This window comes from Balaenoptera ricei, chromosome 1 (assembly GCF_028023285.1).
Source record: "Balaenoptera ricei isolate mBalRic1 chromosome 1, mBalRic1.hap2, whole genome shotgun sequence".
Taxonomy (NCBI): domain Eukaryota; kingdom Metazoa; phylum Chordata; class Mammalia; order Artiodactyla; family Balaenopteridae; genus Balaenoptera; species Balaenoptera ricei.
In genome coordinates this window covers 117530237-117602325 of record NC_082639.1, presented here as the reverse complement: position 1 = coordinate 117602325, position 72089 = coordinate 117530237, and the positions used below count along the sequence as shown (strand labels likewise).

At 41.0% G+C, this 72089-nt stretch overlaps 1 protein-coding gene across 1 annotated transcript; it reads left to right on the top strand.

The window, feature by feature from the left end:
* Positions 1 to 26570: 26570 nt before the first annotated feature.
* On the top strand, positions 26571 to 59664 carry SLAMF1 (signaling lymphocytic activation molecule family member 1). Its single transcript, XM_059902782.1, has 7 exons — positions 26571 to 26646; positions 34598 to 34939; positions 36898 to 37182; positions 47961 to 48059; positions 53451 to 53524; positions 58093 to 58185; positions 59614 to 59664. Exons 1-7 carry the CDS (start codon positions 26571 to 26573, stop codon positions 59662 to 59664), a joined length of 1020 nt encoding a protein of 339 aa, XP_059758765.1.
* The last annotated feature ends 12425 nt before the right edge of the window (positions 59665 to 72089 follow it).

Below are 72089 nucleotides of genomic sequence, written 5' to 3'. Positions count from 1 at the left end.
CCCAAATTGTGGACGGGTTCCCCAACCCAGAAGTTCTTGGAACACCTTTATTTAGGGTTTTTATGGAGCTTCCATTAGGCACTACTGATTAAATCCTTGTCCATCTGTAGCAGCTCAGTCCCCTGCCCCTCTGCCCTCTGTGGAGGCTGGCTCAACAGATATTTGTAATGGAGTTCCTGGCAGGACTTTTCCAAATGCCTCTCATTTAGAGCTAGAAGAAAGAGACCTCACATTCTAAATAGAGCTGCAAATAAATCAGGGATAGCACTATGTCTAGGTTTAGTCAGGGGTGACTGAACTGACTTTGCTACCCCAGCAATCACCCCAGCACTCTTCATCCCCCTTCTATATAAGCAGAAGACTAGGGAGAGAGGAGAAAATCATCAGGATCAAGACTGTTGGAGTTTGGAGAGACCTGTGACTTTCTCCTCCCCTCCTCAGGAGTGTGGTCCCTTTCCCGCAATGCCAGATGAAGGGGGCCCTGAAAGTATTACATGAGAGATTTAAGATGCGCAAAGGAAGTGTAGAGTAACATCTTACTCTCTAGTTGGGCAGTAGGTCCATTGATCTTCCCTGAGGTAGAAACACGACATTGGAGCTAGATGAAGAAGCAGCCTATACACTCACTGCTTGACATGTAGGAGTTTCCACAGTGGACTCTGCAGACAGTACCAGGTTTCAGTTGTCTTGCCACCTTGGCCACCAGGAAGGCAGGTCTCAGAAGCAGGAGGTTCTATGGTACATCATCAGTGGGAGTTGAGTCGAGGGAGGGCAGGAAGAGGGAAAGCCAGAGAACATCTCCCACAACAGCACTCTTCAGTGGAGAACTCCTCACCCCCACCACCGCCAAGACACTCAAACCCATGCTCCACCAAAGAGCCAATATTCAGATATCTGTCAGAGAAGGCATCTACAGTGGATTAGTATTATTCAGAGAAACAGAGATAACCAACAGAAGCCAAGTAACTAAGAAAGAGTTTGGCCCTTTACTCCCTGACCTAAAACCACTTGAGAAGCTGGAAATGGGCGAGGTAAAATAGGAGGGGTGCGGGAGAGTTTAAACCATACCCCCCTCCCTATTATAGACTTTTTTGGACCATGAGGCAAGCCTGAGCTGGAGTGACAGGAAGAGGTTAAAGGGGAGTTTTACATTGAACTGTACTGTTAAGTTACTAGAAGTGATAAAAATGAAACTGAGGGATTTTCCCAAAACATCCTTAAGTGACAGAAGGCAGTTTGACATAGTCCTGATGTAAATGGGGGGAAAAGCGCATTCTTTGATGTTAGTGTCCAAACAACCAAGTTCAGACTATTTTATTTTTATTATTATTATTATTTTTTAATTTAATTAATTAATTTATTTATGGCTGTGTTTGGGTCTTCGTTTCTGTGCAAGGGCTTTCTCTAGTTGCGACAAGCGGTGGCCACTCTTCATCGTGGTACGCGGGCCTCTCACTATCGCGGCCTCTCTTGTTGCGGAGCACAGGCTCCAGACATGCAGGCTCAGTAGTTGTGGCTCACAGGCCCAGTTGCTCCGCGGCATGTGGGGTCTTCCCAGACCAGGGCTCGGACCCGTGTCCCCTGCATTGGCAGGCAGATTCTCAACCACTGCACCACCAGGGAAGCCCCAGACTATTTTTAAAAGTGGTTATATGTATTTATTGAGCAACTGCTATGATTCAAACACCATTCTAGATATAGCATGTAGAAAGACAGACACAGTTCTTGCCTTCATGCAGATTACATTCTACTCTGGAAGACAGCACAAAGGAAAATTGGTAATTTAATTTCAATTGTAACAATGCAACAGGTGTCAGATATGACAACTGCTAGACAGATGAGCTTGTGAGAGCTGAGCATATGCAAACCAGGAAGACTGGATCTGGTTTTGAGGGTCAGAGAGAACTTCCCCTTGGAATCAGAGGCTGAAAAATGAGCAGACATTAGATAGGTCAGGGACGGGTGTGTGGAGGAGCCTTTAAGGAAGAGGAAAGGAGCATGAAGCAGGGATGCTCTGGAAGAAAAAAACAACCTGGTTGCTGGAGAGGTCTGAATTAAAAAGTATCTAAAATAAGCTATTGCCACATTTCTAGGTGGAAAATAGAGAGCCATCTTGGGTAGTGGCTCTTGAGAAATAAACCAGTTCTCAAAGAATCAAATGTTCCTTAGCACAATAATTCTGGGACTTTAATTTCATAAAAGTCAGGGTCAGATCAATAAGAAAAGTCTTATTTTCCTGGGACTTCCCTGGCAATCCAGAGGTTGGGACTCCACACTTCCAGTGCAGGGGGCGCAGGTACAATCCCTGGTGGGGACTAAGATCCCATATGCCACACAGCCCCCCAAAAAAAAAAAAAAAAAAAAAATCCCATTTTCCTAATGTGACTGATGTCTGCTTATTTCTTGGGAATACTAGTGAGAAAATCAGCTGCAAAATTTCACTGACAAGGCGACTCAATCAGAATGGAGTGGACCCATTTTCTCCTTCACCCTTTAGACTAGAATTTACCTTTCTCCACTTCAAAATCAACTTTGATTGAGCAAAGGAGAATTTCAAGCAATGTCAGGGCAAAGCCAGGGCATTTGTATTTGCAAAAGATGAGAAAGGATTGAAAGGGCAGAAACTGTGCCTCATGTATCAGCTAGTTGTACGCAAGATACCCAAACAAAAAAGGTGGGAGAGAATCTCACTGAAGGGTTTTGGAGTAAATTGAAGAATCAAAAGAAAAGCTAAACACTGACATCTAGGTGGCAAGATTTAATGGGCAAATTTTTAGGGTTCCCCACAAAGGTGAATCAGCTTTGCTTGCAGACTTGTGACATTCTGCTTTATATGTAAATTCCTATGACCTGTTTTTGCTAAAGTTCCCTGGGCTTTTGAGATCCCGTGGACAATTCAGTAAAGAAATTTATATACATCCATAGTAGGCTGGGGTGTTCTTTTTACGAGAAAAACTGGAAAGGCAGGAGGTACTCTGAAAAGAGCCAGTGATTCCTCTCCAATCTCTTGCGAGGGCTCTGGAGAGGTGAGGCTGGAGGAGAATCAGCCCCATCCTCTTATGAATTTCCAAGTAGAGTCGGAGATAGTTATTCGTACCATCGGACAGATCCATAGACCAGTACCTATAGAGACACTGCCCTAATTCCCACCTCCTCCTGCCTTGCATCAGCACCAAAGATACAAAACTGAATTCAGGAAACCATAATTCAGGAGAAGCTTGCCACTCCTGAGATTCAGATTGAGAGAAGACCAGTGTGTCTGGGAAAGCTAGAGAAAGCATAGCAGGAGACAAGACTGATGGGGTAACAGGGACCATATCATGCAGGGTCTTGGGAATTTTATCCTAAAAACATTGACAAGCCATTGCTTGGCTTTGAGCAGGAAAGTTGCACAGCCAGATTTGTGCTTTGATAGGTTGCTCTCGCTGATGTATGGGAAATTTCAAGGATGTCACAGGTATTGATAGAAGTGTTTCTGTATGAACTTTCTACAGGGTGAGTTGGCAAGTTAGAAAATTGTGAAATTTGAAATATTTCATTGAAAAATTCTGAATATTAATTTGGTTTTATTTTATAAATTTTTTTCTAGATATGGGATAATTAATGTAATGCAATACCAAGGTTCTATAGGTAGACCTGTGGGCCTCAGAAATGATCCTGATAAATATATATACTTATATAAATTTTATTATGTATTTATATAATGATAATAAAATAATAAAATATATTTATATGTTACATAATAGTATATTTCTATATAAAGGGGAGAGAAAATAGGTTCAAAGTGTTGTGGCTCAAATGGATAAAATTAGGGAAGGATCTGAAACAAAACTTTATAAGTCAGTATTTTCTCCCAGTCACTATTTCTCATTATCTTTCTTTATTGGAATATTACATATGTTCTGAAAAGTGCTTGGTAAATTTCTACAAAATAAACATACCTGTAAAATTAGCACCCAGACCAAAAACTTGCATTTAACTTTTAATAAATGTGAGGGATAAATTCTATTGTGACACTGTTCTCAGAGAAAATAAGATGAGCACATAATGTTGGCAGATGTCCTCCCCATTCTCCTTGACTGCCAAGCAAATGTTCACGCAAGCACATACACCTTCACCTTCTTCCCATACATCCAATTACAAATATGTCCTCTCTTCCATGATCAAACCATTCTCTGGGTGGCAGAGACTCCTAATTGCTTATTAAATAAATATTTATCTTCCTTTTTTTCTCAAACTAACAAACCCTGATGTTTAGTTGGATGTGTTCCATTCATCTAAAGGGTGCATTTCCCAACTCCTTTACACATAGCTAAGTTTTAGCCCTTGCTATATAAGCAGAAATTGTGTGGGATTTCTGAGAATGAATGGGAAGGTATTTTTCATTTCTTCCTTCATCCTGCTGCCTGGGACAAAAATGGATGGATGGAGCTTCAATAGCCATTTTGGACCATGAGAACAAGGGTTACAACATAAGGATAGTAGAACCACCATATCCTAGAGCTATCCCAGATATTCTAGAGATATCCAAAGAATCACCATACTAAAATAAACTGCCTACCTCTTGTCTTCTTTTAGTTTAGTTGAGGGAATAATAAACATGTATCTTGCTTAAGGCACTCTTTTTCAGCCTTCTTCAACTCATCTAATCCTAACCCTAACTGATTCGCCATGTGTAGCCTCAAATGGATTTACCTCCTTCCCAAGAGGAACCAACTAAAAGTTACAGCCAACTCTTGTACACAGAAGTCACGTCATTGTTACTGACTTTTCTGAGTTCAGTTGTCCAAATGATGGTTATTCTTCTTTTAGTTCTCTGTATTATAGGCCGATCTCACTTGTGGATAGAAATTCTAAATAAAATATTAACAAATGGAATTCCTTAACCCAATAAGATATACCATAGGTTTATCCCAGGAATGCAAAGATGGTTTCACTTGGAACAATCTATTTATGCAGTTAATCACAATGGCTCATTAAAGGGGAAAAAGCATACAATCACTTCAATAAACAAAGAAAAGATGTAAAAATTTTATGACAATTAAAAAAATCAACCTAGTAGATGAGAATCCCCTTAATAGAAAGAGAATTTCACACACCCCCCCCCCCCAAATAGTAGGTGTTAGCAAAAATGGCAGAGTATGGACCTCCGAAAACTCTCTTATCTGTAAAAGCAATGAGAAAACTGGGTGGGAGGGGTGTGGTGATGATCAGAATCAACTTTTTCAGAATTCTAGAAATTAACCAAGGGCTTACAACAATTCAAGGAATGTTTATTCAAGAAAAATGGCTGAATCCCAGTAAGAACAGTGAGCTTTGTGGCATTTTAACCTGCCCTGTTCCCACTCCACTCTCTCTAGCCTGTCTCTTGCCTTTAAAACCAAAATCCCACAATAATGGTGAAAACTAACAGCCTGGAAGCCACTGGAGGGGTAGAAAGGAATTGGAACTCTTTCAAAACCTCATTCCCAGAGAACTGTCATTATTTGATCTGTCTGGCGGTTCCTTGAAAGACCCCACCTGCAAGGCTGTCTTTATTAAACCTGGCTGGAAAATCACACAGTGTGAAAGTCTTTCCCCTGAGGGTTTTTGTCAAAAACAATAGAGGTAATTAATTAATTCTGCAGCTCTATGAGGTGTGGATAACAGTGTTCTTCTTACCATTTTTCTGTCCAATCAATCAAGAAGAGAAGAGGGTTGTCATGAATAACAGATAAGTAGGGGCTACAGGTTGGCTGTGGCTCTGGATGGTCTGTCCCACAAATGTCTTTCCATTCCAGTTCCCAGGCAATAGGAGCACCTCCTTTCTTTGTTGTGCTATTCTCTGTTAGAGGGCAGAAATCAGAGCAGAAGGGTCTTTTTAAAACACAAGTTTTACTGTGATATCTCCATGCTTACAGTCTTCAAGGATAAACTGTTTAGAGGGCCTCAAGGTTACTAATTAATGTCTACATGACTTGGCTTCTGTGGATGTCTCTTGTCTAATTTCTAACCTGGCTCCTCCCTTGCAGCAAGTGCTGTAACTTTCCTGAACTACTTGCAGTTCCCCAAACTCACTCAGCACCTTTGCTCAATCTTTTGTACTTCCTGGAATCTCCCCTCCCCCTCCTTGTTTGCCTAACAAACTCCTACTCATTTGTTAAGATTCAAACTAATTGTTGCTTCTCCAAAGCCCCCAAACCACTTCTTAGGGATGAGTTTCTCTCTTTCCCCATACATGACCTCTTTCCATACCCTGTGTGATGGAGATGATTATTACAGAGAAGACTTGGAAATCATCAGCTGGGAAGCCCAGAAAATTTGCATTTCCCCATATTTTCTTCAATCTTAGAAGACCAAGAGAGGGAAGTGATATGCCCAAGGCCACGTAACAAATTACGAGCAGAGTTGAGGCTAGAAGTCAAAAATGTTTTCTCCTTCCTTTAGGATTTGCTGATGCCCACTAGGCACTCCCTTGGGCTTGACCCATTACCTATTTTATGTTCATAAGGGTCTCCTGGACTCTCCCAGATCCCAGAGCACTGAATTCTGCAGGGTCTGCTAAGATGGCAAAATTGAAGGGCCTATTGGCACCTAGAGAAAGCACTGGAATGGACATGTTTGGTATCCATGCTTATACTTAAGACCTGGAACCACACACGAGCCTCTGGAAGGTTGCATGGTATAAGGGAAAGAGTATAACCTTTGGAGCCAGACAGTCTTGGGTTTGAGTTCCAAATCCACCAGTTTTAGAACTTCAGGAAAACTAAACTTTCTAGTCTCAGTTTCCTTACGTAAAAAAAGTGGATAATCTTTTCACCAGGATTAAATAAAATAACTTCAATAAATCATCCAGAACAAGGTCTTAGCCTAAGTTTTTCCAAATGTAGAATAAAAAGGAATTGATTACATGATCTCTGTGCCCCCAAATAATACCTTCTTTCTATTCTTCTTGCTTTTATCAATTTTCCCATTCAGGTCTGTGGACTCCACAGAAAGCCTGCCCATGGGTGTGACCTGCACAACAGAGATTTGGCTCTCAGAGGAAGTGAAGATGGTTCAGGAGGTACCTGGGGAAATGCAAATTTGGTGGCTAAATAGGACTTCTCTGGGTCTGATGATTTCCAAGATGCCACTGAGGTATAATTTCAGTGATGATGTGGAGAGGAGAGAGGCCAGTCCTACCTCAAAGAATGGTTGCAATTAGCATGTTCATTCCACAAACACTTTTAACACCTACTGTATAGTAGGCATTGTTAGATCGGGGAAACATAAATACAAATAGAGTGAAATGAAACTCAGTTAGGGAATAGGTACACTGACCCAAGAGACCTGATTTCTGGCCATGGCTTTACAAAAACTGGCCACGTGGCTTCTGGCAAATTCCTCAGAAGTGGTAACCTCTAAACCTCAGCTTTCTGAGGGTGAGATGAGGAAGTTTGAAAGGTGGCTTCTAAGGTTTTTTTGGTTTTGTTGTTGCTGTTTTTCTGCAGATTATATCTCTCCTCTGAAATTCAGCTCTATATGTTCAAGTACTCCCTGGAAATCTCCATCTGGATGAACCAAAACCACTTCAACTCTACATATCCCAAGCCAACAAAGTAATCTTATGCCCTTGCTCCCAATTTTGATCCAAAGTTCTCTCCATCTCCTATACTTCCTATCTCAGAGAATGACATTGCTATATGCCTGGAAACTACACCATAAGTCTAAACGTCACTTTAGAGGTCCTTCTCCTTTAGACCCCATATCCTAACAGTCACCAAATGCTACCAAACCCAACTATAAAGTGTCTCCAACGGACCTCCTTCTCTCCCACCCCATTGCCACTTATTAGTGGAGACCATTGTTTCTGCTAATCATTTCCCAGCCTCTAGTTTTACCTAAATTTCTCCCACACTATGGCCAAAGTAAGCTTTCTAAACAGAAATATGACCTGGTCACTCACCAACGGAAAACTTTTCATGGTTCCCATCAGGAGGATGAAAGACTTTCCAAGAATGTTTTTAACTATTTGTATGTGAAAAGGAGTTTTGATCAGGTGGGAGGAGGGACATTGCCTCCTGTTAGAAGGCCTAGGTTCACTAGGTCAAGTATCATTAGGAATCAGTGAGAGAAAAGAACAATAGGAAGGGGAGGGAAGTAGCAAATATTGAGTGCCCATGCTATATCAAATACTGTACTTTATATACCCTATGTTGTTTTAACATTCAAAAAATATATGCTATATCTTAGGTCAGTTCTTCCCAACATAGACTGAGATGGAGATGTGTGTGCAGGAAGTTTATTGGGGAGTACTTGTGGAATCAACGCCTGTGGGAAGCAAAGGATGTAGGACTGAGCAGACAGAGGAGTCGAACTCTGAATGCAGTTACAGCAAAAACCTCAGCTGGCTCCATGAGGAACTCTTGACCTGGGATGCTCCTGAAGGGCTGCTCTAAACTGAGACAGAGGGACTGGACTTCTATATCCTTTCATTGACCAACTGACCAGTTGTTAGAGGTGGGTGGCCCTCAGGGAAGGGACTGGCTGAGGCCAGCTCCAGAAGTGGGACTCAGCTGAGAGCTGTCAGTCATCAATGTTTCCAGCAACTGGGGAATGATTGCTTTTGTTCTGAGGAGGTCTGAGCAGCACATCACAGTATATACTAGGTAACTTGTAGTGCACTCACTATTTTATAGGTAGAAAAGCTGCGTTCCACCAACAAGGTGACTTATCCTAGAGGTTATACAAGTAGTGAGTGAAAACTCTGTGGTTCAAATTCATATTTTTCTGATTCCATCCTCCTTTGACTACAGACACCTTTGCAATTTGGAAAAAAAATTCCACTAGCGTAAAGTCAAATTCGAACCCTCAGGTACTTGGGTGGCAGTATAAGCTGTCACACACATTAATCCTTTGAGGAAGAATTTGAGCAAAAGTGAGGTCAAGTATTGAACGTCCTAGATACAAATATCATATGATATCACTTACATGTGGAATCTAAAAAAATGATACAAATGAACTTATTTACAAAACAGAAACAGACTCACAGACTTCGAAAACAAATGTATGTTTACCAAAGGGGAAACTTGGGGTGGAGGGATAAATTAGGAGATTGGGATTAACATATATACACTACTATATATAAAATAATCAACAGGGACATACTGCATAGCACAGGGAACTCTACTCAATATTCTGTAAAAACCTACATGGGAAAAGAATCTGAAAAAGAATGGATATATGTATATGTATAATTGAATCACTTAGCTGTGTACCTGAAACTAACACAACATTGTAAATCAACTATACCCCAATATAAAATAAAAATTCAATTGAAAAAAAAAGAAAGCCCTAGATAGAGATTTCTGAGAAAAGACAGAGTAAGAATCAGGACCTGTGGAGACTCGATGTGAAACTGAGAACAAGGAAAGCAGAACCATGCTTATGGCATGCCCAGAATGAGTCTTTGTAGAAAACTGGCAGCTGAAAATGCTAGTAAGGCAGCAATCACAGACCTGGACCAGTGGCCAGAAATGTCCTGGGAGCTAGAGAGCTCAAAGGGCTAATGGGAGTGGGACAGAGGGAGGGGGAGAAAGAGGGAGCCTAAGGTCAAAATGGAGGCAGTTCTTTTTTTTTTTTTTTTTTTAAAGGGAAAGAGAGAATGCAAAGTCAAGGTGTTGGGCCTGGCAGAGCTCAGGGCTGCCTTCGGTTTTCTTTTTTTTTTAATTAATTAATTAATTTATTTATTTTTGGCTGTGTTGGGTCTTCGTTTCTGTGCGAGGGCTTTCTCCAGTTGTGGCAAGCGGGGGCCACTCTTCATCGCGGTGCGCGGGCCTCTCACTATCGCGGCCTCTCTTGTTGCGGACCACAGGCTCCAGACGCGCAGGCTCAGTAGTTGTGGCTCACGGGCTTAGTTGTTCCACGGCATGCGGGATCCTCCCAGACCAGGGCTCGAACCCGTGTCCCCTGCATTGGCAGGCAGATTCTCCACCACTGCGCCGCCAGGGAAGCCCCGAGGCAGTTCTTAAGAAGAGGACAGAAAGTACTAAAGAAGTCAAGAGTCATAGATACTTATGGATAAATATATAGAATACAGGGTACAGAGCCCAGAAAGAATGTGATAGAATGAGGGCATACGGTCATAGCCGTTCTCTTCCTCTGATGTCTCCTTATGTGGCCTTCTTGTCCCTAGACATTAAGGGCTTTGATAATGGCTTTGCTAGGAAGCGTGTATTCCAAGCCAGTGTGGCAGGAGGTGGTAGAACTTATATTCAAGTGCTGTACTTGCTACTTATTTACTGTGTGACCTCAAGCAAGTTATTTAACTCTCTAAGCTTCAATTTCCTCATCTGTCAATTGGGGATAATAATTGTAATGTCTAGGCCTGGTGCAGAGCTCATGGGAGAAATAAGCTGTTTCTATTTTAGAATTCTCATATTCTTCCACGCCCATGACCTAACACACCTGTGTGGACAAACCAAATTTAGAACCCAGGCTCTTAAAGTAGATTCTTGTATTTTAAAGAGTTCAGTAAACAACACAGGAAGCAATATGATTGCCTGTCTTTCTCCCAGCCCTCTGTCCCAGTGTGGGAGTCTCCCCAAGGGGGAAGAGTGGACACTTTGGGATTCAGGGGGGAACATCTGCAGAAGTTCCTGCTGTCAGCTCTAGCTGGTGGGAAATTTGAGAAGGACAGCTGGAGCTCAGGTTGCCATCTGAGCAAGTAGGACTTAATATCTCAGCCGCTTAAGGCCCAATGAGACCAAGATTCAGCATTTAAATGTCTGTTTTCCTGCTCTGTCATCAGAACTGGGAGCTATGAGCCATCCTTCTTAAAGATAAGACAACATAAATAGAGACCTCCTCTTTTTTTTTTTTTAGAGGCCTCCTCTTAATTGACTTATTCATGCCCAGAAAAATATCATAGGATGGGAACTGCTTCTTACTGTTTTAACTCTGTTATCTTGCTTAACAGCACAACGTTTAGAAACAGCAAAGCTAAGAAGACAACCTCTGTCTTGGGGTACAGTCTGTACTTCTTTTATCTCATAGAATGCCTCCTAAAGCCTAACAATTTAAACAATCCTTTGCTCTTCCTTTGCTCTCTTTTCAAGGCAAGATAATTAACATGAAATTCTTTAAGAAGTCTCTGTTCATAAACTAAGCAACACATATAACAATACATTTTATGTATAATGTTAAATTAAAAAAACACAAAACTGTTTGCACACCAGTCGTTTTAGTTACATATGTGCTTATAGAATAAGTAGTCCACTGAGGCAAGAAAGTACTTAACTGAAGACACTGCACAGTAAGGAGTATTGTTCCCACTGTCTCCACCCTGTCTTGATTGTAATTATTTGGAAGTAGCCCAACTATCAGACGTTTACTTATGATGATACCCAAAGGCATTTTTGACTTGAAATTTCTTAATACAGCAAAAGAATAAATTGAGGTGACCAAACCACACTACAATGAGAACCCTATAGGTATTTGATACAGTTACAGTTAAAATAAAAAATAAATGCCATTATTATACTGTGTGATTTTGATATTGACTTCAAATCCTCCCACACATGAATTTTGCAAAATTGAATCAGGTGTGGCTAAGGGTTCAGTTCATATTTTCATTCTGTTTTACATTTTCAGCTCTGATTCATATTTTATTTTATTGTTCTTATTCTGTTTTATACACTGATATTTTTCTTTATCAAATGTGATGGTCTGTGCTGAGAATTTTCAATTGTTTTATAACAGGGCTTTTAAATACGGATTGCAGAAGATCTACCTTTCTGTCTTCAATTGCTAAAGGTTCTTAATGGTTCATGATGTGCTTTGTCTCTAATTTATGCTGCAGATTTACCATTGGTCTTATGAAGAAAACCAGGAATGACATCCCTTTCTGGGGTGCCTGAGGCATTCTGTTCCAGGTGTCTGAGTATTGCCCCTGATTTTGACCAGAGGTAGTACTTCCTGTGCATCAGCTGCTGCAGCTACATGAGGTTTGTCATTTAATCACTTATGCCTACTTACCAGAAATAATGAAAATGACAGATGCCAAATGCAGTATGGCCACCATACTCCAGACACTGCGCTGAACACCTTACTTGCATTAATGTCATTTAGTTCTCCCAACAACCCCATGAGATGGTTCATCTTAACTCTGTTACTGCTGAAGAAAGAAAGGCTTAGAGAGATTAAGTAACTTGCCAAGGTCACATGATCTATAAATAACAGACGGGGGACTTAACCCCAGGTCTCCCTGACCACAGAGCCAGAGTTCTGAACCAGTCACTCTAGTACCTTATAAACAAAGATTTACATGAGATTTGCAAACTTGAAAACAGTTGTGACAAGATTAGAAAACTATGGAAGATTTTCTTTTCTTTCTTTTAAAATTTTCTTCACTGCTGTATTACATTTGCAATTTTTAAAAGAGGAGACAGAACCCTAATATTTAAAAATCCCATATCCTAAATGTCCTGCTCTTAACTAGAAATGATATCTGATAAAGTAATTCGAGTGGTGGATAATTAAATGTGTTAGTCCTTGTATGATTACATCATTAAAGGATGTTTGGAGTCATTATGTTTTAAGCCAATGGAATGGTTCTCTCAGGGTAGTGTTGGGGCAGGCAAGTGGATGGAGAAAAGGAAGCTACTGGACTTCCTCTACCATGCTTCATCTGGGGCTGTCCCCACAATTCATTGCACTCTCCAGTGATCCCAGCTAGTGTTCGTCACTGAAGCTTATTAGTCTATAGCTTGTTGTTTTGGTTTTGTTTGTTTTTTTGTTCTGTTTTGTGTTTTGTTTTTTTTTTTTTTTTTTTGCCTTTAAGAGCCCTTCTTTTATTGGGAAATAAATACAGAGTCAAATAGGTGGGCCAGCCAACATCTGTATTTCTGGGGGCTAAGAGGAAGGAGTCTGACTTTCTCAGAACTCAGTATCCTAGCTTCTCCCTCTTCCCTGGACTCACTTCAAGTCAGCCCACTTCTTTGTCATGACAGCACAGGAATCCCTGTTCTGGGCTGCATACATGACCCATGAGCATCTCAGAGGATCATGGAATGACTTCGTGGAGCATGCAGCCCTCATTCCCCGGCTGTCTCTGTCTCCCAGGGAAGCTTTGGTTGGTTGGGGACTGGAACTATTCAGAGACAAAGGAGAATCCAGCTCTGTGCCAGCCTCTGCAGGAAGAGTGCTCAGTGGATGTACCAAAGAGTCTTCTAGAACGGCCAAAGATGCGGCCTTGGTTTGAGCTTTGTACAGAGGGAAGAACAAAGCTGAATGTGTTTAGTCAGGGTTTCTAGGGTACTGCGCAAATTATTGTCATATTTACCACTCTTGTCTAAGAAGGTAGATCAGAGTTATGGGAGGCAGTTTTTGGTGCACAGAAAAGGTTTGAGGTTGGTGACTCAACAGTCACAGTTACTGGTCCCTAAACCCTGTTCCTTCCTAGAAGGTGTGGAATGGTAAGGACATTTCCCTCTCTCAAGTGGCTTATGGCAGCAGAAAGCAAGCTAGCAAACTACGTGGCTTGCCATGTAGGGTAATTTGAGGGACATTAAAAAGTACCCCCAACCCTACCAAGAATACTTCTCAAAGAGCTGTGGAGACTGCGGGGACATGAGAAGTTCAGGGTCAAGTCCCAGGAAGGCCCCAGAAGGGGAGAGATTCCACATATTGGCTCTGGGGTCTGGAAGGATGGCAGGAGCATCAGGAAAGTGACAAGGGTTCGGGGAGAAAATCCTCAGATTACAGATGCTCATGAATCTCTCTCCTCAACCTCCAGACTCCAGTGCTCTGAACCAGGTCTGAACCCTGGAGGAGGCACTGATGTGGAAAACCTGGTAAAAGCCTTGGAGTGGGCTGTCTGAGTAGCACAGATTGGGTAAGGTCCAGAAGGCACTGCCAGTGGGCGTCATCACAGACCATACTGGGCTATGTCCCCAGCTCCCTTCCTTATGCCTGGGCACATCTATCTTCTCAGGAAGGTGACTTCCTGAATTCTCAGGGGAAAGATGCTGGATAAAACCTGGGCCTAGATCTGAGAGAGAGCCACCTCATAGTCTCATTTTCACCCCCATCTCTGCTCAACCTTACAACCCCAGCCCACGGCAGGGCTGTTTGGTACACTGGTCTGCTCAGCCTCCATATCAGACACCTGTCCCCATGGGCTTCCTCATCTCACCCAGCATGGCTGACCCCAGGGTATTTTTCCCAGTGCTTTCCCCAGGCCAGTTTTAGACTCTGCAATCAGATCTCCTAGGAGATGTTTCAGAGTTTGGGGGAATTTTATACTTTCATTTTGTTTTTGTGGGGGTTTTGTTTTTTGATTTTCTTTTACTTATCCAGATAAATGTACTCATCATGGGCTCCAAGTGGCCAGGTGGTCTGGACTGCTTCTCAGTGACCCTTCACTGTGGGGCTGGCTTATATTATAGAGACCTCTGGTCAGAGACCGTGATGAGAACCATCACTGGCTGGGAAGATGGGATGCTCAGGGGCAGCCCAGACCCAGGCACCTTCAGGCAGGTCACTTTGCCATCCTAGGCCTTAAAGTGTCAGAAGGGAGAGCAGCAAGTCTCAGGGGGATATTTAGACTCTCTTGTTTAAGAACAGGAGATGACCTCATTGTGCAGCCCACCTGAGATTGTTTAGGGAGGGGTTTTTCCCACAGACACATGATCCTCTTTGCTTTCAGGGAGGGACTCCACATAGCCAAAGGGAAGGAAGTGGTGCTTTGTCACAAGTGATGAAGGTGTGGGGCAGGAAATGGTGCTCACCCGGGATGCTCTTGTTGCCTATAGTTTCTCTGTGCCAGATGGAATGTTCCACGGATAATGGGCTATTGACCAACACAAGCTTGAAGATTGGTTAAGGTTCTTGCCAGTGTAATAAGTGGTATGGTGCGTGGATAGAGCACAAACTCTGGAGTCAAATTAGGATTGAATCCAATCCTCCCATTTTTTTGGCTATGAGCCATTAGACAAGTTATTTAGAAGCTCTGTTCCTCAATCTGTAAAATAGTGATAAATATGCCTGCTTTTTACTATCATAAAGATTAATGGAATAATGTATGTGGAGGCCCTGGACATTTAGGGAGTTGAGTTAGCAGAATTTTCCTCTTCCTACCCTCTTGAATATTCATGGGGAAAATGAGTACACTCCAGGGGAAGAGAAAGAGGTCTTGACCCAGGGTCAGGATCCCCAAGTTTGGTTCAGACCCTGCCTTACACCACCACCAGCACTGCCTCCTTCATAGGGCTGTTGTAAAGATCAAATAAGGCAATGAATGTGAAGGCCTTTGAAAACGGCTTTGTAAATACAAGGCATTGTCACCTGTGTATCTTTTGTTCTTGGTCTGCCAAAGTCTGTTCTTTATAGCTGATGAAGCAGCTTGGTGTACCAAGCATAATAACTGCAAACCTCAGGTTAGTCACCTTGCCTCTCAGGTCCTGTAACTGTTCCCTGCGGCTGCTATAACAAAGTACCACACATTTGATGGCCTAACTGTAGGATTTTGTGGATATTCTTTATCAAATTGAGAAGTTCCCCACTATTTCTAGCTGGTCAAGAGTTTTTATCATGAAAAACTGTTCAGTTGGTAAATGATCTACCTGGGTTCTCTGGAACTTTAATCTTCTGTGATCTCTAAGAGTAAAGGAGAAAAAAGAGCTTTTAGATTTGTGCAGGAGGACCTTCAAGAAGGCAGAGGAGTAAGACGAGGAGATCACCTTCTTCCCCACAAATACATCAAAATTACATCTACATGTGGAACAACTCCTACAGAACACCTACTGAATGCTGGCAGAAGACCTCAGATTTCCCAAAAGGCAAGAAACGGCCCACGTACCTGGCCATGTGGCTGACAGGGTCTTGGTGCACCAGCCGGGTGTGAGGTCTGAGCCTCAGAGGTGGGAGAGCCGAGTTAAAGACATTGGTTCACCAGAGACTTCCCGGACCCATGTAATATCAATCAGTGAGAGGTCTCCCAGAGATCTCCATCTCAATGCTAAGACCCAACTCCACTCAATGACCAGCAAGCTACAGTGCTGGACACCCCATGCCAAACAACTAGCAAGACAGGAACACAACCCCACACATTAGCACAGAGGCTGCCTAAAATCATAACAAGGTCACAGGCACCCCAAAACACACCACCGGATGCAGTTTAGCCCACCAGAAAGACAAGATCCAGCCTCATCCACCAGAACACAAGCACCAGGCTCCTCCACCAGGAAGCATATACAATCCACTGAACCAACCTTAGCCACTGGGGGCAGACACAAAAAACAACAGGAACTATGAACCTGCAGCCTGTGAAAAGGAGACCCCAAACACAGTAAGTTAAGCAAAATGAGAAGACACAGAAAAACACAACAGGTGAAGGAGCAAAGTAAAATCCCACCAGACCAAACAAATGAAGAGGAAGTAGGAAGTCTACCTGAAAAAGAATTCAGAGTAATGATAGTAAAGATGATCCAAAATCTTGGAAATAAAATGGAGAAAATACAAGAAACGTTTAACAAGGGCCTGGAAGAACTAAAGAGCAAACAAACAATGATGAACAACACAGTAAATGGAATTAAAAATTCTCTAGAAGGAATAAATAACAGAAAAACTGAGGCAGAAGAATGGAGAAGTGACCTGGAAGATAAAACAGTGGAAATAACTACCACAGAGCAGAAAAAAGAATGAAGAGAATTGAGAACAGTCTCAGAGACTTCTGGGACAACATTAAATGCACCAACATACGAATTATAGGGGTCCCAGAAGAAGAAGAGAAAAAGAAAGGGATTGAGAAAATAATTGAAGAGATTATAGTTGAAAACTTCCCAATTATGGGAAAGGAAATAGTCAATCAAGTTCAGGAAGCACAGAGAGTCCCATACAGGATAAATCCAAGGAGAAACATGCCAAGACACATATTAATCAAACTATCAAAAATTAAATACAAAGAAAAAATATTAAAAGCAGCAAGGGAAAAGCAACAAATAACATACAAGGGAATCTCCATAAGGTTAACAGCTGATCTTTCAGCAGAAACTCTGCAAGCCAGAAGGGAGTGGCAGGACATATTTAAACTGATGAAAGGGAAAAACCTACAACCAAGATTTCTCTACCCAGCAAGGATCTCACTCAGATTTGACAGATATATTAAAATCTTTACAGAGAAGCAAAAGCTAAGAGAATTCAGCACCACCAAACCAGCTTTACAACAAATGCTAAAGGAACTTCTCTAGGCAGGAAACACAAGAGAAGGAAAAGATCTACAATAACAAACCCAAAACAAGGAATTGATAATAGGAACATACATATCAATAATTACCTTAAATGTAAATGAGTTAAATGCTCCAACCAAAAGACATAGAATGGCTGAATGGTACAAAAAGAAGACCCATATATATGCTGTCTACAAGAGACCCACTTCAGACCTAGGGACACATACAGACTGAAAGTGAGGGGATGGAAAAAGATATTCCATGCAAATGGAAATCAAAAGAAAGCTGGAGTTGGAGAGGGTGTGGAAAAAAGGGAACCCTCTTGCACTGTTGGTGGGAATGTAAGTTGATACAGCCACTATGGAGAACAATATGGAGGTTCCTTAAAAAACTACAAATAGAATTACCATATGACCCAGCAATCCCACTACTGGGCATATACCCAGAGAAAACCATAATTCAAAAAGACACATGCACCCGAATGTTCATTGCAGCACTATTTACAATAGCCAGGTCATGGAAGCAACCTAAATGCCCATCAACAGACGAATGGATAAAGAAGATGTGGTACATATATACAATGGAATATTACTCAGCCATAAAAGGGAACGAAATTGAGTCATTTGTTGAGACGTGGATGGATCTAGAGGCTGTCATACAGAGTGAAGTAAGTCAGAAAGAGAAAAACAAATATCGTATATTAATGCATGTATGTGGAACCTAGAAAAATGGTACAGATGAGCCGGTTTGCAGGGCAGAAGTTGAGACACAGATGTAGAGAATGGACATATGGACACCAAGGGGGGAAAGCTGCGGTGGGGTGGGGATGGTGGTGTGCTGAATTGGGCGATTGGGATTGACATGTATACACTGATGTGTATAAAATTGATGCCTAATAAGAACCTGCAGTATAAACAAACAAACAAACAAAACAACTAATACTAAACTTTCATTGGGTTATTTGTATGGAAATATGTTAATATAAATGTTTCAGACATTACATGAAATTTCTAAAAATCTTATATTTGCATTTGTATGGAAATATGTTAATATAAATGTTTCAGACACATGAAATTTCTAAAAATCTTATATGTTCTGGTATAATGTTATAAGTAATAATCCTAGTTATTACTTTAAAATGTACATCTCAGAAATAACTAATTTTCTTGTCAACTGCATTATTATGAACTTTCATCAAATCTTTAACTGTGGTCACTTTTAAGTCTTTTGTCATTTAAAGACAGTTCTGGGTGTACTCTGATGCTTTTGCAAATATGTTCCTATAAAAGGGTTTCATCTTCAAGAAATTCATGGAAAAGACTCTGACAAGTACAGGTTTCTGGTAGCTGACTGTACTGCTGAACTGAATGAATAAGCATTTTCAGAACTCTAATGTAAAACTGATGAACTCAAAAAAGTGCTAACAAAAGATCAAGATGAAAAAAAAATTTAATTACATGGGACTGAGTGAACTGATGAGGATGAATATAATTTTTGTGACTTTCTGTCTGAATTAAAAAAAAAAAATCCCACAAGGACTCAGAGGCAAAGAATATACAAATCAATTTTCACTGCAAAGTAAAGGAGCTGTTACAGTGGAGGATTACTGGAGTGAATGTCAATATTATGACATAGTATGAGTGTGTTTCAGGTTTGGTAATTGCAATCATTGTTGCTTTTGTTGTGGTCATCCATGTACAATGCTTGGTGTCAGTCTATTTATCTCTTGTAAAAATAAAATACAGTGTGTGTGTGTGAAAAAAAATAGTTCTATACATTACAATTCTTGGCTTCATGTCCTTCACCATGTTGTAAGAGAAATTATTTAAAAAATACTATTTTAGTCATAAAATTAAAGTTTGCGGGCTTCCCTGGTGGCGCAGTGGTTGAGAATCTGCCTGCCAATGCAGGGGACACGGGTTCGAGGCCTGGTCCAGGAAGATCCCACATGCTGTGGAGCAGCTAGGCCCGTGAGCCACAACTACTGAGCCTGCGCGTTTGGAGCCTGTGCTCCGCAACAAGAGAGGCCACGGCAGTGAGAGGCCCGCGCACCGCAATGAAGAGTGGCCCCCGCTTGCCACAACTAGAGAAAGCCCTCGCACAGAAACAAAGACCCAACATAGCTAAAAATAAATAAATAAATTTATAAAAAAAAAAATTAAAAAAAAAAATTTAAGTTTGCATTGCTATCAGTAAAAAAAAAAAAAAAAAGAAAGCTGGAGTAGCAATTCTCATATCAGACAAAATAGACTTTAAAATAAAGACTATTACAAGAGACAAAGAAGGACTACATAATGATCAAGGGATCAATCCAAGAAGAAGATATAACAATTGTAAATTTTTATGCACCCAACATAGGGGCACCTCAATACATAAGGCAACTGCTAACAGCCATAAGAGCGGAAATTGACAGTAACACAATCATAGTAGGGGACTTTAACATCCCACTTTCACCAATGGACAGATCATCCAAAATGAAAATAAATAAGGAAACACAAGCTTTAAGTGACACATTAAACAAGATGGACTTCATTGATATTTATAGGACATGCCATCCAAAAACAACAGAATACACTTTCTTCTCAAGTGCTCATGGAACATTCTCCAGGATAGATCACATCTTGGGTCACAAATCAAGCCTTGGTAAATTTAAGAAAATTGAAAGTATATCAAGTATCTTTTCTGACCACAATGCTATGAGACTAGGTATCAATTACAGGAAAAGAAAACTGTAAAAAGTACAAACACATGGAGGCTAAACAATAACTAATAAATAACCAAGACATCACTGAAGAAATCAAAGAGGAAATCAAAGAACACCTAGAAACAAATGACAATGAAAACACGATGGCCCAAAACCTATGGGATGCAGCAAAAGCAGTTCTAAGAGGGAAGTTTATAGCTATAAAAGCCTGCCTCAAGAAACAAGAAAAATCTCAAATAAACAATCTAACCTTATACCTAAAGGAACTAGAGAAAGAAGAACAAACAAAACCCAAAGTTAGCAGAAGGAAAGAAACCATAAAGATCAGATCAGAAATAAATGAAAAGAAATGAAGGAAACAGTAGCAAAGATCAATAAAACTAAAAGCTGGTTCTTTGAAAAATAAACAATATTGATAAACCATTAGCCAGACTCATCAGGAAAAAAAGGGAGAAGACTCAAATCAACAGAATTAGAAATGAAAAAGAAGTAACAACTGACACTGTAGAAATACAAAGGATCATGAGAGATTACTACAAGAAACTATATGCCAATAATATGGACAACCTCGTAGAAATGGACAAATTCTTAGAAAAGCACAACCTTCAGACACTGAACCAGGAAGAAATAGAAAATATAAACAGACCAATCACAATCACTGAAATTGAAACTGTGATTAAAAATCTTCTAACAAACAAACGCCCAGGACCAGATGGCTTCACAGGTGAATTCTATCAAACATTTAGAGAAGAGGTAACACCTATCTTCTCAAACTCTTCCAAAATATAGCAGAGGGAGGAACACTCCCAAACTCATCCTACGAGTCCATCATCACCCTGATACCAAAACCAGACAAAGATGTCTCAAAGAAAGAAAACTACAGGCCAATATCACTGATGTACATAGATGAAAAAATCCTCAACAAAATACTAGCAAACAGAATCCAACAGCTCATTAAAAGGATCATACACCATGATCAAGTGGGGTTTATCCCAGCAAAGCAAGGATTCCTCAGTATATGCAAATCAGTCAATGTGATACACCATATTAAAAAGTTGAATGATAAATACCATATGATAATCTCAATAGATGCAGAAAAAGCTTTTGACAAAATTCAACACCCATTTATGATAAAAACTCTCCAGAAAGTAAGCATAGAGGGAACTTACCTCAACATAATAAAGGCCACATATGACAAACCCACAGCCAACATCATTTTCAATGGTAAAAAACTGAAATCATTTCCACTAAGATCAGGAACAAGACAAGGTTGCCCACTCTCACCACTATTATTCAACATAGTTTTGGAAGTTTTAGCCACAGCAATCAGAGATAAAAAAGAAATAAAAGGAGTCCAAATCAGAAAAGAAGAAGTAAAGCTGTCACTGTTTGCAGATGACATGATACTATACATAGAGAATCCTAAAGATGCTACCAGAAAACTACTAGAGCTAATCTATGAATTTGGTAAAGTAGCAGGATGCAAAATTAATGCCCAGAAATCTCTTGCATTCCTATACACTAATGATGAAAAATCCGAAAGAGAAATTAAGGAAACACTCCCATTTACCATTGCAATGCAAAGAATACCTAGGCATAAACCTACCTAAGGAGACAAAAGACCTGTATGCAGAAAATTATGAGACACTGATGAAAGAAATTAAAGATGATACAAACAGATGGAGAGATATACCATGTTCTTGGATTGGAAGAATCAACATTGTGAAAATGACTCTACTACCCAAAGCAAACTACAGATTCAATGCAATCCCTATCAAACTACCAATGGCATTTTTCACAGACCTAGAACAAAAAATTTCACAATTTATACGGCAACACAAAAGACCCCAAATAGCCAAAGCAATCTTGAGAAAAGAAAAATGGAGCTAGAATCAGGCTCCCTGATTCAGATGATACTACAAAGCCACAGTAATCAAGACAGTGTGGTACTGGCACAAAAACAGAAATATAGATCAATGGAACAGGATAGAAAGCCCAGAGACAAATCCACACACATATGGTCACCTTATCTTTGATAAAGGAGGCAAGAATATAGAATGGAGCAAAGACAGGCTCTTCAATAAGTGATGCTGGGAAAACTGGACAGCTACATGTAAAATAATGAAATTAGAACACTTCTTAACACCATACACAAAAATAAACTCAAAATGGATTAAAGACCTAAATGTAAGGCCAGACACTATCAAACTCTTAGGGGAAAACATAGGCAGAACACTCCATGACATAAATCACAGCAAGATCCTTTTTGACCCACCTCCTAGAGAAATGGAAATAAAAACAAAAATAGACAAATGGGACCTAATGTAACTTAAAAGCTTTTGCTCTGCAAAGGAAACCATAAACAAGATGAAAAGACAACCCTCAGAATGGGAGAAAATATTTGCAAATGAAGCAACTGACAAAGGATTAATCTCCAAAATATACAAGCAGCTCATGCAGCTCAATATCAAAAAAACCAAACAACACAATCCAAAAATGGCCAGAAGACTTAAATAGATATTTCTCCAAAGAAGATATACAGATTGCCAACAAATACATGAAAGGATGCTCAACATCACTAATCATTAGAGAAATGCAAATCAAATCTACAATGAGGTATCACCTCACAGCGGTCAGAATGGCCATCATCAAAAATTACAAACAATAAATGCTGGAGAGGGTGTGGAGAAAAGGGAACCCTCTTGCACGGTTGGCGGGAATGTAAATTGATACAGCCACTATGGAGAACAGTATGGAGGTTCCTTAAAAAAGTAAAGTTAGAACTCCCATATGACCCAGCAATCCCACTACTGGGCATATACCCTGAGAAAACCATAATTCTAAAAGAGTCATGTACCACAATGTTCATTGCAGCACTATTTACAATAGCCAGGACATGGAAGCAACCTAAGTATCCATCGACAGATGAACGGATAAAGAAGATGTGGCACATATATACAATGGAATATTACTCAGCCATAGAAAGAAATGAAATTGAGTTATTTGTAGTGAGGTGGATGGACCTAGAGACTGTCATACAGGGTGAAGTAAGTCAGAAAGAGAAAAGCAAATACTGTATGCTAACACATATATATGGAATTAAAAAAAATGGTTCTGAGGAACCTAGGGGCAGGACAGGAATAAAGACACAAACGTAGAGAACAGACTTGAGGACACTGGGTGGGGGAAGGGTATGCTGGGATGAAGTGAGAGAATGGAATAGACATATATACACTACCAAATATAAAATGGCTAGTGGGAAGCAGCTGCATAGCACAGGGAGATCAGCTCCGTGCTTTGTGTCCACCTAGAGAGGTGGGATAGGGAGAGTGGGAGGGAGACGGAAGATAGAGAGGATATGGGGATATATGTATTCATATAGTTGATTCACTTTGTTATACCACAGAAACTAACACAACAATGTAAAGCAATTATACTCCAATAAAGATGTTTACAAAAAAATAAAAGATTTGTGCAGAGGGAAGAAAAAAACTGTTCAGTTTTGTCAAATTATTTTTCTGTGTCTATTAATGTGATCATGTGATTCTTCTTCTTTAGCCTGTTGGTATGATGGATTAATTGTTTTTCAAATGTTAAACCAGTCTTGCATACCTGGGATAAATCCCACTTTGTTGCAGTATATAATTCTTTTTGTACATTGTTGGATTGGAGTTGCTAATATTTTGTTGAGGATTTTTCTGCCTATGCACATGAGAGTTATTCGTCCGTGGGGTTTCTTTCCTTGTATAGTCTTTGTCTGGTTTTGTTATTAGAGTGAGTTAGAGTATGGAAAATAATGAGTTCAAAAGAATTCCCTTTACTTCTATCTTCTGAAAGAGATTCTAGAGAACTGGTATGACTTCTTCCATTAAATGTTTGGTAGAATTCACCAGTAAGCCCATCTGGAACTGATGCTTTCTGCTTTGGAAGGTAATTAATTATTGATTCAATTTATTTAATAGATGTAGGCCTATTCAGATTGTCTATTTCATCCTGTGTGAGTTTTGGCAGGTTGTGTCTTTCAAGGAGTTAGTCCATTTCATTTAGATTTTCAAATTTGTGGGCATAGAGATGTTCATAGCATTTCTTTATTATCCTTTTAATGTTTATGAGGTTGGTAGTGATGTTCCCTGTTTCATTTCTAATATTAGTAATTTGCATCCTCTTTTTTACCTTATTTAGCCTGGCTACAGGTTTATCGATTTTGCTGACCTTTTCAGAGAACCACATTTTGGTTTCATTGATTTTCTCTATTGATTTCCTGTTTTCAACTTCATTTCTTACTGTTCTAATTTTATTATTTCTTTTCTTCTGCTAACTTTGGATATAATATGCTCTTCTTTTTCTAGTTTGATGAAGTGGAAGCTTCAATTACTGATTTTAGTCCTTTATTCTTTTCTAATACATGCATTCAATGCTATAAATTTCTTTCTAAGCACTACTATTGCTATATCCCACACATTTTCATTAGTAGTGTTTTCATTTTCATTTTGTTAAAAATATTCAAAAATTTCTCTTGAGATTTCTTCTTTAACCTATCTTATTTAGAAGTGTGTTGTCTAATCTCCACATATATTGAAGTTTTCCATTTTTTCTGTTGATTTCCAGTTTTATTCCATTGTGGTCTAAGAGCAGACATTGTATGACTTGTATTCTTTTAAATTTGTTAAGGTGTGTTTTATGGCCCAAAAGGTGGTCTATGTTGGTGAATGTTCCATGTGAGCTTGAGAAGAATGTGTGTTCTGCTGTTGTTGGATGAAGTAGTCTATAGATGTACATTTATACAGTTGATTGGTGGTGGAATTGAGTTCAATGATGTCCTTACTGATTTTCTGCCTGTTGGATTTGTCTGTTTCTGATAGAGGGATGTTGAAGTCTCCAATTATGACAGAGGATTTATTTCTTCCTCCTTGTAGTTCAAACAGTTTTGCCGCACATGTTTGAAGCTCTGTTGTTAGGCACATACATGTTAAGGGTTGTTATGTCTTCTTGCAGAATTGACCCCTTTGTCATTATGTAACATCCTTCTTTATCCTGATAACTTTCATTGCTTTGATGTCAGTATATCCGAGTTTCTGGCCTTTATTATTTTCCTTCTCTATAAAGAACTTCTTTTAACATTTCTTACAAGTCAGAACTACTGGCAACAAATTCCCTCCATTTTTGTTTGTCTGAAAAAGTCCTTATGTCTCCTTCACTTTTGAAGGGTAATTTCAACAGGGTACAGAAAATTATAGGTTGGTGGTTTTTTCCTCAACACTTTAAATATTTTACTCCACTCTCAATTCTTGCTTGCAGTTCATTTTTTTAAGTTAAATAAATGTGGAGACATTTTGAAGACATATATTGTGACCTCACTTGCTCTTCAGCGACACTACTGACTTTATGCTGAATAAGATGATAGTTTTTAAGTACTAGAAAATATTTCCTCAATTTTTTATGTATTTCACAGTGATCTGATATTTTATCTCCACAACAGAGATACAATAGATGTAAATGTTCTCAAGAGCATAGAGAATAGTAAAATGTAAAATAATTAAGAAGTAATGAGTTTTTATTCCCTTAGTTTTTGATATAATTTATTTAATTGTAAGTTTATATAATTCAATTTTTAATAATGTAATGTTTATCAATAACCAGCTCACAAGATTTCTGAAAATTTAACAATTGGCTCTCATGAGTTGGTATGTGCTGGCCCCAGCACACCACTGGGTAGTGTTGTGGGGAGGATAGTTGGGTGTCAGGTGTTTGTGTGTGTGGGGGGGTGATGAGAATAAAGAGCACTTTCACATATATCAGCAGTTCTTATTACCCTTGTCCTCTTAGGGAGGCCCATTGGAAAGTGCCTTTGACCTGTTAAAATGGACTTTCAGTTTCCTTGTGAGCCAATAATAGCATCTTTCCCATGTTTCATATTTATAGCTTAACTTACGGAAAAGCACAAGATCTTTCTTCTGTCAACTCTAGTCCCTTCTCCTCAACAAAAAATTAGTTACAAATTCTAAAATAAGGTGGCCCCTCCAAACACAGCACAGGGCTCACTAAATTCTACCACAGTGTACCCAGCAGGGAAATTGGGTTTCTGCCAGCTGACCCACCTTTGCCCACCCCCATCTCTCTGTGACTTTGGCACCAGGACCTGACTGCATGGAGAGGTGTTCTCTGAAATTATGAAACAAATCAGAAGTAAAAGGTCCATCAGCTCATTAAAGGTCAGTCATCCAAGTTCAACTTTGAACTAACACATCCAAATTTGGGGTGGCCTGACATGACTACATCTCTTTCTTTATATAATAAGAGTTACCAGGCAGAACCGCCCAGAGAGTCTTGACATCCCTTTCTGGAAGACAGCTAAGAAAGGGAGGGGGGAGCACATTTCTGCCCAAGGCTGGGGTTTGACCGAGGTGACTACACAGCTCCCTTCTCGGCTCTTGCAGTCTAAGCACCTGACTTTGACTTCTTGGGAACAGCAGAGTGACTTAAAGCCTGAAAGGAGATGAGCAATCCTCGAGGCACAGGCAGAAAAAGTCCCAGTGAGACAGGAAGCCTGCTGGTTCCTGATGCATAAACTAGACAGTAGAGGCAGCACTTGCCTGACAAAGAGCTCACTCTGCCGTGGCGTCTGCGAGCAGCTGCCGGGTTCCTCACCAGGCTCCCTTCCCTCTCCTCACTGGCTGATGGATCCCAAGGGGCTCCTCTCCTTGAACGTCCTGCTGTTTTTCTCCCTAGTTTTTGAGCTGAGCTGCAGAACAGGTGAGTGCTCATCTGTCTGAGGGCTTGGGTCTCATGATTACCTGCCAGGAATCAGCTGTAGCCCATGGATGGAGAGAAGATGCAGGGGTGACGGGTTGTTTTTCGGCTGCCTCTTCCTCAGAGACTGACTCTGAGTTCTTCCTGCCGCTTTTAAAGAGGAAGGAACATTGTAAGTTACTGGGCTCCTGGCTTCTGAGGCTAAGCCCCACCAGTCCAAGGAAACCAGGAGCTCTAAGCCAAAGGCACTGGTCACATTCTAGACCAGCCTCTCTGTGTGAGAGGCTCCAGTCAAAGTCCTGGCTGAGTGGTTGGTTTTGCATGAGTATCCTTCTGGCAAAGACCCAGGCTAAGGGAATGAGCTGTAGGGATGGAGCTCTGGGAGAATATTACTCCTACAACCCTGTCCTGGATGGGGATCATCACACACACAAGCAGACAAATGAACAGCATGGTCCACCTACATGAAAGGGTTGTAGTGGGAAGAGAGGGTAGAAGTGAAAACCCCAGGCACTGGCTGAGAACAGATAGTGGCCACAGTGTGGTCATACTGGTGGCTACTTTCCTGGAAGAGAAGGCTCCAAGGCAGCAAGAGGGGGAGAGGCCAGGATTTTTGGAGCCCAGGGCTGGTTACAGTAAGTGAGAAATGCAAATTGGAAATGCTCAGGGTCAGGGCAGCTCCAGTGTAGGGCCGGACACAAGACAAAGTGTTTGGAGCTGGGCTCTGCTCCTGTCTTTCTGGTTTGCTGGTATTCTCTGTTTAGTAATAGCTGAGCTATGAGAAAATGTGCTTGAGAAAGAAAAAGCCAAACAATGGGCAGACTTTGGGCTCACTATGGAGTGGGTGAGAATCTCCTTTCTGCTTAAATGCCTTGGGACTGTGGGAAGCAGTCTGGAGTGGAAGCAGCATTAAGGGAGGGGAGACGTCCTGAGGCTCCGGATGTTCTGTTTTTGGGGTTTTCAAGCCCACAAATCCATTATGGACTTTTCCAGGAGAAGCCCAGAGATATGCTAGGATTGTCAGAGGGGCTGCACTTGGGATCTCTCTTTTGCCAGATTCCCAGATGAATAGGCCTTCCTTGGCCCCACTTTTCCTCAGAATCAGGCAGACCCATGGCTCTTGCTACCCAAGGTCTCAGAGAGCAATAATTGAACTGAGGGCTCAGAAAGCCAAACGGAACCACTTTAAGCCATCACAGGGAGAGTCAAACTTTACTGGGTGCACCCCATTTGTGACTCCACCATTTTTGGAATTCTTCTTAGTGACTATCAGGCGTGATGGGTTTGAACAGTAAGCTGGACTTTTCTATCTCTGTGCTGGCTTGCCTCCTGGCCAGTCTGGCCCTGGCATTTCAGGTTCTGCTGACAGCTGCTGCACGGAAAGCTTTGGAGGTCACTGGTCAGTGAGAAACAGCCCAGACCCATAGGCATGTCTACCCAATCGGTAGTGTCTCCCTTCCTTGCCTTTGTCTTCTCTGAAATATGTACAAAAATTTTAGTGTTTTTATTTTAAAATATGCACCCTTTTGTGAAACCCCAATAAAACCCAGATGGAAATGCTTTGCAAATGGGACAGGTCATTCATGACAGATTCACCCAACCAAGAAACCCCATTCTTGTAAAATCAGTACCCACTCCCTTTCCCATCTCTACTCAGCTTGACTTCCAATTCCCAGTCAAAACTGTAAAAGTCAAAAAGTCCACATGTCCCTCCCCCCAATAAAGTGAATTTTCCATTTCCACCAATGATATATTTTTTAATAGACTTCATTTTTTTTAGAGCTGTTTTGGGTTCACAGCAAAACTGAGCAAAAGATACAGAGATTTCCAACTACCTCCACACAGGCACAGCCTCCCTCATTATCAACGTCCCCACCAGAGTGGTGCATCTCTTACAACTGATGGATCTACCCCAGTGAGATTTTTTATTCCTTCATTCAGGTCCTCCTCACCTCCTTCACACACATGAGGGGAGAGGTGAGGGACAAGTGGGGGCATCCTAGACTTGGCCCAACCTTGTTGTTCACTGGCCCATTGTACCCCAAGATGCAGATCTAGGCACTTTCATCTCTCAAAAGCTTTAATACTGTGATATAATGCCACTACCTTCACTGTCTCCAGTGTTGGACTGGAAATCAGAACCTCAAGGCTATTTGGTTTTATCCATAGATTGCCTTTGAACAATCCCATTCAGCAATGGTCTACTAAGGACACACGATGTGGCTAGCACTATGTGAGGTGTGAGGTGTGGGGGAAGTAAAATGAACAACCACAGCCTCTGCCTAGTACTTGACACAGTATCTGGTACATGAGAGCCCTTCCATGAATGTTTGTTGAATGAATAATAATAGCATGTACAGCATCCTGGCTGTATACCAAACACTGTTGTAAGTGCTTTATGTGTATTATTCATTTAATGATCATACCAACCCTATGAGATATGTGTAGTTATTGTTACATTATGATTTTATAAAAGAGGAAAAAGAGGCACAGAGTAGTTAGCAATTTCTCTTTAATCACCCAGCCTGACTCCAGAGGCCTGAATGAATGAAACTCGATAAGCTTATGTTTAGGGAGGAGGAGAATCCTAAAATTTGTATCCAGGTCCCATGGTAAAAATTAGAATATGCTATCTATAATTGAAGCATTTGAGTTGATTTTAATTGAATTGAAATGAAATATAGGAATTTTCAAAAGGTGAGAGAAGTTGACAAAATCAAAGAAGGAAGTACAAGGCGTATGGAAGTATTTGATCTGGAATTTGAAAAGTGAATAGAAACATCTTTCATCATGTAGCTTTCATTTAATTTTTTGTTAACGAGTTTGTTTATTGGAAGAGTATCACATGTATGTCTATAAAACTTCAACAGTATAAAAGGGTACAGAATGGAGACAAATCTCCCTTCTATACCCCTCCCTACTGTTACCAGTTTCTTGCATGTCCTTTTAAATATATACATCAGGTAGGTTGGATTTTTATATAACTTGAAAAGAGTACTCTAGATGAAGGCACAGATGCAGAGGTAAAGTGCTGTGAGTTTTCACGGGGAACTGTAAGTGGCCTGTTGCACCTGAAACAGAGGTTTCATAGCTTAGGCACTTCTAGCTCCTCACCTGGCAAATAGGGATAAGGGTCCCCTTCACCTCCCTATATAAACAACTCTTATGGATGTTATAAAGATAAAGGAGAGTACATTCAGATTTTGGAGAGAGAGAAATTAGACTCTGTTTTGTCATTTGTTCATTCATTCATTCGTCTCATTCAGTTTTTTCATTCTCTCGGGCAAAAAGGATTTATTGAGTTCCTACCATGTCCCAGGTGGGTATTAAGATTACAGCAGTGAACAAAACAGACACAGTCCCTACTCTTGGAAACTTATAACTGAGTAAGGATGACAAGCATTGAACCAGAGTTAAAAGTGTATTGAGTGATATGAAAGGAGAGATGCAAAGTGAACTGGAAGCACATGGCAGAGAAACCGAATCTAAGCCAAGGGTCAAAGGCAGAGGCCTGAAGGACAGAAGGAGTTAACCCGGCAAATAAAGCGCAGTAACAGGCTTTCAGGCTGGGGAATGGTGAGTGCAAATATTCTAAGATAGAAATACCCAGCAGCGTCAAGGAATGGGACTAGGAGGACAGCTGGTAGGACTTCAGTTTAAAAAGGAGACTTATTAAAGACACATTATCTTTTCTTTGTAAGCCTAGATTTCCCATAAGAACTGTGAGGGCTCTGAGTCCTACCTGAAAGACATGCTGTAGCAAGATGCCCAGTATCAGGGCTGGGCAAAAAAAAAGTTATCATTAGGTAGAATCCCATTCTGTGAAAGGTTTGGCTAAATGCTACTGATTTCAGGAAAATATCCACGGGCCCAGGTGAATCACTCTACTTTCTAAGTAGAATTGCCCTGGAAGGAAAGTGAGTTGGTGTTAACAGCTACAAATGTTTCCTCCAGACTCTCTTAGTAACCAGGGGCTGACTGAATCACAGACCCGCTGGAAAACACTCATCAGGCAGTAGGATGTTTCAGGAGCTGGGACTCTACTTGAAGGGTTTTATGAACCACTTTAAAGTCCCCACTTATTTTTCCACTCTTGCTTAGGTGGCAATGAGTTCACGTACCCCCTGCAGACCTGGCCACTCACACACTCAGTTGTTACATCATCATTCTTTATGTGGGTTGTAGCATGTGAGGGTCTCTTCCTGATGAAGTTTTGATTCCACTCCCCATGACTGAGTCTGCCTAAACCACTCAGCCTTTTCTTCTCATCTGCCCTCTCTTTCTTTCCCTCTTTACCCTCTTCTTTTCTTTTTTCAAAAATTTTTTTCTTTTCTTTTTTCTTTTTTTTGGCTACTCCCTGCCCCATCCTCTATTTCCTTTTCCCCCCTGACTCCCTTCCAATTCCAAGTTCTGAAAACAACCATGGCGTAAAGAGTCTGTTGGGTTACATGGGCGGAAGGGGCACACGGGAGACACAGCAGGGTGGAGACTTATGGTCTATGAATGGGTATAATTTCCATTTCTTTTTTCTCCATATTAAAATTGATCCAAAATAATCAACAGTATGATGGCAATTCTCAACCTTGATTTGAAGCCCAGACTCCTTTGAGAGATGACATTAATGGCTATGCTCCCAGAAAAATGTACATATGCTTATTTATACCACTTTTGTACGCAATTTCAGGGGGCCCATGTACCACATGACATTTCTCCTTGCATGGATGGTTCTAGTTTTCTGTCATCGCTTTATTGGTAGAAGTTTAAGTTCAGGATTCAAGAGGTTACTCTCTTGGGTACTGTACCTACCACATTATCTGAACAGTCAGGCATCCATAAGTGTGGCTGGAAGGAATTCCAACATGCCCTCCAGTTTATCTTTATAAAAACAGCAACACCAGCACCATGAACAGCAGTCCTTATTGAATCAATTAAGCAACAAGGGAGAGCATTCTGTTTCAAGAGTTGATGTATTAGCAATATGTAAAAGAGCAAATGCCTAATTGTCTTTCTCACTATTCCTTAATAATGATAAGTGTCAGGAATTCCCTGGCAGTCCAGTGGTTAGAACTCGGGGCTTCCATTACCGGGGCCCAGGGTTCAATCCCTGGTTGGGGAACTAAGATCCTGCAAGCCATGTGGCATGGCAAAAGAAAAAAAAATACTATGTGTCAACCACTCAAATCCTGATTTTTCTTTTTTCCCAACCTCTGAATCTCTAGTCTGATATCAGCTGGGCCCTTTACAGGATCTCAGAGCATGTTGGTGTCAAGAACATCTGAATCAGTTTGCCCAAAGTTCCAACATCCATCTTAACCACGAGTTATTGTGTCTTTTCTAAGTGGCTGCATTACTTAGGCAGACAGTTTTATTGTACTCTTCTGACTTTCTTATCAACTAGAACAATTTGTGCTCTCTCTGACTCATGGGCTCCTTCTTTTATGAACATTAGCTTATGGTTAAGTTCAATTATTAAGTTCAGTCACATACTGGGCAGAGCTAAATAAGAGAGGTTTTAGTCAGGTAACATGGCTTTCAGCATTCATAAATTGAACAGATATTTATTTAAAGCCTACTATGTGCCAACCACAGTTGTGAGTCCTAGGGACAAAGCTTTGAACAAAATCAAATTCTTCCTCTTGAGAAGTTGGCATTCTAGTGTTAAAAAATAAAATGAATAATATATACAGTATAACATCAGACAGTGATAAGCACAACAAGAAGGGATAGGTTAGGATAGATAGGATAGTCAGAGCAAGTCTCTCAGAGAAGATGATTTTTTGAGCAGAAATCTAAAATAAAATGAGGGAATGAGCTCTTTAGATATGTAAGGGAAGAGATTGCCAGAGAGAGAGAGAGAGAACAGCAAATGCAAAAGCTCTGAGATGAGAATATTCTGGATGAGTTACAGACCAGCCGGAGCCAGTGTGGCCATAGTGCAGTGAGGACAGGAGATGGAGTTGGAGAGGTACCAGGGATTGGGTTATTCAGTCTTTGAAGCAATAACAGGGACTATGGATTTTATTCCATGGGTGCTTAGAAAGCCCTGGAAGATTAAAAGCAGGAGAGAGTCAAAATCTGATATAGTTTTAAAAGGTTACGCTGTCCATTGCATGGACGCAGGGAGATTAGTTGGAAGACAATGGCAGGGCCAGGCTGGTGATGTTGTTGGTTGAAAGTCCTCAGATGCCAGATATATTTTTAAGGCAGAGCCAACGGGATTGCTGATAGATTGAATGTGGAGTATTAGAGGAAGAAAGGAGTCAAAGATGATTCCAGTGTTTTGGCCTAGGAATTGTAATGTTGTTTGCAGAAGGGGCTATAGAATCAAGAGTTCATTTGCTAAGTTTGAGATGCCCTTTAGACCTCCAAATACCAATACCAATCGGTGTAGGCAATTTGGAGTACTGTGAAGGGTTTGGGTAAGAGATATATCTCTGTAAGCATTCCAGAAACATGTCAAACTATGCAACTAGATAAGTGTGGCTGAGAAAGAGAAGAAGTCTGAGTACTGAGTCCTGGGATGCTCCAGTCTTAGAGGTCTTTAAGAGCAGAAGGTTCCAGGCAAGGAGACTGAGAAAGGGCAGCCAATGAAATAGGAAGAAAACCAGGAGAGTGTGTTGTTCCCCAGGCCAAATGAAGGCAGTGTTTCAAAGGGGCAATATGAACTATGCCAAGTGAAAGCAAGATGAGAAAGCAAGGATGAAGATGGAGAAGTGACTTAGTATTATGGAATATATGGTGACCTTGACAAGAGTGGTTCCAATAAGTAGTAAGGAGAAGGCTGGTCTGGAGTGGGTACAAGGAAAAATAAGTCAGGAAATGGGGACAGAAGGTATAAATACACATTAAGGGACTTTGGGATAAAAGAAAACAGAGAAATGGGGAGGTGGCTGGGGATGGACCTGGGACCAGGGGAGGGGTTTTTAAGATGGGGGAAATTACATGTTGGTATGTTGTGTGTTAATAGAAATAACCCACAGCATACCATAACAATAACAAAGCTGATGACGCAAGGGGTGGGGGAAGTTGCAGGAGCAAAGCCTTGAAGGGAGTGAGTGCTCCATGAAGGAAGAGGCTAGCCTTATCTGGGAGCAGAGACCATCCATCCAAGTAGGTAGGTTGACTTGGTGGTGGAAACAAATGGAAGTTCTCTTTTGTTTCTTCTCCTTTTTCAGTGAAATGAGAAGCAGGGTCATCAACTGAGGTTGTGGGTTTGCGGAGAGGGGAGGTGTTAAATCATCAGCAGTAGGATCCTTTACAGTGGTGGTTTGAAAGGTTTGGTTTTTTTTTGGTTGTTGTTGGCTCAGCTTATTTGAAAAAGAGAAATAAAAAAATTTCTCACCCTTGACATTGTTAAATATCTTAGCTTTGGGGGGAGTTAGGATTCCACAGTTTGAATATGAGTCTCATCTCCTCCTGGACTCCACATCCCTCAGACTTTTCTCTTTCCCCCTCATCTGAAATGATGTTTCTGTAACCTTGGTCTCTTGGGCTCACAAGCTCAGAATTAGTTTCAGTTACTCTCCATTCTTCATGCTATATATCCAATGGTGGTGGGAAGTCTGGCTGAGGAATTAATCCAGTTACTAGTTATATGACTTTAGGCAAGTCATTTAACTTCTCTATGCCTTAGGTGCCTTAATTGTAAATCTGAGTTGATAGAATTTCCTCCTAGATCAAAGAAACCCAGTGTCCTAATTAGTCTATACAGCTCTATCATAAGTGATTTTAAGATTTCCACTGGAATTTTTGAACACTGAGAATATAGTGGCAAATACTGAGAATATAGTGAGATCCTCATGACAGTCCTTATAAACTACTAAGGACCTGGCAACCCCAGGGATTGGCCAAGAGGAAGAGGGAGATCGTCCAGTCTATTATTCCTGATCCACAGACAGGATGTGAGTCTCAAAGGCTTCCATAATAAGGGACTTCATTCTCCTTCCTCCCACAGGTGAGGGCTCAACGAATTGCCCAGTGATGATCCTTGGGCGGCTGGGAAGCAGTGTGCTGCTGCCCCTGACATCTGAGGGGATAAGTAAGAGCATGAATAAGAGTATCCACATCCTTGTCACAATGGCAGAATCACCCGTAGACACCATCAAGAAGAAAATAGTGTCTCTGGATCTGCGGAAAGGTGACTCTCCACGCCATCTGGAGAATGGCTATGAGTTTCATCCAGAAAACCTGAGCCTGAGGATCCTGAAAAGCAGGAAGGAGGATGAGGGCTGGTACTTTATGAGCCTGGAGGAAAACGTTTCAGTCCAGCAATTTTGCCTGCAGCTGAAGCTCTATGGTAATGATGGTGGCTTCCCCAGTCCCCAGTGGAGGGACGAGATAGTTCCTTGCCTAAGAATTTAGGCCTCTCTCAGAAGCAAAGGGTATTCAGAGTTGGAAGCAACTTGAAAGACATTTCAGTCCAGGGGTAAACCGTCCTTCAGGAAGAAGTTTTAGAAGTTCACAAATCTTTTTTTCGTCCCAATTGCACGTTAGTGATAGCTGATTAGCACAAGTTACCTTTAACCCCATTTTCTTGGGGCTCCAGGACCTCTTGCCTACAGCCCCGCTGCCTGTAGGCAAGAGGACCTGGAGCCCCAAGTGTCTCAATTTACAGATAAGATTTTATTTGGAAAAAGGTGTCTTTTTTTAATTAAAAAAATTTTTGAATACCACTGATCAAGCTCAACCTCGCTTTCATAGATGAGGACACTGAAATCTAGAGATAAGTGGTTTGCACGTTCCTACTCACATCTGCGTAGGTGGGTTCACTGCACTAGGAGTCCTGGGAGAAGGAGGGTTGAAATTCAGCCCACACACCACTCACCAAGCCCCGCCTCCTGGCAGAGGATTGCATCTACCTGGTGGAAGAGGCATATTTTTCTCACTTAAACAAATGCTCTGATTATAAAATTGCTTAGTTGCAGAACTTAAACTAGAACGTAAGTCCATCTAAATCTAAGGCCAGTGCATTTTTGAGTCTCTTTACCTGCCAGCCCCTCTTGAACACACCCAGAGTTTGTCTCTTAAGTCCCAAGGCTCCCTTGAATTCCCAGGGAATTCCCAGGGATCCTGGCAGCCATGTGAGCTACGCTGCTTCTTCACAGTGAGTTTCTTATCTCTGAGGATGGGGCAGGGAGCCCCAAACACCCAACATTTCTTTAAAATCCTCAGGTACCTACAGGAGAGACAGAAATACCCTCCCTGCCCTTCCCCTGGCCTTAGCATTCCCTTCCCTCCGAACAGTGTATGCAGAATTCCCACAGCCTTCCACCAGGTATCAGGGTGTCCTGATCATTCCAATAGTGTTCCCGGGCCAAGGCTGCCATGAGCACAAAGATTACACATGCATTTTCTAGAACAGTTCACTGCCTTTGTCACATCTTGTCTTTTATGATCAAATTCTTACCTTAGAAAATATGGTTTCTGCAACCATGGTGTTCTTCTCAAGTCAAAGAAAGAGTCTGAATCTTGGAGTCAGAAAGACATAGTTTCAGATCTCAGTTTGGCTGTTAGAAGCTGAGTGACATTATGTAAGACACTCCACCTCTCTGGGTCTCAGTTTCCTCATCTATAAAATGGGAATAATTATAACTAGGTTCATAATTGTTGAGAAAGTTGTTGAAAAGATTAAAGAATATTATGAATGTGAAATTCTAGCATTATGCCTGTCCTATAGTATGTATTAAATAAATAAGATTTCCCTTTTCCCTTGTCTATTTCACAGCATTAGAGTGAGATAAGTTGGTGAGGCCTGTGGCTATCTCAATTTCAGACACCCTAAAGCACTTGCTATAACACACACACACACACACACACACACACAGAGTATAGATGAAATCTCACCAGTAAAAAGTCATTCTTTTAGATCTGGAAGGTAATACTTTAGCCAAGGACAGTTAAAGCCCGTGGGGGAGTTAGCTGACAGCAAACACCACAGGTAGAATACAGGAGAGCAACCTAGATGAGGAACAACAGAAAGGCAAGGGGAGCCCTAACAGTACTGGTAGGGGGGAACTAAAAGGCAATTTTTTCTTCTCTATTTTATCCCAAGGTGATCCTGGAAAGGAGTATGGGGGAGGGGTATATGAGAGAGGGATGGTATGAAGCAGTAGGTCCCCACAGAAATAAATCACACTGCAGCTCCACAAGGAGGGAAAGATGCCATTAGGTTGCATTTTCTTCTAACAAGAAGGTTAAGACAGCATTCCAGAGGATTCATTTCAGTGATGGCTCCCTTCCTCCTCCTCCTGACAGAACAGGTCTCCACTCCGGAAATTAAGGTGTTGAACTCCAGCCAGGAGAACGGGACCTGTAGCCTGATGCTGGCCTGCATGGTGGAGAAAGGGGACCATGTAGCTTACAACTGGAGTGAGGAGGCGGGTGCCCCCCTGCTGAGCCCCACCAAGAACTCCCACCTCCTGTATCTCACCCTTGGCCCTCAGGATGCCAACAACATCTACATCTGCACCGTGAGCAACCCCATCAGCAATGGCTCTCAGACCTTCATCCCGTGGTCCAGATGCAGCCTCGGTTCCTCAGGTGAGTGCCTTGTGGCGACTAGTGTGCCACATTAATGATATGGGCTCAGTCCCCACCTGGACCAATTGCTCTTCTTCCATAGCCATGGTCTTCACCTTGGGAACAACACTTTATATTTTCTCTATAGTTTGTAAAAGCCTCCCATGTGCATTCAGTGAGTGGTTACAGTTCATAATGACCGGGGTGGCATTATGCTCAGTTCACAGTGGAGGAAACCAATGAGAAACGATGGAGCCAGACCCGGAGCCCAGGTCTCAAGCTGTGATCCTTCCTCTCCCCTCCTGCAGTGGCACCAACCTGAAAGGCTGGCCGGGTGAGGGAGTGCAGGTGGCAGGTCCTGACTCCCAAGTCCATGCTCTACTAATGGTGGGATGGTTCTACACCATCAATAAGAATTTATCAATCACCTATGCTGTAGGAAATTGGGAATAGATATGATAAATGACCTCTCCTCTCCATCAACATGTTATAAAGATAAGACATGACACATGTGCTCAATAATGAAAAGCAGGATGTAATAAAGGGCCACATTTCATGAAATGTACTGTGAATCCCATAGCAGGTCAGAGGGCCAGGGTAGTCAGTTCTCTGACTAAGACCTAGACTGTGAAGTTTGGGAAAATGATAAATCATAGGGCACTTTATTATTGGCAAAGCGCTTTCAACTGTATGATCTCTTTTGATCCTCACAATGGTCTTATCAGATAAGTGTTGTCATCATCTTCATTTCACAAATTAGGAAGTTTAAGCTCATAGCATGTAAGTACCCTCCTCAAGTTTCTTCAGCTAATAAATGGTAGAGTCAGCACCTAAACCTAGATCTTCTGACTGATCTTTCTCTGGAAAGATACAGCTTCATTATTCTGTTATCAAAAGGAACGAAGGGCTGATTAAGTAAGCTCATCTAACCACTTGAGATTGGAAACAGGATAGACCACTGAGCCTTTTCATTAATCCATCTTGTATCCATGCCTCAGGTAGGTTCAGGGACAGAAGAACCAGGGTGCTGGCCTTGCAAGGTATTACCTGTGCCCTGACATTCTTCCCTCTGCATCCACTGGGGGGAAACAAGAGTCATTCCAAGGAGACTCCTGCCCACAGTAGACTTGGTGTATATTTGGAGGGTTTCTCCAGATGACCAAGGATCCAGGGACAGGGGAATGCAGCCAGGGCATGCCCTTCAGCAGAGCATGTCCAGTCAGCGACTCCCCTGAGGTATTCCAGAGGGACTGCTGGGAAAATCCACCTGGTCTCTGCATCTGAGAGTTCGGTGGTGAGCCTAACCAACTGCCTGTTTCCTCCCCCAGCCATTCATGGCAGAGTCGGCCAGCTGTCCACCCACTCAGTGTGCCTGGCTGCTTGCCCACCTTGCACACAAGCCACATTCACAGTTTCCTTCCCCAGTTCAGACCTCTCTCTCTGCCCACAGCTATTCAGAACATGCTGGTGGGATCAAGAAAGCAGTCTTGCATGAGTGCGGAGTTTACAGAATGTGACTCCAGTTGTCCTAGATCCAATATTACCCTTTTTACTCACAAGGATAAGCCACTTAACCTGTCTAAGACTTAGATTCTTTATCTAAAATAATAACAGCAGAAAGGTCTTAATTGTTTACTATGTGTCAATATGTGGCATCTCATTTAATCCTCCCAGCAACCAAATAGTATTAGTATCCCCACCTTACAGATGAGGAAACAAAGATATGGAAAGGTCACACACAGAGCAAGGGGCAGAGCTGAGTTGCCTGATTCTGAAATCCTCATAGGTACTAGTGGAACAGATAATACACTTTTTAAATGCCTTATAAATCATAATAAAAATGTGTGTTTTTCCCTCAGGGCTGAGGAAGGAGTAGCCCTTACCCCTGCACAGCCTTCTCTGGTCGTAGCAACCCTCTTAGAGTAAAGACAGGGCACCAAATGTTTTACCCTGACCCACCTCAGAAAAGAGGAATAATTCTCTTCATGCTCCTCAATATAGTTTAATGAGAATTTAATCAATATTTTCCAAAGTCTTGGCCATAAAGCTTCGCCTAGGGGCACTTAGCTCAGGACATTCTTAAGAAACATATAGGGACTCCCTGGTGGCGCAGTGGTTAAGAATCTGCCTGCTAACGCAGGTGACACGGGTTCGAGCCCTGGTCCGGGAAGATCCCACATGCAGCGGAGCAACTAAGCCCGTGCGCCGCAACTACTGAATCTGTGCCCTAGAGCCCGTGAGACACAACTACTGAGCCTGCAAGCCACAACTACTGAAGCCCGTGCGCCTAGAGCCCGTGCTCCGCAACAAGAGAAGCCACCGCAATGAGAAGCCCGCGCACCGCAACGAAGAGTAGCCCCGGCTCCCACAACTAGAGAAAGCCTGCGCACAGCAATGAAGACCCGACGCAGCCAAAAATAAATAAATAAATAAATAATTTTTTTTTAAAAAGAAAGAAACATGTAAAAGTACTTCCCTGGTGGTCCAGCAGTTAAGACTCTGTGCTTCCACTGCAGGAGGCGCAAGTTCGATCCCTGATCAGGGAACTAAGATCCCACATGCCGTGCAGTGCAGCCAAAAACTAAAAAAAAAAAAATTTAAAAAGTACTCTTTAAAAAAAAGCATGTAAAGATGCTCTTACCCATCTAAGCCACTTTGAGGACCAAGTATGCCCTAGTGTGACCAGATTTACTGGGTATGGAGCAGGCTTTTGTGAGATGGGGAAGGACAAGAAGAAGAGGAAACATGGCACCATGGGAAAGCCCTGTCAGGACCTCAGCTCAGGCATTAAGACAAATACCCAGCAGCCACTGCACTTTCTTGGGCCTCTGTTTCATTATATGTGAAATGAAAATGGTGAACTAGTGACATTCTTTCCAGAGTAAATATTCTATGATTCAGTTTGTATGTACCTGAATAAGAAATGCTAATAAAGCGTTACCAAGGTATATTAGTTTGCTAAGGGTGTTGTAAAAAGATGCCATAAACTGAGTGGCTTATATAACCAAAATTTATTGTCTCATGGTTCTGGAGGCTAGAAGTCCAAAATTAAGGTGTCAGCAGGGTTGGTTCCTTCTGAGGGCTGTGAGGGAAAGATCTGTTCCAGGCCTCTCTCCTTGGCTTGTAGATAGCTGTCTCCTCCTTTTGTCTCTTCACGTTGTCTTCCCTCTATGTGTATATCTGTCCAAATTTCCCCTTATTATAATGACACCAGTCACGTTGGATTAGGACCCACCTGTACTTAGTTTGCTAGGGTTGCCATAACAAAACACCACAGACAAAGTGGCTTAAATAACAGAAATTTATTTTCACAAGTTCTGGAGGCTAGAAGTCCAAGATCAAAGTGCTGGCAGGGTTGATTTTTTCCTGAGGGCTCTCTCCTTGGCTTGTAGATGGCTACCTTCTTGCTGTGTCTTCACACAGTCTTTCCCCTGGGCACGCTCACCCCTAGTGTCTCTTTGCGTATCCAGATTTCTTCTTCTTATAAGGACACCAGTAAGACTAGATTTGGGTTCACCCTAATGACCTCATTTTAACTTGATTACCTCTGTAAAGACCCAGTCTCCAAATAAGGTCACATTCTAAGGACTTCAACATATGAATTTTGGGGGAAACACATTCAACCCGTAACACAAGTAAAGATCCCCTCCCCTGCCTCCAGGGATGGGGAACCACAGCATGTCAGAAACAAATCACACAGCTAGTTTGTGGCATGCCGTTCGCAGTATACCAGGTTGCCTAAATATGGAAAACAGAGTTTTGTTAGTTCATTGATTTGTGTTTGCAAATGAATATCACTAATTTTTAAATTACTGTGCTTAGTTCGACAAAACATTTACTGAGGTTCTACTATGTTCCAACATTGTGTTAGGTGCTGAGAACACAAAGACAAAAAAAGACACAGTCCTTGCCCTTAAAGAAGGAATAGTTCTATAAATAACTAATTATCCCAGGTCTGGTAGTGCAACAGGTGCAAAACAGAAGTATGTGCAAATTAACCAAGAGGAGGGAATGATTGACACTGTCTCAGGGAATCAGAAAGAGCATCACAGAGGATGTGACATAAACAAGGTTTTGAAGAACAAGTAGAAATTACCCAAGCAGATAAAAGAAAGACATTCCAGGCAAAGGAAAAGGCAGATATAACTGGGTCTTGTTCTGTATTATCTTTTAGTATCCTGATGGGAACTAATAGATAGTTTTAGGTAGAGGAGTAACACGATCAGCTTTGCATTTCAGAGAGAAAATTCAGTGGTGTGGAGAATAGATTGGGGTGGGGAAGAGGCAGAAGAAAGAGAAACTAGTTATGAGGAGGGCCCATTATTTCAGTCACCCATCAAGAGATGATGAGGCCTGAACCAGAGCAGTGGCCGTTTAACAAAGACTCCATTCAAGGGAAACCCCAGCCTTGGGCTGAAGTGGTGGGGTGTGAGGGTTTATTAGAGGTCACTTCACCATCTATAATGAGGACAGTGATTTTAAGATATTTTTCACTTTCATTAATGAAAAACTCAAAGTGGTTAATAATGTGATGAGAGCAAATGAGACATGAGGTCAGCACTGCTTCTCATCAGGACTCAAACTAAACCACAAAAGAACATATTTGTTCCTCAAAATCTTTTCTTTCTTTTTAAAGGTAAATCGATTTTTATTTTATTTATTTATTCATTTTTTTTTTTTTGGCTGCACTGCGTGGCTTGTGGGATCCTAGTTCTCCAACCAGGGATGGAACTAGGGCCCCCTGCAGTGGAAGCTTGGAATCTTAACAACTGGACTGCCAGGGAATTCCCTGTTCCTCAAAATCTTTTCTTTCTAACAACTGTCCAGGCTCTCCATCATACATAAATCTTTATTCCAACTGCTATCTCAGTGTTTACAGCAAGAAACACTTTCATGTCTATTGTTATGATGCCTCTTTATTGCAAAGTCCATTTCCAAGGGTGCTACCAAGCATTCTCTTAGGTCATGCAGTGCATGTCGATGTGGGTCAACACTGGACAGTGTGTGACAAGCTGCCGTCCTTCATGACCATGTTCTGAAATAGTTCTTTCTGTGCAAGAAGGAGTAATACTAAACCTTAAATAGCTTAACTCAAAGGGAATACCCCTGGAAGCTCATCTTGAAAAGAGGATCCCTTTCTGCAGATTAGCAAAAAGTTGGCTCAGCAAGTCTAGGTTAGCTCAGTGGAAGGAAAAGCTGACACCTGCCAGTGTGTTCTGGGGGCTCCCCATTTCTAACAAGGCCATTTCATCAAAAGGGAGCTCTCATTGTTACAGAGTCACCTAGCTGTTCCATGCACAGAGCAGGTCCCTCTCCCTGGTACTCCCAATCCAGGACGCATGGCAACAATCTTGGAAGGATGGAACCTGGACACTTCTCACGGACCAGAGCCTTGTCATGTGACCACACCTGCTACACAGGATGTTGAGAAATGTAATCCTTAGCTGGGCAGCCATGTGACTGGACAAGACTTACATTGTCATGGGAGAATGAAAATGCCCCTGGAGGCACACCTAGTAGACCCTGCAACACAATGCTGGGTAGGATAGGCAGTTGTAAGGGATTTTTCTGGAAGCTGTGAACTCTGTAATAATTTTAACCTGGATGGTCCCAGATCTTAAATTAGTGTATGGTATGGTTTAGGACCACCCTTCCCCCACTAACAATTCTGAGAGGAAACTGCCACCAACAAAAAGATGTCTCTTGAAGATGGTTGACTTCTTCAAGTTGATGTGCTCCAGGCAGGCGGCCTTTCTGACAGAACCACATGAAAGGCAGGAAAGAGATCTGGCACTCTCAGACGGTTACATTAGCATCTCAGTATCTCCTGGGATTAGCTACATTTGTTTCTCAGATTCTTTTTATTTTCTTCTTTACCTGCCTTAAAGAATAAAGGTTTGGGGACTTGAGAGAGAGGAGCTTTTGTGTTTCCATGGCAGCAGACTTTCAGAGATAAAAAAGGCCCTTCAGCATTTTCCTTGGAGGCATGTCTACGTGCCAAGTTATCAGGTTTAAACCACAGCCAATCTAATAGAAGACCAGGGGTGGAGACTTGTGCAAAGAACTCTTCATAAAATGTACTGGAGTTCTCAACCAGCCTGCTCAGCTACCTCTAAGAGGCTCCAGGGAGGAAAAAGTCCCAAACCTCCTGTTTAAGAATGTTAAGATAACATTTTTTTGTGGACGAAGAATGGGACCTGTGGACCCCAGAACAATATTTTCGAGCTGATTTTCGAGCATTGCCATCCTGAGGGGCCTCACTACATGACTGAGCAAAAAGAAGGAGAGCTGGAGATTCTGCCACAGGAAATGGTGGTTTGAAAATAGGAACACAGATGGTGCTGAGAGCACAGATGCACACCTTCTTCCTGGTTCCATTTTGTTATAATAAAGCACATGCCAAGTAGGTCATTGCTTGTTCCCTTCTACCCCTGCCTTGGGCCATTCAGAAGATGACTCTGCATTCCTTCCCAGACTTTCTCATACTTAGTGCTCTGATAATTCTTAATGAAAGGTACATGACAGAATTCTCCTAGCTTCATTCTACTGCCTCTAAATTAACTTAGCCCATCACGTGTATATTGAGTGCCCTCCTGCCCTACACAGAGTCATGTGGAAAGGGGAATGCATATGAAGCATAAGGTACAGCATCTACCTTCAAGGAGTTTACAATCTAGATAGGACTCAGAAGCTACTAGGTAGAAAAATATGATCATATTAAGGAAACTACTACTAGAATTCCTCTTTGGAAGGGAACAGAGTTTGTTTAGGGTAGTAGCTTCATAAATGCTAGACTGCAGAAGGTGAGACCCCGCCCCCAAAGAATCCAGCTGTAGGTTAGATAGTTCTGTATTATAATGGGGGAAGATGTTGCTTGTGCAGATATAGGAAGAGAAAGAGAGGGTCTGAGCCTGTCAGATGGTGGGAAGCTGCCTAGTTCATGATGGAATCTGCTCCTTGTGACCCTTCAAATCTACACTAGAGGATTTGAACCCACACAATTCTTAGTGTAGGTTTTTTTGTTTTGTTTTGTTTTTTGTAGAAACTGATGAAGGCACTGAACCTTGCACCCAGGACAGCCGAGACTAGAACAAGTAGAGCTGCAGGAGAGAAAACTTAGAGGACCATGAGGAAGTTATTCCCAGAAATTACAGAAATCATGGGCAGCCTGACCCCAACAAGCTGTAAAAGTAGCATTTTGTCCATATTTACCCAAATTCCTGACAGCCTAGAGTCTCTGACATTTAGTTTCCATATACATATCATAATTGAATAAGAGCACCAAAAAGATGAACAACAAGTGTAGAAATATTTGGACCTGGTAGACAGATAGAGAAATTAAGTCATAAGCAAATGCCATGATGGTGCTGAAGCATCCCTGAACATCAGTGAAGGGACCCCTCTGGACTTGAGATCAAACCTATCTCCTTGTCCTTATAATCAACCAGCAAGAATTTACCAAGGACCTCTATGTGTCAAGTAGTAAGAGAGCTGCAAAAGAAGTAAAGAGGTGGTCTCTGGCCTCCAAGACCCTAGCAGCTAGTTAGAGAATTGAGGCAAGTGGAGCTGACATTTATTCACCACGTGCTGGATTGCAGGCATTGCTCTGAGCACTTTCCATACATTATTTCATTGGTTCATCAGAACAGCTCTGTGAACTGAATATTTTTATGTTCATTTTGCAGATGAGGAAACAGGGGCCCCAGAGAGTAGGAGCAGCCTATCTGAGGTCACAGAGCTGTCAAGTGGTAGACCCAGAATTTGAATCCATCTGTCTGGCTCCAAATGCCCTCACTGAAAATAGTCTCCACAGCAGAGATAATTCTAAGATGTAGGACATAAACCAGGGTGCTTCAGAGTCCAAGGGGGAGGGAAGAATGGGAGCTGGAATGGTCAGGAAAAGTCACACAGAGGAAGTAAGATTGACCTGGGGGGGGGGGTCAGGACTCAGCGGGGACGGGGGGTGTGGTGGACCGCTGAAGGTGCAGCGGGAGGGAGAATAGAGGACCGAGCACATGCACAGGTGTTGGATGGAAGATGGTGAAGGGACTAGTTGGCACCTCAGAGGGCTTTTGACTCACGAGGTCTCCCAGGCACCCCAGCCTTCTGCTGTTTTCCATATGGAGGCCTCACCACCACAGGCTAAAAGACAGACTATAAATTCTGCAGGTCTTATGTCACCTGGCTCAACCATCACCTTCTTCTGTGACTCTAGGTACATTTGTCTGAGTCTCAGTTTCCTCAACATAAAATTAGTGAGCTGGGTGAGATAAGCACTACAGTTCCTCTAAGGTTACAAAAGTCTATGGTCCTGTAACTTAAATCCTCCAGTAGATTCATATTACTTTGTATCCAAAGACTAGGAGAAAACTTGGACTTCTGAAATATCTTTCAGGACTGTGGCCAGGTTGCCTCTCAGATCTGGCTGGACTGGCCGAAGCTGGTCATGTATGTCATAGGACAAGTGGAACAGATAGTTTTCATCCTCCTGAGACCCTGAAAAGAAAGAGAGGGCTGGTGTCATTGTGTCCTCTGGGCCAGTAATATGTCCCCATCATTTTTAGTTTATGTGAGTAGGTGGGCAGCTGAGCTGTCAGCAACAGGAAAAAGTCTCACTTGGCAGAAGTGTTACAGATGCACTTATGTCATCTGCTATTTCCTAATTTTATTTTATGTATGTATCTATGTATTTATTTATTTTGCTATTTTCTAGTTTTAGATGCACCACCTTGTTGGTTTTATTTTATTTTTATCTGTATGAAATTTGAGAGAACTAGTATTTTTTTTAATGACCTAAATAGTTGCAGTGTTTGTTCTTAAATTAACCATTGTTTTAGAAGGTCTCAAAATACATGAAGGAAGAAAAAAGAGGAAATAGTCTTGAAATATAAAATGCTACTATAACTATTTGCTGGGTCAGTTCCATGTGCTGATGAAACCTGCTGGTACTTAGGCTTCTGGCTCTGATTCTTTATCTTAGGATCTGAAAGCTTTCTCCATGGGTTTCTGGTGCTGGCAACATCAATCTGAATAATCAGTCTCTCACTGTTTCTTGGACAACACACACACACACACACACACACACACACACACACACACACCTGTGAAGTGGACTCTCAGCAACCATAAGCCATTCAGAGTGGTTACTCAGGGTACAGCTGCTCACAGGGCAATTCCAGCCTCAGCAGTGATTTTGTGCTCTTATTTCATGCTTTATATAAATTCAGGAGTCTTACTACAACTCTCTGCTTGCCCCCTAGCTTTTTTGATCAGGGGTCAAATGACTGCTGAAGTTGGTATCTGGCAGGGTTAAAACATGTTTAATTCTGGGAAGAAACTCTATCATCAAGATCTTTACAAACCCAGTTCAGTGAGATTCCCTGGGATGACGATGTGTGAAACGCCTAGAAAGAAAAAGAGAATATTTTCAAACCCAGGAGGCAACTTCTGGTTATCTAACAGGCTGAAGGCCCACTTGGATCTTGGTGGGGTGCGTTTCATCAATTTGTTGAGACTTTAGTCTGTATCTTTGGTTAACTCTGTAAACATCTGAATTGTGTCTGCAAGCACCCTACCCCTTTGTACCCTACCTATTTCTTCCTTTCAGTTTCTTCCCAACAAATCCATCATAAGTTCAACAACAAGCAGGCTGATTGCAAAACCATCCTTATAAGTTACCCTTACACATTAATGTTACCTCCTGGTATTATTCTATTTAGAACGTGCATGCTATTACTTAGAACCCTAGTGGTGCTTCAGGTTGTCCCCCACCGTTAATTACTCTGGTGTAACTTACCCCAAGCCCATAAGTCTCCCTGACTCTCCAAGAAGTCTGTCTTCAGTATTCAGCCATGTTTCTACTCCTAGACCAGCCTCTAGTTCTTGAGGATCTCTGTGCCAGCTTCCTTATCCATAAAATGGGAGTAATAAGAGTATCTACCTCATAGGATTTTTGTGAGGATTAAATATATTACTAAACAAGATACACTAAAAAAAAAAAAAGCCTGGCCCATTGTAAATGCTCAATAGTTGTCTCTTATTATCTTATTGAGCTAAACGTCTTATTTACTGGGGTAAGAGGTCTCGTCCACTGTTTTCCAAAGTGCTGCTCCTGGTTCAGAAGGATTTGGTAAAGGGAGCAAAGAAGAAAAAACAATGAAAACTGACTCTCTGATTTTTAGCCTGGGTGATGTACTCTAGTGCTAATATTAAACACAGGACAGATTCAGAGGAAAACTACATGACTTTCTTTCAGTTCAGGTCTAGTGGCTTCAATACAGTTATTTGCATGGAAGGACAATAATAGCACTATTATGTTTATTTTTAAAAAAAACATAAGTAGATCCTCCTTCCTCCCAGTGTCTCATGAGAATGGTGTGGGAGTATGGGGACAGCACATGGAGCCATCGTGCTCTTTCTACCAAAATGGATACAGGACACATTAGAAATTTAAAAACAGAGAAACTGAGCAGAGAAGTTGACTTAGAAAAAACAAAGATAAGTTTAATTTTAGTCATGTGGTAAACTGTCTAAAGTGAAGTGAAAAATAAAACATTTGAATAGAAGAATCTTTAAAGAAATTAGGAGTATGAAAGTCAAAAGTAGTGAGAGAAATTGGGATAAGAAAACAGATCTGGAGCTCTTCAGTGGTCTAAAGCTGACCTCTAAAACCATAAGAACGAATGTCTCCCTTGAGAAAGAACGTAGACAGAAAACATGAGGCTAGGTCTCCCCACTTCTGCATGGGATGTTTTTAAACTCACAGCACTTTTGAGACTGCCCTTTGACTTTTTTTTCAGAATCAAGACAATGGGGACTGTATGCTGGGCTCTTCTTAGGGGTCATCGTTGGTGTCATCATGATTCTGCAAGTGGTAATACTACTGTTGAGAAGAAGAGGTAGGTGACAATAGATTCTTATCAGACTCCCTGTGGTAAGCAGGGGACCTTTCACCACAAACACTTGCTCTCACCACTGTGGCTTTCTGCAGGGAACGCTTTTGCAAAAACACTACATAAACCTATCCTGGGATCTTGTTCAATTCAGTTTCATTCAACATGTCTTGCTTGATCCCACCACACTAGTCTGTGGGGATAAAAAGATAGATGAACCACAGGTATTTAACATGGGAGACATGACACAGATAATTTAAATTCAGTATGACTAACACTGCAGCAGAGGTGTGTACATGATGCTGAAGGGATCCAGATAAGAAGCTTAAAATATTCACTAGGAGCAGAATACAGAGGACCCTTGAATCTTGTTCAAGAAAAGTTATAACTACTGACTAATAAAAAGGATGCTTTTACCCAAGGGTTGAAACCTTTCTATAATTTCTTTTTTTTTAATTAATTATTTTATTTATTTTTGGTTCCGTTTGGTCTTCGTTGCCGTGCACGGGCTTTCTCTAGTTGCGGCGAGCGCGGGTTACTCTTCGTTGCAATGCGCGGGCTTCTCATTGCAGTGGCTTTTCTTGTTGCGGAGCACAGGCTCTAGGTGTGCGGGCTTCAGTAGTTGTGGCTCGCAGGCTCTAGAGTGCAGGCTCAGTAGTTGTGGCGCGCAGGCTTAGTTGCTCCACGGCATGTGGGATCTTCCCAGACCAGGGCTTGAACCCATTTCCCCTGCCTTGGCGGGCGGATTCTTAACCACTGTGACACCAGGGAAGTCCCTATATTTTCTTTTTATGCTTACAATATCCCTCTGAGAAGAGGAGGGTATAGTTGTTTCTATGTGACTTAGCAATGGGGTAACCAAGGCACAGAGAGGCTGACTCCTGCAAAGTCACCCAGCTGGTTGGTGAGGGAATCAGAACTGCAACTATGTGTCCCAACTACCAGGGTGTGTTCCTCTAGGAAGGCCCACAGGTTATCAGAAGACAGAGAGAACACACTTTACTACCATTTTAGCACAAATTCTGACTCACCTTGGACAAGTGTGCAATTCATGTGGTCACTTAAAGCCAAACTAGTTATGGAAAGTTACCCAGGGTAGACTGACACCATTAGGGCCCAATTACTCCCTTGCAGTTTCAATGCTTAGAGTTAGTATCTCCTGGCCTCTCCTCCAAGTTGTCCTATGATTCAATATCCAGGGCAGTGTGCTCCCCTCAGCCACACTACCCACCACCCACCCACATTAGCATCAGAAGGTCCTGCCCCACGATCAGGACAGATCCCTGGGCTGGTCTTCCCATGGGGAGAATAGAACTTGATCCTCACACCACAGATCTGATGGCCGATCTCATTCTCAAGTAGATCAGTGTTCTCCACATATAACCTTCTTGGAAAAGCCCTGTCTCAGCACTCTGATGTTGGTTTTGCTTATGTAAAAAAAATCTAGGTCATAGCAAGCCACCTACTTTGTCTCATTTCCTCCATCTAAGAGGTAGCTGGAGAGGAGTGGGAGGAGTGTGTCAATGCAGACAGAAATCATGATGAGAGTCTATGGGGATGGGCCAGGGCAACCACGTTTGTCTTAGACAATAAGGAAGCAGTGAAGTACCAGTGATGAGAAAACTGAGATTAACATACCCGCATTAACCCAGCTAGTGAAGGTCCTGGGATCCTAACCCCCACTCTTTCCTCAACTACATTCTGCTCATCACATGGTTGTCTCTGAAGGGAATAGTGCTCCCCACCCCACTACAATTCTCTACTACTTTTCCCAACACATGTACCCATCCTTGTTTCTAATCACCGTGTATTCCTTGTAAGCCAGGAATATACAAAACCCTGCGGGATAAGTCTGTGGGAAAAACTTATACTTAATTGCTGTACCCCCATAAGACTTTGCTCAAGAGATTCTGTTGCCAACTTCTAATGGTGTCACCTCCAGAATGCAGCCTGACTCTGAAGGTTTTCAAATGGACTCTCTGGAAATTTCGTGTCCAGGAGATACACTAGATCAGAACATAGATTTTTAGCATTCAAATGCAGACTTTGACACTGACAAGCTCTGTGATCAAACGAAATGCAAACAAATCTGCAAAATGGGAATAATATTATGTACTTCATGGTATTGTTTTGGGGATCCATAAGTCAATACACTGAAAGCACTGAACACGGTGGCTTCCATGGATAGATGATGGATGAGAGATGGACAAATAGATGGATAGTTACATACACACACACACACACACACACACACACACAGAAAGATTAATCTCTTAATGTAGGCATCAATATTTAATCCCTATTGCCAGCAGAGGGCAGCACTGGAAGGATCTGGGAAGGGCACTTAGAGCAGATTTAAAGTACTTGAGGTTAGCGTAACATAAGACAACTTTATGCCTCTGATGAGAGCTGAAAAGGATACTAGACCGACTATGCTTTCATTTTACAGTCATGGTAAGAGAAGAGACCCACTGAGATGACATGTTGTCCAATGCCACACAGCTAATGAGAGCTAGAAGGTGGATGCCTCAATTCTAAGGTCAAGATCTTTTTCATTAGATCCTAAGGCCTCAGTGACTAGAGTTGAGCTGGCTCTTGAAAACCTGTTCCTGCATTGGGGGAAAAAATCATGAGACTGAATTATCTTTTTTTTTTTTTTTTTAAAGAAATCTCCATTTTAATTTTTATTTATTTATGGCTGTGTTGGGTCTTCGTTTCTGTGTGAGGGCTTTCTCTAGCTGCGGCAAGTGGGGGCCACTCCTCATCGCGGTGCGAGGACCCCTCACTATCGCGGCCTCTCTTGTTGCGGAGCACAGGCTCCAGACGCGCAGGCTCAGTAGTTGTGGCTCACGGGCCCAGCCGCTCCGCGGCATGTGGGATCTTCCCAGACCAGGGCCCGAACCCGTGTCCCCTGCATTGGCAGGCGGACTCTCAACCACTGCGCCACCAGGGAAGCCCCGAGACTGAATTATCTTGATCCAGTGGTCTTTTTGAGCAGCAACATCCAGCCTTGCTTTGTCCATCTCTCTGACCATTTAGGACTGTCCCCTCAATTGTAATTTTCAGCTTGAGCTGACCTGAAAGACAAAAAGTCCTTAAGGACCGAGGTCTGTTCTCTACACTATTTGTTCCCCTACAACACCTAGGACAGTGCTGAGTGGGGGCTTCTGACTGTGCAAACATTCATGGTTTTGAACCGAAGGATGTATTTCACAGAACTAACTTGTGCCCCCTCTTATCTCCTCTGATCACCCCAAACCCCATCCTCCCTCCCTATCCCTCCCACCACACACACACACGCATCCTCAGCCAGTTATCAACCCTGACCAAAAAAGTGAAGTTGGAACCACCAGGCAGATACTCCACGCCCACACATGCACAGGAAAACCATACGTTGGCTTTTTTGAATTCTTTGAGCTTCCCAGCGGCTGCCCATCATTTCCTTCCTAAGTGTCACACCCTCATGCAGCACCTTCCACCACCTTCATCACGTACATACATACAAGGCCTTTCCCTTCCAAATAAAAATATACCTCTCCTAAGTGCTATTCCCTCAGAGACATGCTCCTAGTTTTTTAACAGAATAAATTAATTGGTGTTAAAATGTCTACCCTAAAGACTTCATGTGATTTCCTCTGAGTCAAGTTTCCATTGCTTTTGCCTGGACTTTGCAATAGTCCCAAAACAGGCCTCCCTGCTCCCATCTGTTTTTTTTTGTTTTATTTATTTATTTATTTATTTATTTATTTATTTATTTATTTATTTATTTATTTATGGCTGTGCTGGGTCTTCGTTTCCGTGCGAGGGCTTTCTCCAGTTGCGGCAAGCGGGGGCCACTCCTCATCACGGTGCGAGGGCCTCTCACTATCGCGGCCTCTCTCGTTGCGGAGCACAGGCTCCAGACGCGCAGGCTCAGTAGTTGTGGCTCACGGGCCCAGACGCTCCGCGGCATGTGGGATCCTCCCAGACCAAGGCCTGAACCCGCGTCCCCTGCATTGGCAGGCAGACTCCCAACCACTGCGCCACCAGGGAAGCCCCCCATCTGTTTTTTTACCCTCCATCCTTCTCACTGCTACATGATATATCCAAAGAATACCACAAAACATTAGAAAGAATGAGATAGGTCTACTGCACTAGCATGGAAAATGTCCTCTACACATTTTAAGTGAAAAGGTCAAGTTACAGAGAAGTGTATGGAATGACTGTATTTGCAGAAGAAATATCTGTATAAGTATAGCAAGTGTCCAGAACTGCACATCTAATATGGTAGTCATCAGCCACATGTGGCTGTTTAAATTTAAATTAATTAGAATTAAACACAATTTAAAAAAAATTTTATTGAAGTAGAGTTGATTTACCATGTTGTGTTAATTTCTGCTGTACAGCAGAGTGATTCAGTTATACATATATATACATTCTTCTTCATAGAATTAAAAACAATTTAAAATTCAGTTTCTTGGTTGCATTAGCCACAGTTCAAGTGCTCAGTAGTCACTTGTGGCTTGCAGCTACCATATTAGACTGCAAATATTGAACCTTTCCATCATCAAAGATGATGTTCTATTGTTCAGAGCTGATCTGGAAGGATATACATCAAACTGTTAAAAGCAATTACTTCTGAGAATGAAATTGTACTGGTTAATGGGGGAAGGAGGACATACTTTTTACTCTCTATTATTTAAATTTTTGTAACAAGAATGAATTATTCCTATAATTTAAAAAGAAAAAATTTTAAAACTGGTTAAAAATTTAAATGTTCAGCAACATATTAATTTCCAGAGAGCCTAGGCTCTGAGCAAAAATAGATGGTAGGCATTAGAATGACATTGCAGCTTTATTCCAAATAGTCCCAGGCAGATCATCTCTCTTACACCCGTTCCACCTACACATACACCAAGTCCCCCAGAAACAGGGAGGTGAGAAAGCTGTGAATGAAACAACATGCTATGAGCTGAAGAATTCAAAAGAGGTATAAATAACTTGCCCTGCCCCTAAAGAACTTAGAATTCTATTAGGAGATCGGATATGCACATCAAACAATAGAGATCAAAATAATTGAATGGCATATCAATTACACCTAACAATTACACCTAACACTATGTGCCAGGCACTGTTCTAAACACTTTACAAGTAATATATCATGTAATCATCACAACAGCCCTATGAGGCAGGTATTTCAATCCCATTTTACAGATAGGGAAATAGGCCAAGAGAGATCAAGTAACTAACCTAATGTTATATGACAAATGTGCATGGGGTTTGGGACTCAGTGCTTTGTTCCTGTGGTACTTCTGGGGAAGGTGGGTGTGCAATGGGGGGTAAAGACCAGACAGGTCTGAGCAGAGAGTTCGTGCTGGGGACCAGAGGGAGATAACCACTATGGTTTCTTTTCCCCAGGTAAAACAGACAATTACCAGCCAACAATGGAAGCAAAAAGCCTTACTATCTATGCCCAAGTCCAGAAATCAGGTGTAAGTCCTATACTGTCTTTGTCTGGGGTGGACCTGTCATGTTTCCCATGGAATCCCTGACCATTCAGTTCACTTTGCATGTCTGACATTCATGGTTCTACATGGGTTCTGAAGCGGAGGAAATTAGGAAAGCAGAAGTCAAGAACAAGAGCTCTCTAAAAGCACATTAACTTCGGTGTTAGATGGGAGTATTTATTATTTGAAACAATGGGAAACACTGGGTAATTTTCTGGTCATCTGTTTCTTCTTAGGAACAACTGAGGAAGCTAGAAACACGTGATGTATGACTCCTTCCAGCTCTGGCATTCTAGGAGTCTACAGTTCTCTGTTATCAAACTCTTTCCTTCTCTATGGAGAAGGGTGCTGGCTTGAGGAGAGAGGGGAAGATTGAGAAAGGCTATTGTGTGATATATTGGTCTGATCCACGCTTAAGAGTTTGCAAACATCAAAGAGACAAGGAAGGAAGATCTTGAGGATTCTGCCTAGAGAGTGGTTGGTGAGATGGAAGATGGTATGTAGGCAGCAGATGAAAGCAAAACTGTGACGGAGTGATGGTTGGGCTGAAACAGAAGAGATGGATTTAAAAAAACTAGAGTCATGATGAAGTTGAGGAGCAGATAAGTTAGAAGTAAGAGGGAGGCTAAAGAATGATGGCTAGATATGAAGATATTATAGTTTTTCAGACATGAAGGCAATTCTAGGTGATGTATAGGCCAGAATATGGCCATTCAGGGTGTAGGGGAAGGCAAATTCCTGAGTAAAAGATGTGAAGGTAAAGACAGCTTTGATTAGCACTTTGGAAAATTGCATCAGATGACAGTAAATGCATTTCTGATAACCCGATATAAACTCTTGGACAAAGCCTTTCTTTCTGCTGTCCCCTAGTGGCCTGGAGGGTTTATTACACAGGCCATGACCACCGTTGAGAACCAAACTCCATTTAAATATATGAGTCCCAAGAGCAACCTCTTTTGCATATACACATTTAGGTAATCAGGTTCAACTTAACCATGGTGCCTTCCCTATCTATTCTATCCCATGTTGCTAGCATCCCTCTTTTTACTGTACAGTATGACATCCATACCAAAAAGTGCACAATGTATAAATGTCAGCTCAATGAATTACCCCATCTTGATACCTAGTAAAGCAAGTCTCCCCACCTTGTTTTTCTTCAAGAGTTTTTGGCTATTTTTGTCCCTTTGTACTTTCATATGTATTTTCGAATCAGCTTCTCAAGTATCACAGAAAGGGGAAAAATCCTATTAGGATTACATTGAATCTGCAGATCTATTTGAGGAGAAATTATATCTTTCAGTACTGAGTCTTCTAGGACCATAAAACTACCACCCAGATCAAGGAAAAGAACATTGGCCCCACCCCCAGAAGACCTCCTTGTGTGCCTCCTAATCACTATCTTCTCTCTCCTCCCCAAAGATTCCCTATCCTGATTTCCTGAAAATATAGTTTACTCTTTTTTTTTTCTTTGGACTTTATAAAAATGGAATCTTATAGCATTTTTCCTCCTGTGTACGGTTTCTTTTGCTCAATATTACCTTTTATGAGATTCATGCATGTCTTTGAGCTTAGATATAATGTGTTCAGTTTCATTGCTTTATGGAATATCAATGTATACATATACAAGAGTTTATTTTTCCAGTTGACTACTGATGGACATTTGTGTTATTTCCAGTCTGAAGCTATTATGAAAATTGCAGCTATTTACATTCATATTCATATGTGTGCTTCTTGGTAGATATGTGCACATATTTTTGTTGGGGATATATCTAAAGGTAGAATTGCTAAGTCATAGAGTATGCATATCCTCAAATTGATTAGATAAGGCCAAACTGTTTTTCAAAGTGAGTGTACCAATTTACTTTCTTGCAACTGCATACAGGAGTTTCAGTTGCTACACATTCTAATCAAAACTTGGTGTTATTGGTCTTTTAAATTTTAGTCATTCTTTTGGATGTGTCTTTTTATAGTTCCATTTTGCATTCCTCTAATTATTAAGAAAGTTGAACAATTTTTCATATGTTTATTGGCTGTATAAATATCCTCTTTCTTAAAGTGACTGTTAAATCTCTCGCCAATTTTCCCTTGTGTTTCAGTCTGTTTTGGGTGGGATTATTATAAGGCCTTTAAATATTTTTAGCAGTTATATTTTAGCAAATACCTTCACCCATCTTGTGGCTTGCATCTGCAATTTCTCAAAGATACATTTTGATAAAGGAAAGTTCTCAATTTTAGTGTAGAACAATTTCATCATCTCTTCCTTTGTGTTATAAAAAGATAACACTTTTTGTATTCCTGTTAAGAAATCTTTCTCTACTCCCAGGTATGAAGATATCCTTCTATCATCTTCCAAAAACTGTATGGTTTATCTTTTCAACTTATATCTGCTATGCACCTGAAAATGATTTTTTGAGTGTGGTGTGAGAGGGGTCAAGTTTTGTTTTTTTCCATATGGATATCCTATTGACTATTTATATTTAAAAACTGTCCTTGTCCCACTGCAGTGCCACCTCATTATAAATCCATCTGTGTGTGGATCTATTTTGAAGTTCTCTATTCTGCTCCATTGGTTTATTTCTTTACAATTGCACCAGAACCATACTGTCTTAACAAATCTGTGATTGCAGATTTATTACAAGTTTGACATCTGGTAAAACAAATCTTCTTACTTGTCCTTGTTCCTCAAGTTCTTGGCCGTTTTTGGTCCTTTGCATTTTCATCTATATATTTTAGATTCAGTTTGTAAAAATCCTCCTTAAAATCCTGCTGGAATTTTAATTAGAACTTCATTGATCAATTTCAGAAGACCATATATGTTTTCCTATTGAGTCTTTCAATTCACAAAATGATATATCCTTTCCTTTATTTAGATCTTCTTTAATTTTACCCAATCACTCCTTGAATTACCTTCTGCAACATTACTTCCAAAGTGCTGGCTAGCTCCTTTTTACTAAAAGGACCTTTTTACTAAAAGCATTACCTGGGACCTAATTAGAAATGCAAAAAGTCAGGCCCCACCCCAGATCTTCTGAAATAGAACCAGACTTCTAACAAGATTTCAGGTAATTCATACGCACATTAAAGTGTGAGAAGCCCTGCTCTACCCCAAGCACTTCCAGTAATGGGAAATTCACTGCCTCTCAAGGTAATTCATCCCACATTTGAGCACTTCTTACTATTAGAAAGATCTTCATTATATTGAACCAAAATATTACCCTAAAAATTCCAAACTTGGTCTAAAGCTGACAGACCGTACAGAACAAATGTAATTCCTCTTCTACATGGCAACCCATTAGCTATATGAAGAGAAAGATCATGTCCCACCTTGAATCTTCTTTCCTCCAGTAAAGTTTTCCAATTCCTTATCTCTTCCATCAGATGACAAGATTCCAAGTTCTCTCCCATTATCACCCATGTGCTTCAGTTTTAAGGCTTGTTCTATGTCCAGGAAAGGCAGAGAATAGCATTATCCTACACCAGTACCCCCAAGTGTGTTGAAAAGATGACTTTCCAGGCATAAGATATGTCGTCTCCATCTTAGAGGGACGGGGTCTCAATTTATGCCTACACTGACTTCATCCTGGTATTGTGGATTTTAATTCATTCTAAGTAACATTAACAAACATCAGCTGAAGGTTCTTATGTGCCTAGCACTGTTTTGTGGGGAATGCAAAAAAAAAAAAAAAAAAAAAAAGGCTATTTCTCAAGGAATTGATGGTCTGTTTGGAGAAGTGATGTGTAAATATATCAGAGTGTCTTAAATACAGTGTACAGTTAAGTGCCATAATGTGTGAATTAGACTTTAGGTACCTGAGGAATTTAGGTAAAGGAGAGGTCATTATAAGTTGGGGTAACCAAAGAAGAACAGTATAATGGAAAATACATGCGCTTTAAGTTAAAAGATATTTTAAGTTAAAATCCTGGCTTTGATACTTCTTGCATGAGCACATTAAGAAAGTACTAAATCTTTCTGGGCTTTAGCCTCTTCATCTGTAAAATGTGAGTAACAGTATTTAACACATAGAGTGGTTGTGAGACAAATGGGAAGATATATGTGAAGAACTTGGTAAACTTTAACACACTTGCACATGTGTGGTTATTATTAAGTTCAATATTTGGACAGGAAAGAGAATTGATGAGAAACCATATTAGAGTGAGGAATAGCAGGACCTCTGCATGTTGTGGGTGATATGAGTGAGACTAAAATACTATAAAAATCCCATTCCCTTCAGCTGTCCATGTAAGAACCACACCAATTTCAGTTCACTGTGAGGAAGATGTTTAAAACATCTGGGAAGTGGTAATGATGAATCAGGCTGCCTCACAAGGCTGTGAGCTCCAAGATGTCACTCGGGGAGTCTGAGCAAAGCCCAGAGAATTGAGTTCCAGGGAATTTGGGGGAGAATTTTCACCTGGGAAGGAGGCTGGACCAAATGACTCCAAGGAGCTTTCTAACTCATAACTTCTTGATGCTACGCTTCTCCATGGGGAAAGTTGAATGGGAAATAACTTGCTGCTCAGCTAATAGCCTGCTTTCTTTGCTTCCCTTGTAGTCTGTTCAGAAGAAACCTGACTCTCTGCCAGCTCAGGACCCCTGCACCACCATTTACGTTGCTGCCACAGAGCCTGTTCCAGAGCCCGTCCAGGTGAGGCATCGCTCTGTGCTTCCGCTCTGTAGAGAGGGAATAGGTGGAGGAGGGGAAAGGGTGGAACCTGTGTAGAGCTGAAATGGAAGACATAGGCCCTTGCAAGCAGGTAGCAAGGAGTATCTGCAGCCTCAATTGCAGGGCTTCCGGGAAACCCCTCATGGCTGCTTACATGGGGTCTCTGCTCACTCTCTGCTCACCAGGGTTTCTCTGAGAGCTGTCACATCAGAATCAACTGACATATTTGTTAAAAATAAAGATTCCCAGGACCTTCTACCTAGGATTCTGTTCAATCAGAATGTCTATGGTGGGTAACCAGGTACCTACATGTTAAAAAACAACATCCTCCTGGTGATCCTGATGCACATTTAAGTTCAGGCATCACACCTTGAGTCCGGGAGTTCTCAAGTCCAGCTGCATAACAGAATTGCCAGGGGAGCTTTGTAAAAATGCTCATGCCTAGTCTCCATTCAGCCCTGTTTAATCAGAACATTTAGGAGTAGAACTCTGCATAGGTGTAAAGCCTAGAAGAGAGTATGACACATGGCCCACCTGTTCTACCCCATTGCAAGATCAGCATGGATTAAGTTTACTTGACAGGAATCTTTCCTTTTACTAAATGAACAGAAGTAAATTCTGGGCTAAAATCTTGGCTCTAGTTGGGCCCTATCAAATAAAGCATTTTAGGAGACAATGGAGGATCAAAAGGCCACAGAAATGCCTACATTTACCCATTTTCCTCAAAGCTCCTACTGTACACATACCCAGCAATGCTTGGGAGGATGCCTTGTCTTCATCTTGAGGTGTATTCACAGACCACTCTCTTATCCAAAGGGAAGTAAAAACATAAATCTGACTTTAAAAGCTTTAATAAATAATGTAGATTTTTAATGATATTTTCTTGGGGAAGAAACACAGCGCTCGGTATATTTCACATTTTACAGCAAAACCACCTAAATTCCCTCATTCCTGTCTCTTTCTGTCTCAGACTCTTGAATCTCCTCTCCCTGGGAGAGGTCTTTGCCCACAATCTTCATCTCTTCCCCATCCCTCTCTTGCCGGAACCACTTCTTCCTTCTCCCTTTGGGTCTCACTAATCCCCCCCTTTTTAAAGCTCAGTAATTTAGAACTCTTTTGGCTTCTCTAAACTGAGTGCAGGTCCTCAGATGACTGGGACAGGTCTCCTAGTCTCCCTGATGACATGCGTATGCTTGAAGGGAGCTGTAACCCATCTTGTGGGTGAGCAGGCAGTCTGGGAATCTGAGTGCTACCTCTAGCAATACCCCGCTGTGGCAGACCCTGAGCAAGTTGCAATGCTACATGATTCTTGAGACCCTTTCCTTTTTCTAAGCATCACTGTTTCCATTTGCAGCCTCTGAACCCAGTCCTGGTCCCTCCACCCATAGACTTGTTCTGTTTTGCCCCCAGGAATCAAGCTCCATCACAGTCTATGCCAGCGTGACACTCCCAGAGAGCTGACACCACAGATCCAGTGAAAGGACTTTCTGAAGGAATACGGAGGAGCCAAAATAAACACTGAACTTGGTCCCAAGTCCCAAGTTTCTTGTGACATCTACACATCTGTACTCTTCTCGGATCGACTCCCTGGTGATGTTTCTCCCACATCTACCCGCGAGATAGATAAGGAAGTGAGGCTTCCCAAGCACTTAGCCTGCTCTGTGGGAGGCACAGGCTCAGAGCAAAGAGCTACCTGGAATAGCTTTCCATCTCTGTGGTGTAGCAGACGAAATGGATAATGCCGGTCCAGTGAGGTGTCTCACTCTTTGCTGCAATTGGGTAATAAAAGCCAAAGGCAGAAAGCCAGGACAGGACATCTAGTACCTATCTCAGACAGCTGACCACCAGCCACAAAGTCTGGAACAGCTTACACTTGGGTTGCCTGTACTCGGTCTGGGAGCTGCTCTCGATCACCATGCAGACTTGATCAAGGCTCTGGGCCTCAGTTTCTCTCTCTGGATAGACAATGAGATTATTGTCTCAATGAGATTAATAAACACTCTGAGATTATTCCATAAAAGAAGCTAATAAAGTATTTTATTTGTAAAACATGGAAGCTAACAGTCAATAAACTGAAAATATGACTTTGAGGTCTCTGAGCTTTGAATCATGGAATGAAAAAAAAATCTAAGATTCTTAAAAGTACAGTTCTGTGCAAATGATGTTCAGATTTAAAGAAAAGTGGTAAGAGTATGGTGATGCTGTTACAAAGGAACTTGGGATAATCGGAACTTGTCCCAGAGTGATTTTTCACTTCCCAAAATGATTTTTAAATCCTAGTTCTCTGCTTACTCCATTGAACAACAAACCTGGAGCCTCAACTAAGACTCTTCAAACTGATTCTGAGTCCATTTTACATCCATGTCCTCACATCCTCAGGGTCTCTACCAGACACTTCTTAATCCTTGCGTACCTCTTCCCATCACTAAATTTATCCTGAAGTAGACAATAACATATATTGGCCCAACAGTTTCAAGTAATTGAATGCTTAATAACTTAAATTATTGGCTGCAGACAGAAAGAGCCTCTTCCATTAAAGTCCTATTTCCCTTCTATTCTCACTCTCAGATAGGCCTTCTTCAATTTAAGCACTTCTTTCTGATAGGGTCTTGTGTGACCCTAGTGAGCACTTTAAGAAATCGCCAAATCTCTTACACCCATATAATAAGAGTCACCAACTTTCCAGCTCAAAACTCTGAGCTCCTTATAGTCTTGTACTTTATCCCCTCTATTCAATCAATTCACATTTTAGTTCTGTTGTTTGGAGCATCCCACTTCCTGGAACCGATGCAGTAGTATTCTTTTTTGTGAAGAACAGAAACTGACTCTGCATTTTTCTATGTAGAAAAGGAATCTACGGAAAAGATACTGCTTGGTTCAGATAACTGCTAGGAGGTTCTGTAAAATGATGGTTTGAAAATGAGCAAGCAAGGGAAGACTTGGGCTGTGGCTAGGGCCACAGCCCAAATCACAAAACCAGCCCAGGGATGACAATGCTGGGCACCAGTTGTTTTGCTATTGTCCTCCCAGCACTAGACCCAGATTCCATCATTCCCTCCCTGCCTCAGCTGGACTTGAAAACTCCAAATTGCTGTTGTACTGTCTGTACCAAAGTGACTTCTCCAGGGTCCATTCTTCATCTTTTCATCTTTATAGTTTCTAAATCAGAGTCCGGGACCAAGCAGCCAATCCTAGGTCACACATCCATGTTCTACCTCCAAGGGAGGTTGGGAATTGAATACCTGGCATTTTCCATGTTCATAGTGGTGGTGGTGGTGGGGTCTGTCTCTTATGAATTAGGAAATTCCCCAAACACAAGCAGTGAGATTCCATGCTGGACAGGCACACACACACACATACACACACACACATACACAATGTCCACTATACCACCCTTGTATAATCTTAGGCTCATTAGCTGTCTACACTAAAAAACCGAGGAGCTACTAACCAGGATTTGTAAACCCTGGGGTTATGAGCAATCATTCTTTTACTATAACTCAGATTGTTTTAACAGCTCAGTTCCCAACATTTGGGTTTTTCCTGTGGCTGAATTCTACTTGATGGAAGGGCAGAAACAAAGGGGGAAAGAAGAGGCTATCCCCTCAAAATTCTCTGACAAGACTCAATAGTTCACTGGGAGGATGGCTGTGATTAGGGGTCTTTGGAGCCATTCTTCAAACAACATTTGATGTATGTCCTGCACCACCAGGTCCCAGGTTCAAGTGGGAAAGCAGAGAACCCCTCAGATTATTCTCTTACCATTCTCCAATTTTCCCCTAAGGCACTGTCCATGAGCTGAAGTTTTCTTCTTCCTCAGGCTTAAAATAAAACTGATACATCAGTTTCTGTTTTCCCCGTGTTTCTTCTCTAATGTTTTCTTTGACTGATCATATCTGAACTCTGGAGAACTCAGGAGGAACAGGCCCATTCTCAGTTTTAAGGGGCTGGGGTTCTGAAATACAGCTGGGCATAACCTTGAGCTTCCTTAGACACTAACTCTAGTCACACAACCAGGATGTGATTGGTAAAGAGTCCATATGCTGACCAAGGAACCACTGATTACAGTAAGTTACTTCTCTTCCTCAAGATTTTGTTTCTACCTCCTGGAAATGAGTAAAATATGGACAGTCCATCCAAGAAATTGCACTTTTGTCTTTGTGTTGTCCAGAGAATGCATAACATAGCAGTGTGGCAAAACATGTTTCATGACCTTGTGTCTCTATAGCTATGGTGTGAAGCACTGAAGGTGGCTGATTTGATATGATGAAGTATGAGGTTGTCCTTATCCTAGGGGGGAGGTCAGAAGTCACACTCCACATGGAGAAGATAACTTGTTTTTAAAGGATTGTTTAATTTTTGTCACTGCCAGAGTAATTGCCTTCCCTGAATTTCTCCAAATTCCCCTTGTGGAGCAAATCTAGACTGGGTTTCTCAACTGCAGCACTATTGACATTTTGGTCCAGATAATTGCTTGACATGGGGGCTGTTCTGTACATCATATGATGTTTATCAGCATCCCTGGCATCTGCCCACTAGATGCCAGTAGCACATCCCCTGTCCCTGGTCAGTACAATCAAAAATGCTTCCTGACATTGACGGATATTCCTTACTGGGCAAAATCTTCCCACTGATTGAGAACCCCTAAATTGAGAGCTGCTAATCTAGAAACATACTGGCTCCCTAGTCATCTTTTTTTTTTTTTTTAATTTATTTATTTATGGTTGTGTTGGGTCTTCGTTTCTGTGTGAGGGCTTTCTCTAGTTGCGGCAAGTGGGGGCCACTCTTCATCGCAGTGCGCAGGCCTCTCACTATCACGACCTCTCTTCTTGCGGAGCACAGGCTCCAGACGGGCAGGCTCAGTGATTGTGGCTCACGGGCCCAGTTGCTCCGCGGCATGTGGGATCTTCCCAGACCAGGGCTCGAACCCGTGTCCCCTGCATTGGCAGGCAGACCCTCAACCACTGCGCCACCAGGGAAGCCCCCCCTAGTCATCTTTGCATAGACTAAGTACACATCAATATACCAAGTAGTAGATCTATCAAAAATCATATTTTGAAAGTGGCCACCTAGTCACTTAAGCATGACCCACATCTGCCAATATTACCAAGGTTATCTAAATATTAGAGCTCCCTGCCCAAACCCTACCTCAAACACAAATGAAATCTGGGTGAAGATCTATAGCAGCGGTCCCCAACATTTTTGGCACCAGTGACCAGTTTTGTGGTCCCGGGCTGGGAGGGGTGGGAGGTAAGAGGGGGGGGATGGTTCAGGCGGTAATGCAAGTGATGGGGAATGGCAGATGAAGCTTCGCTCACTCGCCTGCTGCTCACCGCCTGCTGTGCGATCCAGTTCCTAACAGACTGCGGACCAGAACCGGTCCGTGGACCGGGGGTTGGGGACCCCGATCTATAGAACCACCAACTTAGAGGCTATGGTTATAACCAGAGGATTTTGTGAAGAGTTCCACACAACAACCACAAGAGGGAGGTGTAGCAATATAGTCCACCCCACACCAGCATCTCCAACACCACTTCGCTTGCATCTAAAGGATGTGGACTTAGTCATAGACTTGCTGAAATGGTGGCTGGATTCTCATCAGTTCACAGCACTTACAGGCTGGAAGGAGAGTTTACCCCTCCCCCTAGAGATAAGGAGGCCCAATGTGAGTTGATAACAGACTGTAATCAAAGTTAACTGCAATAAGTTTCTTTCACAGAAGACTCCTAATTCTACTCAGTGCTTCACTCATTTAACAAATAGTTATTAAGTTCCCACTAAGCATTAGGGGTTGTCATCCAGTAGGAGATACAAAGAATACAGGCAATTAAAATACTACAATATCCGATATCTGGAGAAAACCATAATCCAAAAAGATACATGCACCCCAATGTTCATTGCAGCACTATTTACAATAGCCAGGACATGGAAGCAACTAAATGTCCATCAACAGAGGAATGGATAAAGAAGATGCGGTACATATATACAATGGAATACTACTGAACCATAAAAAAGAACAAAATAATGTCATTTACAGAAACATGGATGGACCTAGAGATTATCATACTAAGTGAAGTAAGTCAGACAGAGAAAGACAAATGTCATATGATATCACTCATATGTAGAATCTAATTTTTAAAAAAGATACAAATGAACTTACTTACAAAATAGAAACAGACTTAAAGATATCAAAAACAAACTTATGGTTACCAAAGGGGAAATGTGGGGGGAGGGATAAATCGGAAGCTTGGGATGAACACACACACACTACTATATATAAGATAGATAACCAACAAGGGCTTACTGTATAGCACAGTGAGCTCTACTCAATATTCTGTGATAACCTATGTAAGAAAAGAATCTAAAAAAAGAATGAATATATGTATAACTGAATCACTTTGCTGTACACCTGAAACTAACACAACATTGTAAATCAACTATACTCCAGTAAAATTAAAATAAATAAATAAATAAATAAATAAATAAATAAATAAATAAATAAATAAATACTACAGTAGGTAGACAACCATATGCTCTACTGGGACTGCTTGAAAGTAAAAGGAGGTGCTGTTAATAATTATACTGTGGCAATGGCTGGGCAAATCAGAATGTGTAGTCCCCCTAAGGACAGAGAGGGTAAGGGATATTCAGTAAGCACAGAGGAGGTGCACAAAACTCAGACTTCAGGAGTGAGGAGAGTAAGCTTATTTTAGTTAAAAAGTTTTAAGTAACAATGGAAATGAAGACCTCCTTCTCCTAAGATTCTATTGTGTCTAAGTCTCCTTTTTTTTCAATTATCTGTTACATGACACACGCCCCTTACATGTCCCTCCCACTGTCCTGACTGCTCTCCTCTGAACACAGTCCAGTTCGTCAATGCCTCTTAAAATTTACTGCTCAAGATTGAACTCTGCTTCAGATGTACCAATGCAGACAAGAGTGGAACTGTTATCTTCCATGATATGAGCAATATACAGTCATTTTGGTTTTTAAGTTGGCCTCAGGTCTACAGAAATGGATGAATACATTTAAGCATATTCCTCAATTCATGGTATATGATCATCACTGGTCCATGTACCACACCTTTTTTATCTCATTTTAATTTTATTCTTATTTTTTCCCCCTTCATACCACATCCCTGTTCTCGGTCCCACCTCCACGTCCCTGAATAGAATCTATCTAATGTGTGCCCTTTTAGTTCATTATCTATATATTTATTTATGTGTGTGTTTATAAGTATACATGAATATCTAGAATTGTTTTCAAGTTACGTATATAGGCATCCCGTTCTGCTTCTCAGCTTCATTTTGGTTTTGTTGCTCAATGTTGTGATTTTTAGATCTTTCTAGGCTGAAACATGTAGCTTTAGGTCAACCTTTTTCAATACTGTATAGTATTACATCCTCCAGACATGCTACATTTTCATCTATCCATTTCCCTATTGATAGACATTGAAGTTTTTCTAACTCTCTATTATTTCAAACAATGCTATGATGAACGACCATATATCCATCATTTTATATCTCTTTTGCCACCCATATAAGTGATTTTCTGGGTAGTAACAGGGGTGGAATTGCTGGGTAATAAATTATGTAAATACTCAGCTCTCTAGATATGTGCAATTGTTCTGCAAAATTTATACTCTTGCTGAGAGTACATTAGAGTTTCTCCTTTCCCCCATCTTCAACAGCACTTGATATTATCTGTTTTGTTTGCTTGTTTTGGCCACTCAAGTACGTGATATAGCATAGTTGTTTTAACTTTCACTCCTCTGATCCCTATTGAGGGATATTGCATCTCTCTGTATGCTTGTTTGCTGATCTAGTTTCCATTTTTATGAATTGCCTATGCATATTATTGACTCAGTATCATGAGATATTCTGTTCTGTTCTTGGTAATATGCAGGTTATTCCTATATGTTTGGGATATTAAGTCTCAGTTGGTTACATACACCTCTCTTTTTTTTTTTTTTTAAAGAAACATGTTGGCTCTTTAAATATATTTTATTTATTTATTTATTTGTTTATTTGGCTCTGTTGGGTCTTAGTTCCTGTGCGAGGGCTTTCTCTAGTTGCGGTGAGCGGAGGCCACTCTTCATCGCGGTGCGCAGGCTTCTCACTGTCGCGGCCTCTCTTGTTGCGGAGCACAAGCTCCAGATGCGTAGGCTCAGTAGTTGTGGCTCACGGGTCCAGTTGTTCCGCGGCATGTGGGATCTTCCCAGACCAGGGCTCGAACCCATGTCCCCTGCATTGGCAGGTAGATTCTCAATCACTGCGTCACCAGGGAAGCCCCACACCTCTCTTTTAACACTGTGCATAGTGTCTTTCTCTACGTATAAAACTTAAATTGATGTAGTTATAAATTTTCACTTTTTTGTTGGCATATACTTGATTTACAATGTTGTGTCAGTTTCGGGTGTACAGCAAAGTGAATCAGTTATACAGATACATATATCCACTCTTTTTAAGATTCTTTTCCCATATAGGCCATTATAGAGTACTGAGTAGAGTTCCCGGTGCTATACAGTAGGTCCTTATTATTTATCTATTTTATATAAAGTAACGGGTATATGTCAATCCTAATCTTCCAATTTATCCCTACCCACTCCTTACCTCCTGGTAACCATACGTTTTCTTTCTACAACTATAATTCTATTTCTGTTTTGTAGATAAGTTCATTTGTAACTTTTTTTTAGGTTCCACATATAAGTGATATCATATGATATTTGTCTTTCTCTGTCTGACTTAGTTCACTCAGTATGACAATCTCTATGTCAATCCACATTGCTGCAAATGACATTATTTTGTTCTTCTTATGGCTGAGTAATATCCCACTGTATATATGTACCACATCTTCTTTACCTATTCCTCTATTGATAGAGATCAGTGGAACAGGATAGAAAGTCCAGAGATAAAATCAAGCACCTATAGTCACCTAATCTATGACAAAAGAGGCAAGAATGTACAATGGAGAAGAGACAGTCTCTTCAATAGTGGCATTGGGAAAACTGGACAGCTACATGTAAAAGAATGAAATTAGAACATTTCCTAACACCATACACAAAAATAAACTCAAAATTGTTTAAAGACCTAAATGTAAGGCAAGATGCTATAGAACTCTTAGAGGAAAACATAGGCAGAACACTCTTTGCCGTAAATTGCAGCAAGATCTTTTTTGATCCATCTCCTAGAGTAATGAAAATTTAAAAAAAAATAAACAAATGGGACCTAATGAAACTTAAAAGCTTTTGCACAGCAAAGGAAACCATCAACAAAACGAAAAGACAACCCTCAGAATGGGAGAAAATATTTGCAAATGAAGCAACTGACAAGGTATTAATCTCCAAAATATACAAACAGCTCATGCAGCTCAATATCAAAACACAAACAAACCAATCAGGTTTGGAAGATAGGTGGAAGATCTAAATAGACATTTCTCCAAAAAAGACTGACAGATGGCTAAAAAGCACATGAAAAGATGCTCAATGTCATTAATTATTAGAGAAATGTAAATCAAAACTGCAATGAGGTATTACCTCACACCAGTCAGAATGACCATCATCAAAAATATCTTCAAACAATAAATGCTGGAGAGGGTGTGGAGAAAAGGCAACCCTCCTATGCTATTGGTGGGAATGTAAACTGGTACAACCACTATGGAGGACAGTATGGAAGTTCCTTAAAAAAATAAAAATAAAGCTACCATATGACCCAGGAATCCCACTCCTGGGCATATATCTGGAGAAAACCATTCAAAAAGATATATGCACCCCAATGTTCATTGCAGCACTATTTACAATAGCCAGGACATGGAAGCAATCTAAATGTCCATCAACAGAGGAATGGATAAAGAAGATGTGGTACATATATACAATGGAATATTACTCAGCCATAAAAAAGAACAAAATTTTCACTTTATTATTTGCGTTTTTTATATTTTGGTTAAAAATTTCCTCACTCTCAAGGTTATAAAGATATTCTTCTATTTCATCATCTAATAGGTTTAGTATGTCAAATTAATTTTTTTAATAGATTCAAATTCTCTGTTGAAATTCTCCATCTTTTCATCTATTGTGTACATCTTTTCCTCTATTTTCTTCAAAATATTAATCATAGTTATTTTAAAATCTTTATTTTATCTATATCTGTAGGTCTGCCTCTAATGTCTATTTTCTTTATTATCAACCATAGTTTTGTCTGCATAGAATTTTTTCAATATAATGCTGTATATTATGTATAAAAGAACCAAAGAAGCTTCAAATTATGTTATCTTTCAGCAGAAAAGGTTCCCTTTTTTTTCCTGTTAGGCAGATAGGGTAAGAGGCTGATCACCTCAGTGCAATCAGAGAGTTTGCTTGATTGGGCTGGGTTTCAATTAAAACAAGACTTAATTTATCTCTGCTTTACCCTGTCCTTTGGGTGTGGCTCTCATGCGCCTTTGATTAAGGCATCCACCTCCTCAGATCTGAAGGACAGTGGAAGATCTAGCTCTTCAGCCTCCATCCCACACAGCTTCAAAATCTAGCAATGAATTAAGGGAAGGACCGTCATGGCAGGTCTCTTTCACAGGGCTGCAGGACTGTGAAAGATTTCACTCTTCTCTTAGAAGATGTCAGTCTAGCTCGTCACCCTCCTATGTATTCCTGGAACCAAGCAAATATCTGTTCAGAAGATCAGCCATGTGTTAGAGACTGCCTCAGGTTTCCAATTTTCCCTCTAGATTTGCACAGTCAAAAATCCTTACTGTCCCTCCCTTCCTCAATCTGGACCAAGTTCAATATTCAGCTAATGAATAGAGTAAACCAATCTCCCCTACCTCCAAGTGTAAAAATGGCTGGTGATTGTCAGCTAACTTCAGAAAAGTTCTGCCTCTCTGGAATTTTAGGTCATGGGGTCCCATTCTTTCCACAGTCTTCTGATACCTTTAAAAATAAGACTTTTGTAATTCATCTGGCCTTTTAAAATTTGTTTAAAATGTTTGCAGCATTGACCTGGTGCAAACTGTTACATCCCACTTGGAAGTGGAAGACTTATGCTTTGCAATATCTTGACTTCTGCAAAGAATTTCTGAGTCAAATTCTTATTTTTAATTGGTTACATTTTTATTCTGCATCGGATTTGAATGAAATTAATAAGGCTTATAATTTTGTAGCACTTAAATTTAGCAAAATAACCAAAGAATTATAATTAGATATAATTTATTTGACAAACATTGTATCATAAATAATATTTTTAAAAGAAAATCTTTTGAATGGAGGTACTAATATGGAATTTGAAAATATTTGGGCTAAAATGTTCACAGGCTTTCATATAAAAATTTAGAATTCAGAGTATCCACTTAGCAGAATTTTCTCTGAGTTTACCATGAACCTTAGCACCTATGGAGAGATCAGCTTCTTAACTAAAAATACTGTATTTCTAGAAAAGTCATTTGAAGGTGCCAACAATTCAAAATAATAATAAAATGTAAATTTGAGGAAGCTTACAGGTCATTTTATAAGAGAATTAACCTAAAATGAAAAGATAAATGTTAGCTTAAAACACATTTTTCTTAAAAATTCCAGTGACCTGTCCTTAAAAATCTAAAGATAGAACTACCATATGACACAACAATCCCACTCCTAGGCATATACCCAGAGAAAACCATACTTTGAAAAGATACATGCACCCCAATGTTCATTACAGCACTATTTACAATAGCCAATACATGGAAGCAACCTAAATGTCCATCAACAGAGGAATAGATAAAGAAGATGTAGTACATATATACAATGGAATATTATTCAGCCACAAAAAAAACAAAATAGTGCCATTTGCAGCAACATGGATGGACCTAGAGATTGTCATACTGAGTGAAGTAAGTCAGACACAGAAAGACAAATATCATATGATATGGCTTATACGTGGAATCTAAAAAAATGGTACAAATGAACTTATTTACAAAACAGAAAAAGAGTCACAGATGTAGAAGACAAACTTATGGTTACCAGGGGATAAGGGGTGGGGGGAAGGATAAATTGGGAGATTGTGATTGACATACACAATACTCTATATAAAATAGATAACTAATAAGAACCTACTGTATAGCACAGGGAACTCTACTTAAGACTCTGTAATGGCCTATATGGGAAAAGAATCTAAAATAAGAGTGGATATATGTATCTGTATAACTGATTCACTTTGCTGTACACCTGAAACTAACACAACATTGTAAATCAACTATACTCCAATAAAAATTTTTTTTTAATGATAAAAAATTCCAGTGACCTGATATTAGAGACAGATATAACTGAAAAACTAATGAAACTCTGTGACTATGTTCCAAGGATAATTATTCTATTTATGTTATTTTAAAATTTTATTTTATGCTATTTTTGATGTTCAGATGACCAATAATATAAATATAATTTAATGTACAAATAGTAATAAAGAAAGTTTTTATTTTACTTCAATAAACATAAACATGTCTTTTTAGAAAAAAATTTCATTTTGAAAATATTCTTACAAACTATTTTACCAGTTCACCATTATAATAAAAATCAATTTGTCATCCAAAATACTAATATTTCAAAAAATCAAATAGTATTAAAGTGCCCCTTTAAATCTCAAACATCTGGTTTCGATGATAAACTATACAATTATTTTAAAAAGAAGAGAACAAAGAATTGACCAATACAGTTCACAATGTGAAGGTTACAGATTAACTTGACAGGAAGAGTTTTAGCAGAGTCGAGATTTATTGGAGAGGGCTGAAATAAGAAAGTAAAGTAAGGACATGAAGACAATGACAATATTTTCATAGTTCAATAAGTCTTGCTTTTAATAGGAGGAAAGAAAATGAGATGGTATATGGTAGAGCAGTGGTCCCCAACCTTTTTGGCACCAGGGACCAGTTTCGAGGAGGACAATTTTTCCACAGACTAGGGTGGGAGGTATTGTTTGGGGACGATTCAAGCACATTACATTTATTGTGCACTTTATTTCTATTATTATTACACTGTAATATATAATGAAATAATTATACAACTCACCATAATGCAGAATCAGTGGGAGCCCTGAGCTTGTTTTCACTTGCCACTTACTGATAGGGTTTTGATATGAGTCTGCAAGCAATTGATTCATTATGGTCTCTGTGCAGTCAAACCTCTCTGCTAATGATAATCTGTATTTGCAGACACTCCCCATTGCTAGCAACACTGCCTCAGCTCCACCTCAGATCATCAGGCTTTAGATTCTCATAAGGAGCATGCAACCTAGATCCCTCCCATGTGCAGTCACAGCAGGGTTCAGGCTCCTATGAGAATCGAATGTTGCTGCTGATCTGACAGGAGGTGGAGCTCAGGCGGTAATGCGAGTGATGGGGAGCAGCTGTAGATACAGATGAAGCTTCACTCACTCACCCGCCACTCACTTCCTGCTGTGCAGCCTGGTTCCTAACAGGCCATGGACCGATATTGGTCCATGGCCTGGGGGTTGGGGACCACTGTGGTAGAAGATGTGAGGTTAGCATATGATACTGTGGGGATTAGTTTATAAAGCATGTTTGTGTGTGTATTTACATTGCTGTCCAGTGATGAGGTAGAAATTGGTGATGCAGGATGGAGAGAGGTAAAAGGGTAGAGTCCAAATAACAAGGAGGAAGATTGACCTTTCACTCAGAGCCACCATACTGTCCCTTCTGAAAAGCATATTTGTTTTCTCTTCTTTATTCCACTTAATTTCCATGATTATTTGCCTTTTTTTTTAAAGTCACATAAATAGAATAACATAAATAGAATAATTATCCCCGGTACATAGTCACAGAATTTTTTTAGTTTTTCATTTGTATCTGTCTCTAATTCCACGTTACTGGAATTTTTTAGAAGAATATACTTTTTAAACTAACAT

What these genes read in the sequence shown, in the direction of transcription:
- SLAMF1 (XM_059902782.1), top strand. Translation starts at nt 26,571, where the DNA reads ATGGATCCCAAGGGGCTCCTCTCCTTGAACGTCCTGCTGTTTTTCTCC. An exon ending in CCTGCAGCTGAAGCTCTATG is followed by an intron (nt 34,940 to 36,897) that starts GTAATGATGGTG and finishes TCCTCCTGACAG; the next exon opens with AACAGGTCTCCACTCCGGAA. An exon ending in CCCAAGTCCAGAAATCAGGT is followed by an intron (nt 53,525 to 58,092) that starts GTAAGTCCTATA and finishes CTTCCCTTGTAG; the next exon opens with TCTGTTCAGAAGAAACCTGA.